The following is a 60,948-nucleotide window of genomic DNA, read 5'->3' as shown; positions in this document are numbered from 1 at the left end:
AATGGTTGGACAGTGTTCTCGAAGCTACCAGCATGAGTTTGACCAAACTGTGGGAGGCAGTGGAAGACAGGAGTGCCTGGCGTGCTCTGGTCCATGGGGTCGCAAAGAGTCGGACACGACTAAACAACAACAACTCTCACTATAACTTATTTTCTTATTAAATTATTTTTTTCCCTATGGTTATGTTTTGTTTTTTACATAAAACTAATAAATGACAAAAGAATCAATGGCTAATTGCCTGAGATGGAAAGTGGGCATTAGAGACCTGTTATGAATAACATAATTTTTAGACAGTACTTTGCAGCAGTCTCCAAGTGCATTATCCAATAGATGGGCTTTCCCACCAATAAGTGTGGGTGGGCAGGAAATAAAGGCAGTCTTACTGTCTTAAATTCTAAAATTACTTCCTCCCTTCATCCTCCAGGCAAGAGATTCTACGCATTTAACCAGTGCAGGGTGTTCTGTCACAACATGTGTTTCCTTGATTGAAAGCATCCCAAACAGCAGATCCACTGCCCTTATTTGCATTTTATAATCAATAACTAGATTTCTATTCATGACAACAGTGTTTCCGAAGCCTCTGAGCAACGAGGCTTATTTCTTACAGAGGTGCACTGCAGTGGACATGCAGAACAGGATCTCATGCGATTTCAGGGTTCCACCATGTCAAAATGAAATAAAGCAATCCTTGTTGTTTTGATTTATTGCACACTTTTCACCTTAAGGTCTCTGGGCAGGTCACAATCTTTTTTTTAAAAAAAAAATTAGAAATGGGCAGGGGGAGAATTACAACCACAGGATTGGGGTAGGTTCTAAATATCATTACAGTATAATCATCATCGTTATTATTCCCTGACTTTTTCCCTGATGAGACTCAAGGTGGCTCATAGATAAAACAGAAACAGCTAAAAACATGTGTGGGTGAACAACAACCCTAAAAAGCAATTAAACATTGCAAATAAAAGATCTGTTAAAACATACCGATAATTACCATTAAAACATCACAGCACCAGCCCTTTCCTTAAAAACAGTTCCCAAAAGCCTGTTGGGACAATAAAGCCCCAACTTTGAAGGGGAACAAGCTCATTTATATAAATAAATAAGGCCCTGACTATGCACAACAAAGCCTTTGCCCCTTGAGAAATCCACTCCCTCCTTTTTTTTCCTTCGCTTCCCGTCTGAAGGGTTAAAACGAGCGGCGCCCCCTGCGCCTAGACAAACCCGGAAGTGCGAGGTCGGGCGAGTTTCCTCTTCCTGTGCTTTCCTCTTGGCTGGGTGGGAGGAAGCAGCAGCAGCAGCAGCAGCATCAGCCTCTCGGGCTGCATCTAAAACTCGGGCGCCTGGGGGGCTGCGGGAGGATCCGGAGTCTGCAGCCGGCGAGAGGTGGGTCGAGATGATCTGCGGGGCGGGGTGGGGGAGGGTGGAAAGAGGGAGGAGATGAGCAAGGGAGGGGGGGAGGAGGGGGAGAGCGAGGGATGGAGGAGACAGGAGGAGGGGCAAGCATGTAGCCCCCCCCCAAGAGACAGCTCCCCCCCCACCCAGATCAAGTGGGGCAGGAGGGGCTCTGTGCTGCTTCTCCACCCAATTCAAGAGCAGAGCCGGGAGGGGATGGATGTGGGGGGAGTGAAGACTCTGCAAGGACGGGAGGGGGGAAAACAGAGAGAGAATGACATAATCCTGGGAACAAAGGAAGGGCACCGCCGCTTCCCAATTTTTAAACTGGGTTTTTGCTTGCGTTTTCTTTGCCCTCCTCGTCCCTCTTTCCTTTCTTCGCATCGCCTGTCAGTTGCATAGAAAGCGTTAGAGATGCCACATAAACAACTAATTTATGAAATTATGTGCAGAGGATGGGGGCTAAGAGCTGTGCAGCTGCGGCTCTAAGGGAGCTGTCCAGCACTCCTGTCAAACCGCCGCAGCCCCCTACCCCAACCCCTGCTTGCAAGTATCAAAATATTGAAAGGAGGTTGGGGCCCTCAGCTAGAGAATAAGCGGGAAGATTCACCGACACCTTGCAGCTCTTTGCTAGGTTTTTTGCAGAAAGTTGGTCTGCAGATTTCGCTCCCTCCCACCTCAGACTTCTGTCTCTCCGCTCACACCCCTTGACACTTCCTTCAGTCCCCATATGTTATCCAAGGAGCACAGCTGAGTGGTGGGACATCTGCTCTGCCTCCAGAAGGCCCCGGGTTCAGTCCCTGGGATCTAAGAATATACAAACATAAGGAGGGCTCTGCTGGATCAGGCCACTGGCCCATCTAGTCTCACCATGGCTGGCCTCCCTTCATCCTCCAGGCATCCCCCCCCCACACACCTGGTATTCAGATGCATTATTGCCTCTGACTGGAGCAAAACCATCTCTGGGGGGGAGGGGAGGACCCCTGCCTGAAACCCTGGAGACCTGCTTCTGTGTAAGACAACTTCCTGCGTTCCCGCATAATCCAGCGTGTTGGCCCTTGCCCTCCATGCATGCCACCTGCTTCCTGCCACAGTCCTCTTGTGTTCATTCACACAATCTTTGAGCACACCTTTTTCCTGTCGCCTCTCGTTCCACTTCTTTGCGGACGGCCTCTGTGTCTGTCCTGATTTATGACTCCCAGCTGTGCAGAAAGTGTTTCATGGGCTGTGAACGTGAAGACAGTTCTCCCCCCCCCCTCACGTGACCTCAGTTAAAAATGTGGAACACTTCTCTGGGCGCTGAGCTGGGCGCTGGCAGCTTGAATCCTTGGGCGGTTTGCAGGGCCCATGCTGCCTGGTCTAATTACAGAGTTACTCAGTTACTCCCTACGTAGCGGGATGGCATCATCTGTGAGTCTGCCTGCTATGTTTCTGGTCGAGTCACTGCTCTGGGCTTGCAGTCAGGCCTTCTGTGAGGATTCATACTGGAGAAAGCGGCCTTCCTACAGTAAGAGCTGTTTAGTCGTTTAGTCGTGTCCGACTCTTTGTGACCCCATGGACCAGAACACACCAGGCACTCCTGTCTTCCACTGCCTCCCACAGTTTGGTCAAACTCATGCTGGTAGCTTCGATAACACTGTCCAACCATTTTGTCCTCTGCCAACATCAGGGTCTTTTCCAGGGAGTCTTCTCTTCTCATGAGGTGGCCAAAGTATTGGCGCCTCAGCTTCAGGATCTGTCCTTCCAGTGAGCACTCAGGGCTGATTTCCTTCAGGATGGAGAGGTTTGATCTTCTTGCAGTCCATGGGACTCTCAAGAGTCTTCTCCAGCACCATAATTCAAAAGTATCTTTATTCCCCTTCCTCCTGCAGGTGCAGAGCACAAGAAGGCATTTCCAACTTCTGTATCTTGCCCTGAAGACCCTGCTTGGATTGGGCCATTCGCCTTGCGACACTAACAGAACAGCATCCTCCTCCTGCCAGATGATTTCCCCATCTCTGTTGCGGACTTAAGCTTCCATTTGGCGGCTAGTTTTACCAGAGAACTTGCTCCGAGGAATTGGGGGAGAGCAGGCACCCCCCCACCCCTAACCGGAGCCTGCTGACAAGCCCCCTTCTCCCTGCAACTCTGTCCGCTCCCTTCTTTACCTCTGCTTTTTGCCTTTGGGGAGAGGCAAGAGGGTATCCCTCGGGTGGCCAGATTTGGCCCACGGGCCTCGCCTTGCCGACCTCGGACTTGAGACAGGAGTTTCCCCTGCTGATTGACACAATATGGCTATGGGGAGAGGGGAAACGGCTGCCCTCCACCTGCAGTTCCAGGGTGCCCCAGAACCAGGAATGCAGCCAGCGATGAAAATGGAGGCGCAAGACCCATCTGGCCACGAACTAGGGGGAGGGGCAGCTTCCCGCTTCCTTCCGGTTGGCTCCATGCGGGAGTTTTTGGCCGGCGAAGCTCCTCAGCAGGTGAAGCAGGAGCCAGATGAGGGTCTGCAGCAGCACTGGGAGGCCCAGAGGCAGGAGTTCCCCAAGGCAGTGCCCTATCCCCAGCCAGGGTGGCGGAACCCACCACTGCACAAGCCCTTGCAGTGGGACACCAATTCATTCCAGACCTCCTACGAGGCAGCTGCCAACCCGAGCCAGTGGCCCCCCGGAGGGTGGGTAGCCCAGAGCCTGCCGGGCCTCAGCCGGGAAGTCCAGCCAGTCTACGGCGGCTCAGGGCACCGAGAGCGAAGGGGTTACGGGAGCGTGAAGGAGGAGACGCCTGGTGATGACACGGTCAGCGTGGAGATGCGGCGCCAGCGCTTCCGACGCCATCGCTACCAGGAGGCCGAGGGGCCCCGGGAAGTCTGCCGGCAGCTGCAGGAGCTCTGCCACCAGTGGCTGAGGCCCGAGAGGCACAGCAAGGAGCAGATCCTGGAGGCTGTGGTCGTGGAGCAGTTTCTGACAGTCCTGCCCCAGGAAATCCAGAACTGGGTCCGGGAGCACAGCCCAGAAACCTGCGCCCAAGCAGTCGCCTTGTCGGAAGACTTCCTGATGAGGCAGCGAGAAGCCCAGAGAAAAGAACAGCAGGTAATTTTTTTTTAAGTGTCTCTAATAAAATGGGGGCAGGGAAAGAAGAGACAACTTATTTCCCACACCCCATCCTGTGAAAACAAAATGCTAGACCAGAAGGAAATCCTGGAGGAATGCACAGACTGTACACTCACTGAAAGATTACGCAGGAATAGTGTATGTTCAATTTCTGTACACTGGTTGTACACTCACTGAACGCAATGTGTGAATAGCCCATTGATATTTTAAGGTTGTTTAAATGAATATTCTAACATATAAAACAGAAATATTTAATAAAAATTATATACAGTCGTACCTTGGTTCTCGAACGCCTTGGTACTCGTACGTTTTGACTCCTGAACACTGCAAACCCGGAAGTAAGTGTTCCGGTTTGCGAACATTTTTTGGAAGCTGAATGTCCAACGTGGATTCCACTTGACTGCAGGAAGCTTCTGCAGCCAATTGGAAGCCACACCTTGGTTTTCGAATGGTTTCAGGAGTCGTACAGACTCCCGGAACGGATTAAGTTCGAGAACCAAGGTACTACTGTATATAAAAAAACAGCAACCCATCACTAAAATACAATTTAACACTGGTAGAATTAGAACTATAAACATGTATGTAATGTTGGTCTGGTCTGGTTTGAATGGAGAGCCGTTTTGCGGCACAGATTTTTTTCCAAGCAGTATCGCCAGTCCCTCCCTGGCCTGATCTTTCCTCTTTGCTCTTTCCAGGCTCTATGGACGTTTGATGAGGTGGTGGTGAACACCCCCATGCCGCAGCAATACCCCTCCATGGCGCAACAGGTACACTACCCCACAGTGGCGCTGCCAATGCAGTACCCACCCCTGGCCCAGCCGGTGACTTTTCCTGCCATCGGATCGCAGGCTCCGAATCCTATTGTGCCGGAGAGAGCACCGCCCAATGCCGGGAGAACGCTGATCTGCCGGGAACCTGTGCCTGAGGGAGGCAGGAGTCTCAGGCCGTATGGTAAGGATTCTCCAGAGTTAATTTTGAACACTTTGTGGGAGCCCAGTCTAAGGCGTCTCTGGTCCTTCAAGGTCTGTGGCATGAATCAGACCTCTGTCTCTGGAGAAGGGGGGAGTCTACAGGTTGTTGGATCTGTTTTGAGCATAAGAAGATCTCTGCTGGATCAAGTCCAGCCTCCTCTTCTCACAGTGGCCAACCAGATGCCTGCAGGAAATATTCCAGGTGGGACCTGAACACAACAGCACTCTGTTTCCTGGGGTTTCCAGCATTCAGAAGCATGCTGCTTCCGATTGTGAAGGCTAGTAGCCTTGCCCTCCTTGATTGGGTATTGTGGTGTTCACACAGGGTCCCCGGACGTTTAACGGTCTATTGATCCCTGTGCCGCCACCGTGCTCGCTTCCCCGCTGCCACCAACCCGTTACTCTCGGGTAAAACACTGAGTCCAGACAGTTGTTAAAATCGAAACAAATAAACAAGTTCAGTTTATGGTTTCTCAGATAAAATTCCTGTCAGTATCTTAACTTTAGTTTCTTTACCGGCCTATACCTTCTGACTGATTATCTCAACTGTTTGACTGACTCCTCTTAACAAATTCTCTCACTCTTTCACATCAGACTAGCCCAGCCCACAGACTTATCCTCTCTTCTAACTCCAGACTGTCTTCTCAACCACCCTAACTCTTAACTCCAACTCCTCCCCTTGGGTTCCCATTGGTTAGTCATTTTACAATTAGTTAACCCTTTCTTTATGAACCCAGTATGATGTCACACACCTAGGAGGTATTCAAATAGATGGATATTCATGTTATGAGAGAGGGAGAAAAGCTTTTCTCTCATTGACTTTTTCAATAGACTTGTGTCCTGTCACCTCTTGTCTTTTCTCTAAACTAAAAGTTCCCAGATGCTGCAAACTTTGGTCATGGGCAGCATAAACCTGGAGCTCCTCTCTCACTTGGCATAACTATACAACTGTCTATATCGGGCATAGGCAACCTTCGGCCCTCCATATGTTTTGGCCTACAACTCCCATGATCCCTAGCTATCAGGACCAGTGGTCAGGGATGATGGGAATTGTAGTCCAAAACATCTGGAGGGCCAAAGGTTGCCTATGCCTGGTCTATATGTTATTTGCTGTAATTCCAATTCAAGCTTTTGAAGCTTGATATGTCTGTTTTTAGGACCCACCTTATTTCTTTCAGTTGTTTTAAACTGTTTTGATATTGTGTCTTGTTTGCCCTGGGACCTTAGAGTGAAGGGACTAAAACAACAACAGTGATAATAATGTGTGGCTTCGAGTTTTGGGGCTGGGAGGGGGACTGGTGGAATCCCGCTTTTGTGTCAGTTCAGGTGGGCAAAACAAAAATTCCATGTTGCTCAAGTTAACAGCCGCAGTCGGTATCCAGAGAAGTGTGTCCCACACTACAAGGGAAAAGGGTACCAAAGGAGGACAGGAGGTGAAGCCAAGAGAAGCAGGCTCTGGCTGAGGAACTCCTCCTGAATTTGCCGTCAAAATCTCTGAATGGATGAGGACCTGGGATACAGAGAGCTTTTATATTGCAGCTCCCAGTTAGAAGGCCAGATTAGGAACCAATCCAGAGATTCCTGCAGAGAAAGGCAGGTATGGCACTTCTGAGGCCTACACTTCTTTGTCTCAACTGTTTGGGCCTATTTTGCATTGTTGTTAAGAGAACGGTGCCTTCATGGGGCGGGGAGCCAGAGGCATAGTGGCTTAAGTGTTGTACACCTGAAGGAGCATCTCCACCCTCATTGCTCAGCCCGGACACTGAGGTCCAGCTCCAAGGGCCTTCTGCCGGTTCCCTCGCTGCGAGAAGGGAAGCTACACAGGGGTGTCCAAACTTTTTTCAAAGAGGGCCAGATTTGATGAAGTGAACATGTGTGAGGGCCAACCAAAGTTGTTGACAAATTGTTGAGCTTTTTAAAGGATTTTACTCCTCCAGGAAATAAACTGCCACAGGGCCAGATTAGGCCCCCCTAAACAGACTTTGGACATGCCTTCTCAGTAGTGGAATGCCCTCCCATCAGATGTCAAGGAAATAAACAACTACAGTGGTACCTTGGGTTACATACGCTTCAGGTTACAGACTCCGCTAACCCAGAAATAGTACCTCGGGTTAAGAACTTTACTTCAGGATGAGAACAGAAATTGTGCTCTGGCAGTACAGTGGCAGCAGGAGACCCCATTAGCTAAAGTGGTGCTTCAGGTTAAGAACAGTTTCAGGTTAAGAACAGACGTCCAGAACGAATTAAGTACTTAACCCGAGGTACCACTGTATCTGACTTTTAGAAGACATTTGAAGGCAGCCCTGTTTAGGGAACTTTTTAATGTTTGATCTTTTATTGTGTTTTTAATGTTTATTATTATTATTATTATTATTATTATTATTATTATTATTATTAAACACTTGTCCCAAACAGGAAATCTACTTTGTGTTTTTGTGTGTGTCCCCCAACCTATGCAGGCCCCATTCAAGAGTTCCGGAGGCCCCTCACGAACGCGGAGCGGATGCGGAACCGGCGGATGCGGAACCGGAAGCAGCGCCTTGAGACCAGCATGCAGCTGGTGGAGTCGGCTTCGAGGGCCCCTTCCATGCTTTTGGACGCCATGCGCGGCTTGCACCGCCAGGACCTGAAGGCCTTTGACAGGGCCAGGCAAGAGGAGAGGCAGCACAGGAAGCAGGAGAGGCGCCAGGACAGAGCCACGGCCCAGCTGATGGTCAACGCCATTGAGCGCTCCCACAATGACCTGGGCGAGTTCCTGGGGAGGCAAACGGCCACCATGGCAGCCATTGCGGCAGTGTTCGCCGGCCAGAGGTCACCGTCGCAAGGAGCGTCCCTTGGCTACAGCTCGTACCAGGGGAACAGTAACCCACCTTGGGGCCCGCCGGAAGCTGGGACCCCCCTACCGCCCGGTCACGTGCCCGGCATGCCTTCAGAGCCCGTGGCAGGCCCAGCCGTTCCGTGCCCGGTGCCTCCTCTGGCCACCCCAAGCGGCATTTGCAACCCCATTCCAGAACCTCCTCCTACGGACGGACCCCGAGAGGATGCCGCTCCAGACTCGCCCACGCCATCCACTTCTGACACCGCGTCGTGTACGCTAGACACACGGCCGAGCAGAGGGACGAAAAGGAAGATGTGGGAATGACAAAACTACCCTCTTGTAGTTTTCATTTGGATTTTGATGGGGTTTTCTCAATGGGCAGGGCTGCCAGAACCCTGCTCTTTTCCCCTCCACCTCCCACTTACCCTGGTTTTAACAGGACAGCCCATCTATCTATGCAAAAAAAAAAAAAAAAAGCAAAAAGCTGCATGGTCAGGTTGCATACTGGTAGCCAGTGAGAGCTGTAGGGTTCAGAGCCTGTGCTGTTCCAACAGATAAAAGAGGTGAGTTTTGATCCAGGAGACCTGGGTGAGTGGACCAGTGGACCCATTGAGGCAAGTCGAATCTGCCTTTCTGTAAAATGGGAATAACTAGCCTACCTCGCAAAAGTGGTTGCGGAGGGGTGCTTTGCAAATGCAAGAGCCCCATAAACACATGCAACGTTGACTTGGTTGTACTTAGCAAGTCAATCTCTATTGTTTAGAGATTTAAAAAAAAAAAAATTTAAGAGGTGGAGAAATGTTATTAAATATTAAAATAATAATTTAAAGGAGGGCCAAGGGCAAGAACTGTTCCAGTGAAGCAGTGTCTTGTGCCAAAGCCTTCAAAGTGGCCCAGTCGATACGGCAATTTCTTAACAGTGCTTTATTTATTATATGATATTTATTATAAAATGTTTTTAATGCCCCTATACTAGCTGTCCGTAGTGGCTAATCAAGCCACAAAGTTACAACAGTATTTATTATGAAATGATGTACCCGTAATTCAAAAAGAGAGTATTTTAAACCAGAAGCCAACAAAAGATTTTAAAAAGAGAGCAGTGCAGCAGAGAAGAACATTGTACAAACTCTACTGGGCTTGCCATCGGTGCTATCCCATGAGGAAAGTCAGCATTATACCCATTTTACAGATGGGAAAAACTGAGGCTCAGCATCAGTAGTGAGGTATTTTTTGTTTGTTCCAAGCTCTAATACTTTAATTGTCGTCGTAAAAAGCGACACACTGGGTGGAGCCGCTACACCAGCTTCCCTGCAAGGTGGGTTGCTGCTGCTTATTGGGAGAAGGTGTAGAGAAAGAAGGCAAAGAAGTTGATGTGCTGCAAATGTACCAGTGGAGCCCATTGGGTGTTTCTGCTGGTGCTTTTGCACCACACTGACCTCTCCACCTCACTTTTAACTGACCCTCCTGCTTGAGCTGCAGCCATTAGCTCAGGGCTGGGGGAACCTTTGGACCCCCCCCCCCCCCGATGTTACTAGACTAGGGCTCCTCCATTGTCTTCCGAGACAGACAGATGCCAATCAACAACAGCTCCCAGCCCCCAGGCCAGTTTCCCCTCCTTTTTTTTTGCAATTCTAGATTCAAGCAGCTCGGTTTTTCCCAGGCCAGGCTGGCTTCCTCACCGAAATGTACAGAAGATGTCAAAACCAGCCTTTCCTTCACCAGAAGCAGCAACAGCTTTTTTGAGACAATCTGCCTTTTAAGAACCTGGGAGGTGCCCCCCCCCCCAAGACTGACACTTGAGACTTGGTATTTTGGAGCCTTCCTGGACCACGCCGTTCAGTTTTGATGGATTTTTTAAAATAAGTACTGTTTTTAAATGAACTCTGTTAACCTGTCCAGCTTGCAAAACGTGTATTTATTTGTAAATGTATTCTGAGCTTTTTAAGTGGGAAGGAATAAAGGAATGGTGCGGCGGAGAGTCAGGGCAAACTTTGAGGGTGGGATTGCCGGGGTTGGGTTTGGCAAAAGATTAAGAGCAGGAGTAGGAAACCTGAAGGCCTCTGGATGTTGCTGGACTCCAGCTCCCATCATCTTTGAGCATAGGTTGTGCTGCCTGGGGCTGATGGGAACTGGAGTCCAGCAACACCTGGAGGGCAGTGGAATCCCCATCTCCAAAGCTGTTTTCCATTTGCGCTAAAAGCCACAAATCTTTTCAACTTCAAAATGCAGAGAGGGGGAAATCAGACAGTGAAAACAGTCCACAGGCATGAGTTCTCTCCATGTCAGAACACCCACGTGCTGTTGGGTGAAAACAAGGTCTGGACCTCCTGATAATGTTGGACTCCAACTCCCATCATCCCTGAGCAATCGGCACGCTGTCTGGGGCTGATGGGAATTGGAGTCCAGAAGCACCTGGACTCCAGCCCTGTTACACATCCTAATGACACTCTATGTTTACCTTTGAAGCTTAGCAGGAAGTAATGCCAGACAAGGTTGGATGAGAGACCAGTTATCAGCCAGATCATTCCCAGCCATGCTGAACCCAGGAGTTGTCTATCATTTGGTGCAGAGGGGTTGCAGCTGGTCTTTGCTCCCCTTAAAGACTTCCAGAGCTGTGCCACTTCAGACTGCTTGTGTAACAATATGCTCCTCCATGCACACGCACGCACGCACACACGCACACACGCACACACACACAAAATGTCCCTGCACGTAGAAAAGTAGCTGGTGAGAAGAAAAGGCCTCCAGTTTAAATCTGTGCTCCCCCCCCCCCAAAGATGCTAGTTTTTCATGTTTGCCATCCTCCTTCAACCTGATGCCCTCCCGATGAAGCCCAGATCTCCAGGCTAGGGAAGATTTATTTATAACAATATTTGTATACTGTAGTTCCGTAAAAAACCTACAAAAATTATCTATATGCAATAAACACGCCCCCCCCCCACAGAAATTTTAAAAAGTATCGATTGCTGGCTATTACTGAAAATGTATGGTGGAGATAGAGGAAATTGTGGCCTGAAGTTGCCATGGGCCCAATTCCCACCGATGGGTTGGGGCTGGCTGGGGCTGATGTCATCTGGAGAAGGTCCACAGGTTCCCTGATCCTGCTGAAGATGCGTAGCCCAGACACAGGCTTTCTCTCCTCAGCAAGAACCCAGCCTTTCCCCTCAAAAAGAGCAGTTGGTGAGGCCCACCAGGATAGGCCATAACTTGCTGTGTGCAAATCTGCCAATTGCTAATGCCCAGAGCATTTCCCATAATCCCCTCCAGTGGTTCCCTATCAGGCACTCAGAGTCTCCTTAGCTGTCTTCTCAGTGACGGGCAATTTGTTTTGCTCGTTCAGAGCAGGGGTGGGGAATCTCTGGCCCTCTTCCTGTTCCCCGGCTCCAGTTCCCATAAGCCCCAGCCAGCATGGCCAATGGGCAGAGATCATAGTCCAATAAGGTCTGGAGCGCCACAGGTCCCCCATCCCCGATTCAGGAGGAAGCAACTTCCAAAGGGCCTCTGTATCTATATTAGGATTTATCCAAAGCAACAGAGTTATTTCTGGGCTATTTGACTTCTCCCCCCTCCAATCCCCTCCCCTCTTTGAAAAACAAAAACACCATTAACGCAGCACTGTCAGCCTCCAAAGATGCCCAGGGTCATTTTAGCAGGCTTTCCAATTGGGGTTTCTCAGATGAAGTCCACCTCCCCTCCACGTCACAAGTTTTGAAACTATTCAATAAAGTTTGTAATTTTTCTGTGTGGTCTTGCTTTATCTTGTTCAGCCCCTCTTCTCTCCCCACCCAAAAAATCCCTTGATGGTGGCACTTTCAAAATCGCATCGATTCAAAACAGAACTTCATCCCCAGGAACTCCCTTGCTAGTCAATTAATTGGGTCAGAGATAGGAAAGCTTTCTCTGGGTGTGAGGGATGCATTTTTCCATGGGTGATCAGCTGGAGCATGCAAGCTAATGCTGGGTGCTGCCAGACCAGAAGGCCACCCCCCTCTCTGCCAGCCCTCTCTGGCCTTCCCCTGCTTTCTCTCTCTCTCTCTCTCTCTCTCTCTCTCTCTCTCTCTCTCTCTCACACACACACACACACACACACAAAAACACATCCCCGTCTCATAATTGCCTTTCAATGTGTAAAAAGGACCTGCTTAATTTCTGCCTAGGAAATAAAAAGGGAAAATGCATTGAACGGTGTGTGTGTATGAAATCAGGATTCATTGAGGACCCCCAGGGATTCCTGCCACCTGCTGTCTAAACTCAATCATCACTGGCTAAAAACACTTGACAGGCGGGAGCGTTTTCACAGGAATTGCTTGCAAGGGTACCTGCATACCGGGCTCAAAGCAGTATGGCCCATTCTTCCACCTCATACTCCTCATACTTAAGAAAGGAGAAGTCAACGATACCGTTCTCAGTTTTTATGCATGTTATTCCTTAAAAGTAAGTAACGGGGGAAAGGGAAGTGGAAACATTTTTATTATTAAAGCAGAAGTAAAACGGAGTTATGCAAAGAAAAAGAAAATCTGATTATCACATTGTCAAATGAATGCAGCTCCTGTCAGCTTGAAAACACAGGTGAGTGCTGTGGTTAAACACACTTTGAAAACTATGGGCCATACTTCTGAGTAGATGTGTATAGTTAACTTCTACTGAAATCAACGGGGCTGAAGTTATTCATATCTAACTTGAAGTCAACGTGATCTCAATGGGATTAAAGCGAGACGATGCCTGTATGAACTGAGCCCAGTGTTCCTAGGCTGCGTGCCTTATTGCTACATTTTGCAGGCCAGCTGTGTTTTTCAAACACTGAGTTGCTCCGGTATGGTTTTTCCCATACATGCCAACCCCTTTCCCAATTTTTAAAATAAAATCCTCGTAATGTAATGAGGAATCTTTTTAAGCTTGAAAAGTGAAAAGCAGCAGCTTTGTGTATACGATCCAGAGAAGAAGAAGAAAGATTAGTGCATTTAGGTCCCCACTGGAAACAAAACGGATTCACACATGTGCATCAAGCCTGCACATGACTGCTAGTACCCTCAATGGTAGAGAGCTTCCTTTGCATGCAGAAGGTCCCAGTTTCACTCCCTGGTATGTCGAAAAGTTAAAAATAGTATTAGAATGCAATTCTGAAGAACATCCCCCCCAGTTAGAAACATTGGAGAGCTGTAGCCAATCAGAATAGACAATACTGAGCTAACCAGACCAATGACATCTCTTGTGCTTTTATATTCTGTTGGAAGCTGCACAGAGTGGCCAAGGCAACCCAGTCACATGGGTGGGGTATAAATAATAATAAAAATTATTACTACTACTACGGCCTGCTTCTGAACTCAAACAAGGAGGGTATTGAGTCCCATGGCTGGTGGTCTGCATGGCTGCCAATTAAATAATGCCCCATTTATAAATTTAAGACAGCACCACACCACTTTAAGCAGTCGTGGTTTCCACCCCACAAAGAATACCGGGAATTTGTAGTTTGTTAAGGGTGCTGAGAGTTGTTAAGGAGACTCCTCACACAGACACAGTTTCCTGGGAAGAGAGATGAATTGCTATGGAGCAGCTCCCTGAGAATCAAAGAGGTATCTCTCAAGCTGCTTCTAACACCATGCCTCTCATCATTCTATCCTGCATTTTACCCTTCTATTCTATTACTGTTTTTTAAATTTAGAAAAATGTACCACTCTGTATGGAAAATTGCCCTACAGTTTAAAATTAAAATTAAGCAACTGGTCACCTCCCTGTGCTGTTTTGAACACCAAAAACTGTCAGAACTGGGCAGGTGGAGGAAGTCAGTCTTCCAAAACGAAGAGGGCCTCGTTAAGAAGGAATTAACAGCAACAATAATAAAAGAATATACGTAACTCTTTACAGTGCAAAGGCTGGGATCCAGAACTGCAGAACTGTACCAACTGACAATCCTGCTGCAAAAAGTCTGTCATCAATTCCAAGTTAATGCAGGATCCAGACCACAGACTCTGAAAAGGCAGCATTTTTTGTGGGCCAGCTTAGAAATGCAGGAAGCCACACATTAAGGGTGGCCCCAATGCTAATCTGAGTAGGATCCACTGAAGCCAACAGACATGACTAACTTAGATGAATTAATTTCAGTGGGTCTTCTCCGGGCAGGACTTAGTTGAATACAGTCCTGACTTATTTATAAACCAGGTCTAAAGCACACACACAGCTAACAATAAAAACACAAAAATAAATAAAATGTTAGCCCCTCATAACTGTCGCTGAGTTATATTATTCAGTGTTAGGGTTTCCCCCCCAATTAAAAATAATAATAATTACACTTCGTCTGCTGCTGCAAAGTACCCTAGGCCCGATACTCACACCTGCTCATTCACTTTTGAGAGGGTAAATTCACCACAAAGTGATCAATTCTAGTTGGCAAACATTTCTTCTAGAATGTGTCGTGAGGTGGCATCAGAGAATGTCCACTCTGCAGAGAAATTAGTGAAAAGCAATGGTCCTCCAGCGAGTAGGGATTCTCAGTTCCGGCCACATGGGGGAGCACATCCACACAAAAGAAATGTTGACAATTCCACACTCAAAAAGAGAAAAGTCACATGACACATGAGTTTACCGTGAAACGTGACTGTGAGCCGGTGAGAATCAGGGTTTTGTCTGCAAAAAAGGAGGGGGAAAGGATGATGTGACAAATGTGTCACAGACTTGGAACAAGACTTTATGACCTTGACTGGCTTCCCATAGTCAGGATGTATATTTTTTGCCCTTAATTAAATCAATGTTCTGCAGCAAAAGTAGCTAAATTCTTTGACCTGGACATGGCATGCAAATGAAAAGTCATTTGCATATTTATATATACATATTTGCCTCTTTTGCATAATTGTTTCTGCTTACACCGTTAGTTTCACAGGACACCGAAACCCTGCCTCCTAACCGCTCGCAACTCTATTCAGTGCTCTAGATTTTCAGATTCAAAAACTCCATCCTTACAGGCTTAAGGGCTAGAAACCTGAAAAGCCCCCGTTTCTCAGGAATGCCGGAACGCAGTGTCCTGGCACCAGCTTGTGTCCTTGTGCAAGTGCAATTTTGAAATGCATATAATCTCAGCCTTAAAAATGTTTACACTTGTGAAATCTAAATCACTGACCTCATAATGATGACCTTCCCCAGATCGCAGATCATAACATTAGCGTATTCCTGGGTGACAACACAAAACATGCGCATGAATTAACCCATACAAAATAAAATAAAATAAAAGACAAATGTTAATATTTCAGTTAAAGAACCCCACCCTTCCCCACAATCCGTACATGTTAGCTATGCAAGTGTCTGGTTAACACTGGAGGAGGGGAGCGGGGGGGAGTTAAGAATGCTTCTGTGTCTTCAAGTCTTTCCAAAAGAAATTGTTTGCAAGACGCACTAAACTCTGGGTGTCTCTTTCTGCTGCTGGGCAGAACAGTTTACTTGGAGATCCCACCAGTAGACAAACGCAGGCTCTTTCTGCATTCCAACAGTTTCATCATTCAAGGATGAGGCCGGGGGTTGGAAGGATTTTATTTTAAACTATCTGTGGAGAAAACAAAGAAAGAAAGAAAACAGAACTATGACGGGATAAGAAAGGGCAGGTTATCTTTCCCTGGACTTATACTATCTTTCAGTGCTGCCTCAATGGGAGTTCTGTGGAATCTGGAAACCTGCAATCTCCTTTTGGACTGTCGATCTAGAGAAGGGATAAGAGGAGCCACCTGTGCCGGCTAGAATGTGGTAGTTCAATCTCCAGCATCTTCAGACAGGGTTGGAAGATATTCCTGCTTAGAATCAAAGAATCATTTAGCTGGAAGGGATCCCAAGGATCATCTAGTCCAGCCCCCTAAAGGATCCTTGATAACATGGCCATTCTTCCTAATGTTTAGTCGCAATCTTCTTTCTTGTAATTTTAATCCATTGGTTTAGGTTCCACCAGTCTAGAGTAGCAGAAGGGGAAAGCTTGTTCTATCTCCAGTGTGACAGCCGCTTCATACATCTGAAGATGGCGATCACCTCACCTCTTGGTCTTCTCTTCTCGAGGCCAAACATACCCCAAATCCCTCCCCAGCCAGCGCGCCCAAAGCAGCTACAACACGGTGGACCTACAAAGCTCTCTCTCTTTTTTGTAAGCTTAAGGGCTAGAAACTTGACAAGGCCAAATTGCTCAGGAGGCCTTTTCCATACTGACCAGATTCATCCCACTCTGCTGTTAGCTGTTCCAAAGACCCATGGCCACTACTATCAGAGACGGCTCGAGACTTCAGGGAAACGTTTCCTTCGGATCTGTTTGGCGACACATCGTTGACTTCTAGCTCAAGGCCTCTTTGCTGGGTCTCCTCCTCTGGGTGTTCAGTTGTCATGCTATCACCTTGCAAAAATAATGACAGTTATTAATATTACAGTAGTATCTCAGGTTAATAACTTAATTTGTTCTGGATGTCTGTTCTTAACCTGAAACTGTTCTTAACCTGAAGCACCACTTTAGCTAATGGGGCCTCCCGCTGCCACCGCGCCACTGCTGCACGATTTCTGTTCTCATCCTGAAGCAAAGTTCTTAACCCAAGATACTATTTCTGGGTTAGCGGATTCTGTAACCTGAAGTGTCTGTAACCTGAGGTACCACTGTATTAGTAACAGTAGCATTCAGCAGAGAAGTCTCGAACAGACCAGTCCTCACAGACAAGAGGTACAGTGGTCAGAGTGCAGGAACAGGACCTGGGTCCCCATTCAGCCACGAAATTCATTGCGCGACCTTTGGAAAGATACAACCACTTAGGCCAACCTACCTTGCAGGGTTGTTGTGAGGAGCAGGGAAGCTGACTAGGGTTGCCTGCAACCCTCCCCCCCCCCTTTCTGCCAAGCCACATCTTTACATGCCAGGTATAGGGCAGGTTGGGTGTGGCTTGGCCAAAGCGGCCTGGTGGGTCAAATGGAAAGTCCCGAGGGCAGGGCTTCTTTTCAGCCGGAATTTGCCGGAACTTGCCCATTCTGAGAGAAGGGGGGCGAGTTATCGGCTTTCCACTCCCCACTAGAAAAATAGCACTGCCTGTAGGGCCGAATTAGTTCCTCACTCCTGCTGTAATTTTATAGCAGGGGAAGGGGGGACCTCAGGGGTGGGGCCAACTCTGGCCCACTAAACCTCACTATGTGGCCCTTGCCACACCCCTCTCTCCAGGCTACACCCCTCACTCACACCCCCTACACACCCAGAGTATTTTTTGCCTGGCTGGATTGTATCCCTGAACCCTCATAATGCCTATTTGCTTGCCTGAGGGGTGTGCAAAGGTAAAATTGTACTGCGCTAGCCTGATGTACAGAGGCAAAATCTACATTTGTTGCTCCACCCATTTTTGCCTCTGGCCCGACCTACTATTAGCATGCGGCCCCCAGGAGGCTGCACAGAAGGGAATGCGGCCCTCGGGATGGATTAGGTGTCCCACCCTTGTTTTATTAGAGGGCAGCTGGGTGCAGCTATTCTACCTGAGGTATCATGTGAGGGAGCTCTCACTCATGTTAAACCCCAGGCTCCAGTCTGAGGTGACTTTCACACCACACCGTTGAAGCGCCATGAGACCACGTTAAACCGTCATGGCTTCCCCCAAAGAATTATGGGAGGTGTAGCTTGCTAAAGGTGCTGAGAGTTGTTAGGAGACACACCCACCCCACCATTCACCCCTCACCGGGCTGCAATTCCCAGAGGGGTTTAACAACCCATCTCTCTTAGACCAGTGTTTCCCAACCTTAGGCCTCCAGCTGTTTTTGAACTACACCTGGCTTGAGAGCAGTACATGTGAAAAGGATCTAGGAGTCTTGGTTGACCACAAACTTGACATGAGCCAACAGTGTGACGCGGCAGCTAAAAAAGCCAATGCAATTCTGGGCTGCATCAATAGGAGTATAGCATCTAGATCAAGGGAAGTAATAGTGCCACTGTATTCTGCTCTGGTCAGACCTCACCTGGAGTACTGTGTCCAGTTCTGGGCGCCACAGTTCAAGAAGGACACTGACAAACTGGAACGTGTCCAGAGGAGGGCAACCAAAATGGTCAAAGGCCTGGAAACGATGCCTTATGAGGAACGGCTAAGGGAGCTGGGCATGTTTAGCCTGGAGAAGAGGAGGTTAAGGGGTGATATGATAGCCATGTTCAAATATATAAAAGGATGTCGCATAGAGGAGGGAGAAAGGTTGTTTTCTGCTGCTCCTGAGAAGCGGACACAGAGCAATGGTTCCAAACTACAAGAAAGAAGATTCCACCTAAACATTAGGAAGAACCTCCTGACAGTAAGAGCTGTTCGACAGTGGAATTTGCTGCCAAGGAGTGTGGTGGAGTCTCCTTCTTTGGAGGTCTTTAAGCAAAGGCTTGACAACCATATGTCAGGAGTGCTCTGATGGTGTTTCCTGCTTGGCAGGGGGTTGGACTCGATGGCCCTTGTGGTCTCTTCCAACTCTATGATTCTATGATTCTACAATTCCCATCATCCCTGACCACTGGTCTTGCTAGCTAGGGATGATGGGAGTTGTAGTCCAAAAACAGCTGGAGGCCCAAGGTTGGGAAACACTGTCTTAGACCACTGTAAGCAGATGAAAACTTTAGCAGGATTCTAATAACACTTGTAATGTAACAAACACTATGGATAATAGGGACAGATAAAATATATAGATTATATGCAGTTGAAAATGTTGATTATAGGACCCAGGGAGGGGGTGGGTGGGAAGTCTTGCGATTCAGATAAATCTCTTTATATGGATATGCATTTGGTATTGTTATAAATTTACACTTGTAAAATCAAATAAAAACGATCTCAAAAAAAACCCCAATAATCCACCTCTCTTCACAGGGAAATCAGGGAACTGTCGGGCCCAGTATCCATAACAAACTACAGCTCCCAGAATTCTCTGAGGGAAGTCATGACTGTTTAAAGTGGTATCGTGGCACTTCAAATGTAGGGTGTGAATGTGGCCTAAAGTAGTAGTAGTAGTAGTCAGTGGCGTAGCGTGGGGGGTGCAGGGGGGGCCGGCCGCACCGGGCGCAACATCTGAGGGTTAGGGTTAGGGGGCGCAAATCCACGGGTTAGGGGGCGCAAATCCATGGGTTAGGGGGCGCAAATTACTTGCCTTGCCCCGGGTGCTGACAACCCACGCTACGCCACTGGTAGTAGTTGTTACTTTAGGCCACATTCACACCCTACATTTGAAGTGCCGCAATTAATAATAATAATAATAATAATTCATTTATTCATTCATTCAATTTGTACACTGCCCTTCATCCGTAGATCTCAGGGCAGCTCACAACATAAAATACAATGTAACACCCCCCCCCCCACAAAATACATAATAAAAATAAGAACAAAACAAACTAATACAGTCATACCTCGGGTTGAAGTTGCTTCAGGCTGAGCATTTTTGGGTTGCGCTCTGCGGCGACCCGGAAGTAACGGAACGCGTTACTTCTGGGTTTCGCCGCTCACACATGCGCATGCGCTCAAAATGACGTCGCGTGCATGCGCGGAAGCGGCAAGTCGTGACCCGCAAAAGTGCAGATGCGGGTTGTGTTCGCTTCAGGGTGTGAACGGGGCTCCAGAACGGATCCCGTTCGCATCCAGAGGTACCACTGTAATCCCCCCCTAAAACAAAACACACTTAAAAGGGTATCGGAAAAGACAGTAGGCAAAGTGAACTAGGCAAATCTGAGGGAGCAGAGAGCAAACCTACACGAGTCGCTGGCTCCTGCCCTGTCGTGAGGGGCAGCAAGGCTCCTCGGAGAGTCCACGCCTTCGCCCTCCCCCTCGGACTGCCCTCGCAATGGCTCCGCTGCCCCTTCGCCTTCGGAGCCACTTCTGTGAATCTGCCTCCCCTCAGAGCGCTGGGGGCCTTGCGCCCACTGCTCTCCCCGAGGTGCCATGCGGGAGTCGGGCGCAGAAACCAAATATTCTAGTTGGGAGGAGAAGAAATGAGAGAACAGTTAGATGAGAATAGGAAGGAGTTAGGTTGCTGAAGCTTCAGTTGTAGCTCAGTTGGAATGAGACTGGAAACAGGGAATGAGGAACCCTCTGGAAGCACACACAGAGAGAAGTGTTTGATTTGGGAAAGACAAACTAAAGTACTTCTTCCACACAGCAGCGCGTAGTTAAATCTCAGTCAGATGGGTGGCATATTATGATGATGATGATGATGATGATGATGATGATGATGATGATGAATTCGCTCCCACAAGAGATAGTGACAGCTACCAGCTTTAAAAGAGGACTGGGCAAATTCATGGAGAAGGAGGCTATCTACATGGACGTTCTATACCCCATGTTGAAGGCAGTTCCTAGGAATCGCTCTCAGGCTTCCCATAAGTATCCAATTCACCACTGTGAGAACAGGATGATGAACCAGGAAGGGCTGCTGGTTTGAGCCAGCATTTTTCACTACAAATATAGACAGCTGAAACCACGTGGGCTTCCCCTAGACACCAGAAGTTTATATTTTATATATATATGTCAGAGCTGCCTCCAGGTCCCAGCTCACAGAGGACCAACACTAGGCTGTAGTTATGTACAAAAGTCTTTATTGAGATTCAGTCTCCATTTTAAAGCCGCAGCGTGCAGCTCTACGTCCCGACCTTAGACCGGCGAAGTCCCGTCTGAGTCTCCTCCCCCTCCACACCAGTTTAAGACTCTCGCTTTGCTCCACCTCTTCCTAAGTTCCTTTCTCCTCTGGGCCCTCCTGCCCGCTAGGGTCTCATCCTTCCTGGACTCCTCTGACGCTGACCCTGACGATTCTTGCCCCTCCTTCCGGCGGGCTTTAGGACCTGGTTCCCTATCCGGGCTACCTTCTGTGCCGCTTGCCTGTACCTTTGAACTTGGCGTGCGCGCCCAGCCTGCAACTTTCCTCTTGACCGTTAACTCGCTCTCCGATGGAGGCGTGGTCAACCCTGACTCATCTTCTCTCGCTGGTGGTGCATATGTGGGCTCTGACACCTGGGACTCCTCCCCCCCACTACGCTCTGGTGGGGAAGCTGGTCCTGATTTCCAACTGCTGCTCTGGGAGTCCCCGCTGGCCCCTTGCTTCTGGGGTGTCCCCCTTGGGTCACCCCTTGCCCTGCCCATCGGCACCCCCTTCTGTGAATCTTCCGATTCGCTGGAGAGGCTCATGGAATCTATCGGGCTGCTGTCATATTCTCCTACGCTGCCCTCGGATTGCTCCCCCTCGCTTTCCATCTCCTCTCCTCCCTGCGCTCCCGCTGAGTCCCTGACAATATATATATTTAAAGATAGGCTTTACTTAGTTTTGACTAAAGTTTTTCTTCTGTCAGTTAATAAATACGTAAATAAATATTGACAATTTCCCTTTTTTACCCAAAAGTTGAGCATAGAATCACAGAATCATAGAGCCGGAAAGGACCACGAGGCTCACCTAGGTCAGTGTTTCTCAACCTTTTTCCGAACATGGCCTCCCTCTTATCTTGGTTCCTTCCTGTGGTCCCCCCTTGGGCATAGCCGGCGTGGGGAGGGGGCAGCTGTCCCCCCCCCCATAAGTAGAAATCAATACAAATATGAGGTTCTACCTCCCCCTAACATAAATCCTGGCTATGTACTTGGCCCCTCTCCTACTAGTAAAAAGGTAGCTATTTAAATGGTTTGTAAATATAACATGTTTAATTATAAATTTTTTAATTTATACAAAATAAAGGTAAAGGTAAAGGTACCCCTGCCCGTACGGGCCAGTCTTGACAGACTCTGGGGTTGTGCGCCCATCTCACTTAAGAGGCCAGGGGCCAGCGCTGTCCGGAGACACTTCCGGGTCACGTGGCCAGCGTGACATCGCTGCTCTGGCGAGCCAGAGCCGCACACGGAAACGCCGTTTACCTTCCCGCTGGTAAGCGGTCCCTATTTATCTACTTGCACCCGGAGGTGCTTTCGAACTGCTAGGTTGGCAGGCGCTGGGACCGAGCAGCGGGAGCGCACCCCGCCGCAGGGATTCGAACCGCCGACCTTTCGATCGGCAAGCCCTAGGCGCTGAGGCTTTAACCCACAGCGCCACCTGCGTACAAAATACAATTACATAAAATGATGGGAACTTAATGAAATATTGTTGAAGCAGAAAAACATATAATCATAGAGCTGGAAGAGACGCCAAGAGTTATCTTTCTACTGCAACTCCCTGCAATGTAGGAATCTCAGCTTAAGCATCCATGACAGATGGCCATCCAACCTCTGCTTAAAAACCTCTGAGGAATGAGAGTCCACCACCTCCTGAGGGAGATCCATCTTCCACGTACTGTATTATAAAAAGTAAACACCACTTATTTGGCCCTAGTTATTTGGCACAGAGGGGGAACTTACAAAAGGCGCACAGGGAGTTCTGTATACATGGGAGAATTTTAAAAAGCAAGTGGTCCTAACTGACCTTGTGCAAAAAGCTTGTTTTCCTCTGGAGGAACCCTGGCTGTCTAGGTAAAACACCATAGCTCCCCCACACCCTTACCTAGTAGTAAGGCCCTCTGAATGCAGTGCGGCTTTCTTCTGAGTAGACAGTTATTTACTAGATGCAAGTCAGCAGCACCAGACGACTCCACTTGGCTGCACTTTGTAGAGACAGGCCGACGCTGCTGACAGGGCCTGTGCCCCTTGGCAACACCCAAAGGCCCTGATCCACTAGGCCAGTGGTTTTCAACTTGTGGGTCCCCAGAGGTTGTTGGACTACAACTCCCATCATCCCTGAGCTCTGGCCTTGCTAGCTAGGGGTGATGGGAGTTGTAGTTCAGCAACATCTGGGGACCCACAGGTTGAGAAAGGCTAGAATACACCCTGCAGCGTCAGGCCCAGGCTGCCACCAGGCGGCAACAACAAGCAGTTCCAGTTGGCCCAGCCCTACCCATTGCCACCCCACCACTGCACTTACCTGACCAGGGGTTCTGGATCACGGGCTCCACTGGCCAAACTGGGAGCCTCAGCGATCGCCCTCTCCCGCCGGAAAAAAACCCCAGGACTACTCCAAGAAAACACACATGGCAAAAAGGAGCACCAGGCCCTGGTGGGCACCCCCTTACCTGCTTGGGATTGGCCAGTGGATAGCCAGCCAATCAGGATATTTTATATATATATATATATATATATATATATATATATATATTACTATAAATACAATGGTACCTCGGGTTAAGAACTTAATTCATTCTGTAGCTCCGTTCTTAACCCGAAACTGTTCTTAACCTGAAGTACCACTTTAGCTAATGGGGCCTCCCGCTGCTGCTGCACTGCCGCCGCACGATTTCTGTTCTCATCCTGAAGCAAAGGATGAGAGGTACTATTTCTGGGTTAGCGGAGTCTGTAACCTTAAGCGTATGTAACCTGAAACGTGTGTAACCCGAGTTACCACTGTATATATATATATACACCCCCTTCACTTCTCACTTCCCTCTGTGGCCCCCTAGCCTCTTGCTGTGCACCCCCCATTTATGCATTTTTCACCTGTGGCCCCCTAGGAATATTCTGGGGGCCCCCAGGGGGACATATGGCCCCTAGTTGGGAAACACGGATCTAGTCCACATCCCTGCAATACAGGAACCTTTTGTCCAATGTGGGGCTTGAACCCACGACCCTGAGATTAAGAGTCTCATGCTCTACCAACTGAGCTATCAATCTTCTGGTTGACATTATTACAGTGGTACCTCGGGTTAAGTACTTAATTCATTCCGGAGGTCCGTTCTTAACCTGAAACTGTTCTTAACCTGAAGCACCACTTTAGCTAATGGGGCCTCCTGCTGCCGCCGCGCTGCCGGAGCACGATTTCTGTTCTCATCCTGAAGCAAAGTTCTTAACCCGAGGTACTATTTCTGGGTTAGCGGAGTCTGTAACCTGAAGCGTATGTAACCCGAGGTACCACTGTATTGCCATATAACGTTGCCTGCTGCTGTGTTACACATCTGATGAAGAGGCACACTCCCGAACATTTAAATAAAAGAAGATGAACTCGATTGGCGAGGAGAGAGCACAGAGCCAGAACGGGACTTTGGCCTCTCCTCTTCACGGCACCGGCTTCCGCACCTGGGTGGATCTCCTCCTGGTGCTCGGAGAAGGCCGAGCTGTCGTAGAGGCTCTCCCCGCCCTCAAAATACTTGTAGGCGTTGTCCCCCGAGTGGACCCTCTGGTGCTTGGTGAGGTACGGCCTCCATCGGAAGCTCTCTCCGCACTGCAGGCACTTGTAAGGCTTCTCCCCGGTGTGGATGCGCAGGTGCTCAGTGAGGGTGGAGCGGCGGTTAAAGCTGCGTCCGCACTTGGGGCACTCGTAGGGCTTCTCCCCCGTGTGGATGCGCAGGTGGGCGTTGAGGTGGGTGCTCTGGAAGAACCTCTTGCCGCACGCCAGGCATTCAAAGGGCTTCTCCCCTGTGTGCGTCCGGTGGTGCTTCACCAGCTCAAACTTGTACTGGAAGGCCTTGCCGCACTCGTGGCAAACATGCTTCTTCTCCACCTGAACGATCTTGATCTGGCTGACGTCCGTGACGTCGTTCCCTTCCACTTCAGTCTTTATAGGCCTCTCGGGCGGCTGGCCTTCCGTTTCCAGGTTAAGGCCGGCCCCGCCATGCTGTTCTGCCCCCTCCTCAGAGGCAGCGTGCTGGGGAAAGGCCTCCACGTTCGCACTCCCCACGGCGTTATCTTCTGGAGGGCAGAGGAAAAGGCAAGTCAGAGAAATAGAATCCCACGTATGTTTCCATATTTTCAAAATGTTTGTGTTGACCTTTAAAGCCTTAAACGGCCTCAGACCTGTATACTTAAAGGTAAAGGTAAAGGGACCCCTGACCATTAGGTCCAGTCACGGATGACACTGGGATTGCGGTGCTCATCTCGCTTTATTAGCCGAGAGAGCCGGTGTACAGCTTCCGGGTCATGTGGCCAGCATGACTAAGCCACTTCTGGCGAACCAGAGCAGTGCACGGAAACGCCGTTTACCTTCCTGCTGGAGTGGTACCTATTTATCTACTTGCACTTTGATGTGCTTTCAAACTGCTAGGTTGGCAGGAGCAGGGACTGAGCAACGGGAGCTCATCCCGTCACGGGGATTCGAACCGCCGAGCTTCTGATCGGCAAGTCCTAGGATCTTTGGTTTAACCCACAGCGCCACCTGTGTCCCCCCCGTATACTTAAAGGAGCATATTGGTTCACCCCCATCGTTCAGCCTGGACACTGAGGTCCAGCTCCGAGGGTCTTCTGCTGCTTCCCTCACTGCGAGAAGTGAGGTTACAGGGAACCAGGCAGAGGGCCTTCTCGGTAGTGGCGCCCGCCCTGTGGAACACCCTCCCATTAGATGTGTCAAGGAAATAAACAACTCTGACTTTCAGAGTCATCGGTAGGCAGCCCTGTATAGGGAAGTCCTTGATGTTTGATGTTTTATTGTGCTTTTATATTTTGCTGGAAGCTGCCCATTGTGTCTGGGGCAACCCAGGCAGATAGGTGGCATATAAATAAAATAAAATAGTCGTAGTGGTAGTAATAGTACTACTACTACTACTAATAATAATAATAATAAAGTCCTGAAAAGACTCTCCCCACCCCTAAATTGTCCTAGGACTAAGCTACATTAGTAAAGAAAAAGCTATTTGAATGTGTTATAAATATGCAACACCAGATGGCACTAAAATGCAAAAGAAATTTCTTCGTGATTTTCCATAGCATTTTTTGTTCTTTTGTTCTAACAATTTAATTTCTGATTTATTTATAGTAGGGCCCTCCCCCACTATGTAGACCTACCCCTAGCCTGCCTATTTATAGTCTTAAAAAGCATGGATGCAGGCAGGTTAGAAGAATCAATTTCTGCAAACCTTACATATTGGTCTATCTAGAGCAGAGGTGGAGAACCTCCAGCCTGCGGGTCATCTTATCGTGTTCTTACGCTGTTTGGGTTACAAAGTGAATAGCACCCACAACCAGGACATTGGAATGACGCCCTATTGTTATGAACTGATTCTCAGAATGTAATCTGTCTGAAAGTCCTTTGGGGAGAAGAGCAAGTTTATAAATATTCTAAGCAATAAAACGTTCGGAGTCTACACCATCTTTCTCTATTGTTCCTTTCTTAACACGGCAGGGTTCAGCAATCTGGATGGGCAGCACAATCTCAGTGAATGAACTCAGGACCGTTTCTGCTTATTCCAAAGAGAGCTCGAGTCCAAGACGAATCTAATCCAGCACATTTATCAGAACCCATCAATGCATGACATTTGCACAAATGTTTTAATTTGCATACATCAATTCTGCTCAAGAGTGGGCAGGGAGCACGCAGAAGTGGTCACTGGGACTGCCTATTTTTTCAGGAATTACATTCCCGGCACAATGCTGGAAAGAGCAAACAAAACCAAAACCAAAAACCAACCTTCCAGCATGCTGAACAACAGGGCATTTGACTGCAACTCTTACCTTTGAATTGTACTACCGGTGCCCTCCCAGACATGCAAAGTCAGAGGTTTACCTAGGCAAGCACACACACACTCCTCCTTCCAGGAAAGGAAGTATGTATTTCAGGTCGATCCTCTTTTTCTCATTGCAATTTCAATCAATGCATATACTATCATAGCCGCTCTGTAGCCAATCAGTTACAACCTTCCACTACCCATTTCCGTTCTGCACAAAACACACACACACCCTCCCATTTTTTTAAGATCCCAAACTAGCAAATGCCACAACACATTGCTGGGTGCACTCTGCTGCTGCTGGCCGTTTAATCGCTCGCACTCACAGAGTCACAGAACCGTAGTGTCGGAAGTGGCCCCAAGGATCACCTAGCCCGGGGTCAGCAAACTTTTTCAGCAGGGGGCCGGTCCACTGTCCCTCAGAATTTGTGGGGGGCCAGACTATACTTTATTGGGGGAAATGAACGAATTCCTATGCTCCACAAATAACCCAGAGATGTATTTTAAATAAAAGGACACATTCTAATCATGTGGGATGCAGGTGGCACTGTGGTCTAAACCACAGAGCCTAGGGCTTGCCAATCGGAAGGTTGGCAGTTCGAATCTCCGCAACGGGGTGAGCTCCTGTTGTTCAGTCCCAGCTCCTGCCCACCTAGCAGTTCAAAAGCATGTCAAAGTGCAAGTAGATAAACAGGTACCGCTCCGGCGGGAAGGTAAACGGCGTTTCCGGGTGCTGCTCTGCTTTCGCCAGAAGCGGCTTAGTCATGCTGGCCACATGACCCAGAAAAACTGTCTGCGGACAAACGCCAGCTCCCTTGGCCAGTAAAACGAGATGAGCACCACAACCCCAGAGTTTGACTACCCATGATCTAGCCCAAACCCCCTGCAACATAGGAATCTCAGCTGTAGAATCCGGACTTTACCAGCAAAACGAAGGAAAACAAATCTGCTGCGGCAGTCTAATTTGCAATATTTGCGTGACGAAGACGGCACTCACCTAGGTGGCCTCCCTGCTGCTCCTCAGGGGGCGGGCTCTCAAACATGGCTTCCCCGTCGCTCAGGCCTTTGTAGACGGCGCCGCCCACGTGAACCCTCTGGTGCTTGGTGAGGTACGGCCTCCATCGGAAGCTCTCTCCGCACTGGAGGCACTTGTAAGGCTTCTCTCCGGTGTGGATGCGCAAGTGCTCGGTGAGGGTGGAGCGGCGGTTAAAGCTGCGCCCGCACTTGGGGCACTCATAGGGCTTCTCCCCCGTGTGGATGCGCCGGTGGGCGCTGAGGTGGGAGCTCTGGATAAAGCGCTTGCCACACGCCAGGCATTCGTAGGGCTTCTCGCCCGTGTGGGTCCTCCAGTGCAGCAGGAACTCGGACTTGCAGTGGAACCACCGGTCGCACTCAGGGCACATCAGCTTCTTGCGCCCCACGTGGAACATGCTGCGTTTCGAACTCGCCGCCCGCAGATGCCGCGACGGCTCCCGCCACACTGTCCCCGGAGGCATCTCCCACGGCCTCTGCAGCCCGCAGCGGCTCTCCGAGTTCAGGGGGTCGAGCCCCGGAGGAGAGCCCAACAAAGTCCACTGGGGCTCCGTTCGGTCCAAGATTTCTCGTTCGGGAACCTCTTCTTTGATCTCCCGCACGATCACCTCGCTCGCCGGGATGGCGGGAGAATTCAAATAAACGTCGTTCCCTGAGAGGGAGGGAGAAAGTGGTCTGAAGGGAGAATGCAAGGCAAAGGCTGGAAAAGTGAGTCTCTGCCTGACTTACAGAATCATAGAAGGGACCACAATAATAATCTCATCCCAGCCCCTGCAATGCAGGAATCTTTCGCCGAATGTATCTGAAGGGGCGTCTCCACCCCCATCATTCTGCCCGGACACTGAGGTCCAGCACCGAGGGCCTTCTGGCAGTTCCCTAACTGCGAGAAGCCAAGTTACAGGGAACTAGGCAGAGGGCCTTCTCGGTAGTGGCATCTGCTCTGTGGAACACCCTCCCACAAGATATCAAAGAGAAAAACAACTACCAGACTTTTAAAAGACATCTGAAGGCAGCCTTGTTTAAGGAAGCTTTTAATGTTTAACAGACCACTGTATTTTAATACTTTGTTGGAAGCCGCCCAGGGTGGCTGGGGAGACCCAGCCAGATGGGCGGGGTATAAATAATAAATTATTATTATTATTATTATTATTATTATTATTATTATTAATGTGGGGCTCGAACCCACAACCCTGAGATTAAGTGTCTCATGCTCCACCGACTGAGCTATCCCTCTCTGGACTTGCCCACTTCCTAACTACCCTCAGTACCATGAGCAGTTCTGCTATATTCATGCATCAGACATTTCAAGCACTCCTGATATACAAAAACAGCACAATTACCCGCTCTCAAAGGGTTCACCTGTTGCTTCTCTAAATGAGTCCTTTCTCGGCACTTGCTTCCTTTTTAATTGGCCTCTTTAAGCGTGCAACTTGATTTCTCAGCATCAGGGATGAAGAGAGCATTTTGCTGTGCCAATGCAGAGACACAGCATCTTAAAAGGAGGTTGGCTGTTGCATCTCTGAATGAGCAATAATTTCTGGAAGGGTCTCCTAATTAGTGTAAATGGAATTCTTTTGCATCTCTACATTCAGGATGCACATGGCGAAAGAACGTGTGTGTCACTCCCAGCACAGAGGAAGGTGTTGTATCTCTGAATGAATCCTTGCTCTGATGTTTTTTATTTTAAGCTGTAGAAATACCACTTTTTCAGTTGCAGGAATGAAACGTGCCTCCAGTTGTGTGTGTGTGTGTGTGTGTGAGAGAGAGAGAAATGTCCCATTGCTAGCAGAAATCTGAGAAATCCTGCTCTATCCCCTACACCACACTGCCTCTCTATGCATTAATATATGTATGCAAAATTCTAAATCTCAGGCAATGCATAAAACCTACCCTCAGTCCTTCTTAAGGAAACATGAAGGAATTGTGCCTGGCATGCAAATCAATGCAACTCCACCTCTTCCCGATTTACATAATCCCCAACTGAGGAGTCTGCTGGGGCAGCTCATGCATTTCAATGGGGTCTGCTTTTCACCTACTGCCCTATTGTCATTTGCATGAAAATTGATGCCAGAACCGCTTTTCCAATTGCATCCATTATAAATCACGCTTGTATTCAGAGAGAAGCCTTTTGTATAGTTTTCCCCAAGTTGCTCTGGGCACCCTGAAATAACCATTCTAGGCACGCTTTGGGTGGCATCAACTGGAAGCCTCAAAGGCCCAGTTGTGTTTTTCCACCCCCTTTTTGTGAAGGTGGCTTTTTCCCCCCTTAGGAAACTGTAAGGAGAAACTACCAACAAGCCTGCTGTTTTGGGAAGTGGGGCCATAAAAAAACAACAACCCAAGGCATGCACATACACTTCTATTCCCCAAACTCCCAGAACCGGCCCAACCATTAGGGAGAGTGAGGCAGTCACCCCAGGCAGCTGATTTTGGGTGTCCTGACAAAGTTAATATTGTAAAGCAGAAGGAGGGGCACTTGGGGGGTTTTCTGCTTTAGCTGCCAATATATGGCTTGACCAGCCACACACCTTGTCCAAGGGTAGCTGGGGAGAAAATTGCTATTTTTGCCTCAGGCAGCAAAATGTGTTTGGCTGGCCCTGTAGGGACCCCTTTTTTGAAGGTTGTAACCAACCCCAGGCAGGGACCTGTTTTATCCTCCTACAAGTACTAGCTTAGTACTACTACTGCTACTACTGGAATTAGTACTTCCAGCATAAAGAGGCCATAACTATACATTTTACACTACTACTGGCAATATATTACTATTGTCATTACTAATACTACTAATATTTGTAGTAACGGTGGTTCCAACATAATGAAAGCAAAACTACGGTACTCAAGGGAGGAGCCTACATTTTATACTACTATTGTTACTACTACTAATACACATAGTAGAAGTTCCAGCACAATGAAAGCAGAACTACTCTTTTAGGGTAGGAGCCTACTTTTTATATTACTACTACTACTACTACTACTAATAATAATAATAATAATAATAATGCTAAAGTGGAAACTTGGTTTTCGAGCATCTTGGAAGCAGAATGTTTCGGCTTTCGAACACCGAAAACTCGGAAGTAATTGCTTCTGTTTTCGAACGTGCCTCAGAAGTCGAACAGCTTCTGAGGCGCGTTTCTCCATTTTCTCAATGGATTCGGCAGACTGTCCATTGAGCCTCGGTTGTCAAACGTTTCAGAAGTCGAATGGTCTTCCAGAACGGATTACGTTTGAAAACCAAGGTACCACTGTAATATTAGTAGTGGTAGTTCCAGCATGAGGTCAGTACTCTTCAAGGCAGGTGCCTAAATTTTATACTACTGGTAGCAGTAATATGCTACTATTGCTACTGTTACTACTCATAGCAGTAGTAGTTCCAGCACAATGAGGGCAGAACTACATGCTCCCACGTGCTTCCAACAATCTATTCCCTCTGGTGTGGGATTTGGCAGGGTGGAACTTGATGGGAAGGACATAAGCCTTTTACCTGATTCTTCATCCACTCATGCCCTATCCCTAAGCAGTTTCTTTACCTTGACATACTTATTCCCGATATCACTGCCTACCTGAATCCAAAACCCCACCATTTTGGTAACAATATCAGGACTGAGACAGGCAGAGAGGTGTTATGCTCCCGGTATTCCATGACAAATTCCTATTTGTCACCCGCATTGTCATATTTTAGCAGGAAGCACCCAAAGACAAGGCCCTCCTCATCGAAAGGGAACCCATTTGCAATGCTGCTGGGAACCTCCCATCTCACCTTGGCATGAGCCGATGGAAACCTTCTTGTCCTCCGCAGCCTGGGGGTTGGAGATCCATGGCTCTTGCCCTCGTTCCAGCCGGGAGATCAACTCGGGTTTAGGAATCGGAATGGCTCCATTGTCCCAAAAAAAGAGGGGGAATCAAAAGCTCCCATTAAATGGATATCAGGTTGCAACCACTAGGAACATTGGCACATTTCAGAACATTTCATTCGATGAGTTTTGCTCAGTTTTTACTGCAGGACACTGGGTGTTCATCAGTATGCAGATGATACCCAGCTCTACCTCTCTTTTAAATCAGAACCAGTGAAGGCGGTGAAGGTCCTGTGTGAGTGCCTGGAGGCGGTTGGAGGATGGATGGCGGCTAACAGATTGAGGTTGAATCCTGACAAGACAGAAGTACTGTTTTTGGGGGACAGGAGGTGGGCAGGTGTGGAGGATTCCCTGGTCCTGAATGGGGTAACTGTGCCCCTGAAGGACCAGGTGCGCAGCCTGGGAGTCATTTTGGACTCACAGCTGTCCATGGAGGCACAGGTCAAATCTGTATCCAGGGCAGCTGTTTACCAGCTCCATCTGGTACGTAGGCTGAGACCCTATCTGCCTGCAGACTGTCTCGCCAGAGTGGTACATGCTCTGGTTATCTCCCGCTTGGACTACTGCAATGCACTCTACGTGGGGCTACCTTTGAAGGTGACCCGGAAACTACAACTAATCCAGAATGCGGCAGCTAGACTGGTGACTGGGAGCGGCCGCCGAGACCATATAACACCGGTCTTGAAAGACCTACATTGGCTCCCAGTACGTTTCCGAGCACAATTCAAAGTGTTGGTGCTGACCTTTAAAGCCCTAAATGGCCTCGGTCCAGTATATCTGAAGGAGCGTCTCCTCCCCCATCGGTCTGCCCGGACACTGAGGTCCAGCTCCGAGGGCCTTCTGGCGGTTCCCTCACTGCGAGAGGCCAAGTTGCAGGGAACCAGGCAGAGGGCCTTCTCGGTGGTGGCGCCCGCCCTGTGGAATGCCCTCCCATCGGATGTCAAGGCGATGGACAACTACCTGACATTCAGAAAACATCTGAAGGCAGCCCTGTTCAGGGAAGTTTTTAATATGTGATATTTTAGTGTATTTTTCATCTCTGTTGGAAGCCGCCCAGAGTGGCTGGGGAAACCCAGCCAGATGGGCGGGGTACAAATAATAAATTATTATTATTATTATTATTATAAGAACATGAAGCAGAAAAGTAGGGCTGGATACCGGGCAAAAGGTCTCAGCTGGTTGCAATGCCAACTCTGGCTAGCTGTGCCAAGGCACTCTTTTTTACAAACAAACAAAGTTCCCAAATGCCTGATGGAAACGTGGTTTGGCTGCACCAGACCAGCAACAAAAATACTGGGGAGAATCAGAGACTCAGACCCTTCTCTTTAATGTACTAGTTATTTGTTTTTAACCGCATGGAGGAGCATTTAATCAAGGTCAAGCCTCCCCACTCCTCTGCTAGCTGCAGCCTAACACAGGATTACAGACCCAACACATCTGGCATGTTGCAAAAACTGGAAGCGCCTTTCCAAAAGCACACAACTTCTGGCATTTACGAAAATTATTTCGAAACGTTCGTATTTTGAAAAAGCAAGATTGCAAACCGTAATCAGCATTGCACGGGGAGTTGGGGGGGGGTGGGAAGAGAACCTTTCCGATGAACCAAGGCTGTGAGCATTGAAGATTTAGGATTGAATTAGATGTAACCCATGTTCTTGCCAAGGGTGTGACATTGCAAGGTCTCAAGATGGAGGTGTCCTTGACACAAGCAGAAATAAAGCGGGAACCTTCCATGTGCAAAGTGTATGCTGAGCTAATGGGACACTCGGCTAAGAACAGAGGAAGAGCTCTCTTACACTATGCTGGAGCAATGTAAGATTAGAACATAGCTGTCAACTTTTCCCTTTTCTTACGAGGAATCCTATTCGGAATAAGGGAATTTCCCTTAAAAAAAGGGAAACGTTGACAGCTATGGATTAGAACCAAAATGGGGCTATGAAGAATTAAGAGGGGGGAGGGGTGATTACACACTCGGGGGAAACCCAAGGTCTGCTGAAGTACAATAAAAAACTAAGGGAGAAGCCTTCCTGCAAAAAAATAGCCCAATAAGGACCACTTCCTGGTACAACTGGGACCCCCTCCCCTGCAGTTCCTTACCCAAAGACGCCACATTCTCATAATTCTCTTGCATGACATCCCAGTAAAGGTCCCTTTGCTCTGCGTCCAGGAGAGCCCATTCCTCTTCTGTGAAATACACGGCCACTTCTTCGAAGGAGAATGGCAGTGCCTGTAAGAAACAGAAAATAAAAGGTGTGCTGGATCTTTCTTTTTTATATTTTTAAACTACAAAAGTGCTATTGTGTCCCGCCACACACACACACCCCAATTCCATTCTCTACCTGTACTGGCTCCGTGGCAACCATCTCTCTTCCCCCAGGAGGAGGAAATGTTCCAAAGACAAACACACACATCATTTTGCCAAAACCTGTCAGGGAGAAAAGGGGGGTGTCAGAAGGGGTGGCTTGGCTCCGACAGCCACCCGCCAGGGATTCCTTTAGTTGTGATTCATGCCTTGCAGCAGATTGGACAAGAAGACCCTTGCAACGCTATAATCCCCCCCCCCCCGCCTTTACTACTGCAACCATTTTTTGTTTTAAAAAAGGAACACCAACGGGGTTTTGCTTTCAGCCCCATCCCGCATACTCAGCCCTCTCCAAATATTCTAAACTCAGCATCTTTTACATTTCCTTTCCCCACCCACCTTATTTCACTGCATCAAACTTATCATTTTCTGGAAGGCCACAAGGGGGAAAGAACCCTTCACATGATTTTAGAAAGGAATTGCACCCGTGTTTCCCTACATGACAGGCGCGCAAACTTTTCCTCCGGCCGCCTGCTCTCTCTCCCCCCCCCCCCATCCTCCAAATCCGTTTCTCCAGCCCCACATACCCGGGACGGTCGCCTTTTGCAGGCTGGCTCTCTCTCCTGCTGCAGACGCATTAAACGAGGCTTGGGGCCAGTACCTGCGGGGCTCCGTCGCCTTTTGCAAGGAGGGGAGAGGAAGGGAAAAGGGAAGGGAGGAACTGCCGTGGGAGAATCCCGCCCGCGCTGCCGGCTCCCCCTTTGCGCAAGCGGCCTCTCCGGAGCGCGCTCCTCCCGGGGACTCGGCCGGCCTCCCTCCGCCTAGGCGGGCTGCAGCCCCGGCGCCCGGGAGCCCCAGCTCTCCATCTCCATAGACGCCGCTGACCGGATCTCGCCGCGGCTGCTCCAGGAAGCTCTGCCCACCGCCGCCGAGGCGCCCGGCGGAGACGCGAAGAGCGGAGCCTCGGCGAGGCGCCGGAGCAGAGCCGCCTGGCGGTGGGACGCGCGCACGGGAAGGCGCCGGAGAAACCTCGCATCGCAGCGCTGCCTGCGCCTGGGAGAGCAAGCGGGAGATCGGCAGCAGCGGAGCGGCAGCAAAGTGTTGCAGTGCCGGGAGGGTGCCGCTGCCCAGGATTGCAGCCAGCCATACCCTTTTCTCAAGATACTCCATTGCATACCCCATTCTCCCCTGTTTCCTGTTTCCGTCCCACTCCGCACAGCCAATCTGCTTTCTGAATATCCTCCTGTTATTATGGGCACCTGCGACAAAATGTTGCAGCGTGAAACGATCCCCGTTCACCAGGCCACTGCATTTCATTCCCGCCCCACCTGGTTTCTGGCCTCCCTCCACAATCGTCACCATTCTGTGACTACTTGCCCTCCCTGCCCCAAACCTTTTTTTAAAAAGCCCCGTGTTTCAATTACTCAGTTTGTGGGGAGCTGCAAAATGCGAGGTTTTCACTGTAAAACTTTGGCACAGATTTGGGTGGGGCCCCAAATTTAGTTAACTTTCTGAGCATGCTCCTGTTATACGTGCCAGCCAGCTATACCCTTTCCCAAGATACCCCAGCCAGTCATACCCTTTCCCAAGATACCCAGCCAGCCATACCCTTTTCTCAAGATACTCCATTGCACACCCCCTTCTCCCCAGTTTTCTGTTTCCTGCACACCTTGCGCAGTCAATCTGCTTTGTTAATGCTCCTGCTATTACGGGCACCTGCAACAAAATGTTGCAGCGTGAATAATCTCCATTCACTAGGCCACTGCATTTCATTCCTGCCCCACTGGGTTTCTGTACTCCCCCCACATTCCACAATAGTCACCATTCTGTGACTACTTGCCCTCCCCAACCCACACCTTTTTTTAAAAAAAGGAATATATATTGTTACTCGTCAGTTTGTGAGTGATGCAAAACACTGGATTTTCGTTGCAAAACTAGTCATTGCTGCTTTGAAGTGACCTGGACACTGTTGGATTTTGGGGTGTTAACTACGAACCCCGTGTTTCAATTACTGGGAGTGGCCTCTGAGACCATATACTGTATTTTTCGCTGTATAAGACGCACCAGACCATAAGACGCACCTAGTTTTTGGAGGAGGAAAACAAGAAAAAAATTATTCTGAATCCCAGAAGCCAGAACAGCAAGAGGGATAGCTGCGTAGTGAAAGCAGCGATCCCTCTTGCTGTTCTGGCTTCTGGGATAGCTGTGCAGCCTACATTCGCTCCATAAGATGCACACACATTTCCCCTTACTTTTTAGGAGGGAAAAAGTGAGTCTTATAGAGCAAAAAAATACGGTACTTCTTTGGCAATCACTCATAGCTGAGTAAGATTGTCTTCCATAAACACAGTTTTAACAATGAGTCCGTAAGTGACAGTGGAGGCCAATTCTGAATCCACACGTCCTTCGACAGTGGGGACGTTGGTTTTCAGGCGGGAGTTGATCACTGTGTGGATTTGCCAAGCGTGCCTTCCTCTGACCACATTTCTCCTGTGCGTCCTGACTTTGAGTGTCTTCTTTTGTGCTATGTTTATAGGCATAGGTCTGAGCACTTTCTTTTTTTCTTTTTGCCCAGGCGCTTTCCCTGCAAAAACTCACTTTTCACCGCTGAATTGGAGCAAATGGCAATCTACCCAAATTGCCATTTGTTCTGACTCATCCTTAAAGAGCAGGTTTTCCTGGGGAAAGTGGTGGTGGATTAGTGTTTAGATCCACAGCTTTAAAGAGCCCTCTCTGACTCTCGGCTGATTCGGACTCTCTTCACTTCCTCATCTTCTCCCCAACAGCAAACGCCACTCTGGATCCAGACACAGCCCATCCCATTCTCATCTTGTCCGAGGATCTTCAAAGTGTGAGATATGGAGCCAAACTGCAAGACTTGCCCAGCAATCCTGAGAGATTCAGCCAACGTCCTTCTGTGATGGGACGTGAGGGATTCACAGCAGGCAGGCATTTCTGGGAGGTTGTTGGGGCAAGTGAGGAAGGATGGGCTGTGGGGGTTGCTAGGAAGTCTGTGAGGAGGAAGAACTACTTTCCCTTAAGTCCTGAGGGAGGGATCTGGGCTGTGGGGAGATGGGAAGGAGAGTACAGGGCCTGCAACCCCCCTGACTACTCTCTTCTGCCCCTGAGTGGGGAGCCCAGGAAGATCCGAGTGGCTCTGAACTATGAAAGGAGGGAGGTGCAGTGCTGCCTCGCAAGACAAAATTAATCCGTTCCGTGAGGCTCTTCGTCTAGCGGTTTTTTCGTCTTGCGAAGCAAGCCCATTGACGGCTTAGCGGATTAGCGCTATTAGTGGCTTAGCAGCTTTTAGCGGCTTAGCGGATCAGCTGATAAGCGGCTTAGCGGCTTAGAAAAAGTGGGGGGAAAGGAAAAAAAACCCGCAGGAACTCGCAAGACATTTTCGTCTTGCGAAGCAAACCCATAGGGAAATTTGTTTTGCGAAGCGCCTCCAAAACAGAAAACCCTTTCGTCTAGCAGGTTTTCCATCTTGCGAGGCGTTCGTCTTGCGGGGCACCACTGTATCTTTTTTCGAGGCTGACACAGGAGCCTATCTCTACACATTCTCAGGAGCCTCCTTCTCTGGACAGACACTCTTCCCTTTCTTTTTTCTTCAGAGAAATGAAACCCACCTTAGGATCTCCTGAGAAAAACAAATCTGCCTCACAGGCCTGGTTGGGAGTTGGAGCCGAGAAATATCAGTATATAACCAACATATTTATTCATCACCAGCCACCAAGAATCATAAAATACAAAAAAAAAGTATATAAAAAGTGGACTACTGTTGTCTTGTGGAATAATCTTATGAAACATAGAGGTTCCTTGTTGAAAAGGGAGGTGCCCTCTGTACATGCTCAGGCCTTTTATTTCTGAGGCTCAAAGTTCCTAAGTAAAATTTTCCTTGTCACATTCTTTCCCACCCCTCAGCCTTTTTCAACCCACTTTTAACACCTAGGTCTTTATTTATTCCCTGCACAGTCCTGTCAACCCAGACAGGGTGGTGGGTGGGGTTGTGAATATTGACCGCTTTAGGTGCTCCCATAAAAACATGTTTACAAAGAGCCGAAGCAAATAAACCCCCCCCCCAAAGCTTTTCTCTTGGGAATTATAGGGACAGAACTACCTAAAACTTGTCATGTATGTGACTACAGTGGCAAAAATGTTACATGTCCAAAAATTAAAAGAAGTTCCAGCAAAGGAAGAATGGATACAAAAACTTACGGAATATGCTGAAATGGTGAAACTTACCCGAAGAATAAGAAATCAAGATAACAATCTTTTTACAAAAGAATGGAAATGGTTTATTGAATATTTACAGATAAAAACATTGGCAGGATTATTGTAATAACCTGCAGCTTCATAAGAGTATACATTTAAAGAAGATGAATAAGTGAACAAATTGAATTTGGATATGCAGAAGATATTAAAAATACATTTAAGGAGCCGCAGAAAGTGGGGGAAGGAAGTCAAGTTTTGAAATTTCAAAATGATTGTAAAATCAGTTAAATGTATATATCTGAAGTGTGTGTGTGTGTGTCTGAAAAGTAATAATAATAATAATAATAATAATAATAATAAATTATAATAGAGCTGGAGCAGGGACGGGGGGACTCTTTGCTGACCGAGGGCAGCGTTCTGTTCTGGTCAGGGCCAGAGGAAAAAGTGGACAGAGCAACAGATGTGAATTTTACCTTTGTACAGCTGGGCAGTTGCTACACACAAAAGGCAGTGATGGGTACCAACCAGGATGGCTTTAACATTTAACGTCTCACATCAAATATAACTGATCTGTAGAAAGGACTTTATGATCTGAACGCAGAGAGCCAGTGTGGTGTAGTGGTTAAGAGCGGTACTCTCGTAATCTGGTGAACCGGGTTCGCGTCTCCGCTCCTCCACCTGCAGCTGCTGGGTGACCTTGGGCTAGTCACACTTCTCTGAAGTCTCTCAGCCCCACTCACCTCACAGAGTGTTTGTTGTGGGGGAGGAAGGGAAAGGAGAATGTGAGCCGCTTTCAGACTCCTTCGGGTAGTGATAAAGCGGGATATCAAATCCAAACACCACTTCTTCTCTTCTTCAGAGGCGATGTATGTACTTATGTAACCCAAAAATATTTAATAAAAACAATTCGTTTAAAGAAGAATAGGCAATTCCATTAGCACCCTATTCATGGCTATTAGCAACAACTGAAGTATTTTGGAGGCAGTATGCTGCTGTATACGCAATTACTGGGAATCACAAGTGGGGAGACCCGGGAGCTTGAGGGCTCCCAGCCCCCCACCGCCTAAAAGGAACGCTTTCCCTAAGTTTGGCCCCTGTGAGAACAGGGACGTCTTTGGCCCAATCTAGCAGGGTTTCCCCCCATCTCATTAAAGCACCCCCCCTTCCTGACCTGGGGAGTTGTAGTCCCAAAAAATATCCGTAGGGCAGCAGGTTTGGGGAGGTTGCTCTAAGGAGCTTAGGGCAGCACACAGTTTTCAGCCACTGCCCATTTGAGCCTCACACCAACCCTACGAGGTAGGCCAGGCAGAGTGTCACCCCAGTCCCAGCCTGACACTCCAGTCATGGATGTCCAGTCAAATCCCCCATTATGAACATGTCTATGACCTGGTGTGCATGAATATATTACGTTTTTTGAAGTCCAGCATTAGAAGGGAAGCCTTCCCCAAAGTCAGCGCACTCGAAGGACTTCTCCCGCACATGGGTCCCGTTGTGGGTGATGAGAGAGTCCTTCCGGCAGAAGCTTTTCCCGCAGACGGCGCATCTGTAGGGCTTCTCTCCCGAGTGGATCCTCTCGTGCCTCACGAGCTGCTGCCTCCGGCTGAAGCTTTTCCCGCAGTCCCGGCACTCGTGGGGCTTCTCCCCCATGTGGATTCTCTTGTGTGTGGTAAGGTTTCCTTTCTGGGTGAAGCTTTTCCCGCACTCGGAGCATTTATGCGGCTTCTCGCCTGTGTGGATTCTCTCGTGAATCACCAGGTGAGCGCTGTTGTTGCAGATTTTGCCGCAGAAGGCGCATTCATACATCTTCTGGGCTTTCTTGGGAAGGTCCGCTCTCGGAGGGCAGCTTTTCTCGCTCCTGCTGCCTGTTTTCTCTCCCACAACTTTCAAAAGGCCCTTTTGGGAGGGACACCAATTGAAACCTTTGTTATACGGGAAAGCTCGGCCTTCTGTCTCCTCCGGCTGTTCTGAGGGGCACATCTGTCTCCCTGGTGCCTCTTCTAGCTCCTCCAGACCCCCTTGGGCTCCTGTCAATGGCATCCCATCAACTTTCTTGGGTCTTTTCAAGCCAACGTCTATCCAAATGTGCCCATCAGCTTCTGGAAACAGAGAATTAAGGACACGAGTCATATACCCTCTACAGTTCTATAATTCTAAATAATCAATGATGTGTTTTTGCCCATATGTATTGTGTTTCCTTTGCACTGAAACGAACAGGGTGGAATAACATTAATGGCAACCTAATTTATGTAATATATGTAATTTCAGCACAAAGGGAAGTGAGACAAATAATGTAGTTTTTGGCAGGAGGCAAACTGTAGCAGAACAGAAAGGGCACCGCATACGACAAATACAGCGGAAATAGAAAAAAAAAATGTTTCCTCATTCTTAATTGCTACCTAACTGCAGTCATTCCATTAGGAATCCTGAACTGTTTTTATCCAACCTGGTAGCTATAAGAAACATAGCTGTAAGAACAAAAACCTAGCCTTGTGCTTCTGCCCCTTTTCCCTTTCATCTCAAGTATTTTTGTTATGTTAAATTGTTTTGACTGATTTATTATACTTTTACTGTATCTTACTTGTGTATTAATGTAACATTCAAGACTCGGGAGTCTTTGGCCCCCAAATCAGTGTATGAATAATTGTCTGGTTTTATAATTTTATGATGCTTTAACATTTATATTACACTGAAGCAAGTGAACGTGAGCAGGTACTCACTGGGTGCAAAATTAGGATCAGGCAGACTCAGCAAATGGAGAAAATGAAGGTGAAGTTTATTGCCAGGCAATAAGGACCCAGTTTGGAATCTCTTCCAAAAGGAACTGGGACCCCGATTGACAGAAATCCAGAGGTCTTTATACCTGAGTAGATCACAGCAATCATAGATCATGAGACAACCATGAGACAGTCACGATATTGTCAGCAAAGAATAGCCAATTAGCAAGCTTCTTGCCATGCGTCCAGCACCTGGTCAAGCACTGGTCAAGCACGGAGTTCTAGTTCTGCTTTCCGATGCTTGCAGTGACGTTCTGTCTAACCTCTCCCCTAGTTATGACAGGACAGGGAGTTTGAAGATTTTGTGGTTTTGCTCTTCCTGTTCTGTGGACTAATTTAGCCTGTATCTGAGGGGATTTTGTACCAGAATCTCTGATTCACGTCTTCCCCATGTCCAGGGTACACAGATGTGGTAGGGGAAAGGTCGGCTCTAAATCTTGCTGTTTCAAGCAATATGCAGTTAGCTAAGGCACAGCTTCCCTTTGATTCAAAAAGGATTATAAAATACTGTAAGCCTTGATTATGTGTGAGCATATATGAATATATTGATTTCCGATAACTGATTATATGAATAGCTTAGGGGTAGCCCTTCTTCCTTGCCTCAACACGTCATCATAGTGGTAGTCATTTTTTTTTTTTTTTGGTTGGTGGTTTAGAAATATTCCTACAAATATATAAATAAAACATAACATAGCATGTTTTTTAGACTATGAGTCTATGAGGGCAGTGACGATTTGTAAGCTGTTCTGGAAACCATTCCCAGTGCACCCCAAGGTACAAATGCTTGAAATAATTACATTCATAATTACCGTATTGGCCTGAATATAAGCCTCACCTTTCCCCCCAAATTCTGACCGTGAAAAGTTAATGTGCGGCTTAAATTCGCGATCTTACAAACATGGGCTTTTATGATATTGCTGCTGAAACAGACATACTGTAAAACGGAATGGGTGTGAATGCCTGCAGAATTTTAAGGGAGCGGCTTATATTCGGGTGTTGTCTTTTTTCCTCTCCCTCCCTTGAATTTTAAAGGTGCAGCTTATATTCGGGTGCAAGCTGGCCTCACCATCCTCCTCCTCCGGCTTGACCTCCATAGGCAAAGGCGACTCCATGGCATTGGGCTCCACAGCATTTGACGGATCCCATTCTGCCTTGGGGGAATTAGCAGCCGCCTCGTCCAAAGGCCTCTGTACCTGGAACAAGAAATGAATGGTTTTGCGATGCCACTACTCGGAAACCTGCGGAGCCATTTCCTTTGAGGGCAAGCTCCTCTCCCCCTTTTGCTTAAGGGGAGAGACGACGGAGCTTGAATTGAAGGGGGAAAGGTGTGGCGGGGGCACCAGCTTCCCTGGCTACCAGTGAAGGCCAACAACCTGGGGACAGCTCCAGTCTGTCTCTCCTTTTTGGCGTTACCTCTCTAGAAGACCAAGATATAAAGGGGGCTATTGAGATGGAGGAACAGAACTCCTGGCAATTTACCCTCACCTTTCGTCCTGGCACCTTGACCTCACGCAGCCTCAGCAAGAAGTCCTCTGCCAGAGCCACTGCTCGGGCGCAGGTCTCGGGGCCCCGTTCTCTCACCCAGCTCTGCATTTCCGGAGGCAGGATGGCCAGGAACTGCTCCAAGATCACCAGATCCAGAATCTGCTCTTTGGTGTGTGCATCCGGTGCCAGCCACCGGTGGCAAAGTTCACGGAGTCGGCTCAAGCCCTTTCGGGGCCCCTCAGCCTCCTTGTAGCCAAACCGCCGGAAGCGCCGGCAACGCAACTCCAAGCTGGTGGTGTCTTCCTCATCCGGAACCTCTTCCTTCACTTTCACAGAAGGATCCAGCCTTTGACTGGCCTCATTGGACTCTCTGAGTAGGCCTGGAAAGGGTTGGGCCATGCGCTCTCCTGCAGGCCACCAGATGGTATCCACAATGGCCTTGACAGAGGCCTGGAAGTCCTCAGCATCGTCCTTTGACCAGAGCTGAGGTAGACGTGGGCTTTGCCGTCCCCATTCCGACTGAGGAGACTGCATCCTCCTCAGGAACTCCTGCCACTGGGTCTCCCAGTGCTGTTGAAACGCCTCATCTGGTTCCTTTTTAATTTGTGGCGGGGCTGGCCTGGTCAGAAGCTCCTGGACGGTCCCAACCTGCACAACACAAAGATCTTGTCCTCCTGCTTCCTCTTTGGCCTCAGGGCCCGCTAGGCCCCGTTCTTCCATTTTGTTTGGTTCTGAAAATTTCTTCTCAAGTTCTGAAAGCAAGCAAACAAAAAGGGAGTGTGTGAAGTAGTCCTTGCTTCTGACCTGTCCTGAATCTACTGCCCATCACTTTCGTTGAAGGAACCCAAATTATTATTGATTTATTTTATTTGAACTGATATCCCACCCTTCCTGTACAAGGAGCCAGGACAGCAAGCACATTCACAGGGATGCATTCTAAAAACAGTTACAGGTAAAAAAACATCTCCAGTTACATTCACACCACATCCCCTCCAAACGTCAGTCTTTTCAGCTGCGTTAACTACAAACACCAAAATCTGGGATCCCCTCAAAACTGGTGTCAAAGTCATTTTACAGTGAAAACCCCGCATTTTGCAGCACCCCATGGAGTACCTGATATTTCAAAATGGGGTTTGTCTTGGCAAATGTTTTGCAGCAACCCCCAGCATTTTGCAGCGCCCCACAAACAGAGCAATTGACACTCAAACCTGGGGGTCACAGGGTCACCAAAAACCCAACCTTGTCCGATTCACTCCAAACTGGCACCAAACTTTGGCAAAAGTTTTGCAGCGAAAACCCCGCAAAAAAACCCCCTGCAAGTGAGTACCCTTCACAGCTTTGCACTTTGCTACCTGCAAGACATTACTTGGAGGCAGATGACTAGGTTCAGGATCGCCGAATGTCATACTGGCATCTGAATATTGGTGACAAAGAGCAGTTGCTGACATATTTCCATTTGCCTTTTTTAAAAGCTCTCTCTCTCTTGCAACTTCAGATTCAGGTAGGTAGCCGTGTTGGTCTGATGCAGTCGAAATATATATAAAAATAAAAAAATTGTTCAGTAGCTCCTCAGAGACCAACTAAGTTTGTTCTGAGTATAAGTTTTCATGCGCATGCACACTTCTTCAGATATCAAAAAAGTGTGCATGCACACAAAAACTTATACCCAGAACAAACTTAGTTGGTCTCTAAGGTGCTACTGGACAATTTTATTTATTTATTTATATCTTGCAACTCAAGACAGTTTTCTTTTCAGGTTTGGTTGATGCTTATCATTGAAGCACCTCTTGTAAGAACATTGCATTACTACTGGGCCTTCTGCTGGTGGCATTGCTTTAATGCATCCAATAAACTGTGACTTGCATTCTCCTGTGACTTTCAAATACAGTGGTACTTCGGGTTAAGTACTTAATTCGTTCCGGAGGTCCGTTCTTAACCTGAAACTGTTCTTAACCTGAAGCACCACTTTAGCTAATGGGGCCTCCTGCTGCCGCTGCGCCGCTGGAGCACGATTTCTGTTCTCATCCTGAAGCAAAGTTCTTAACCCGAGGTACTATTTCTGGGTTGGCGGAGTCTGCAACCTGAAGCGTATGTAACCTGAAGCATATGTAACCTGAGGTACCACTGTATTTTTGTGCCCGGTCTGACACAGAGATCTTACCTCCCCTATATCTTACCTTACACGGCAATTCCAAATGAGACCACACATGAATATTTAGCTTGTGAGTCCATACCTATATTGTAGGTTCGAATGGAGTTCTCTCTCCTGCTCCTGTATGTCAAATCTTCTGGTGAATTCTCAGCCCATTCCTCTGTAGAAAATGTGACTGTGAATTTCTTTCTGTCCAGAGTTTCATCAATAATTTTTTGATTGCTCAAAAAGTACTCCTCCTCCTCGCTTTCCTCAGTGCTTCCATCCATGTTGTGGTCTCTGGACTCATCAGAGGATAAAGTTGATGAATGCTCATGATTTCCCTGGTCAGAAGCAACAGGTTCTGTACAAATTCCCAAGGTCTGGTATACCTCATAGCGACCCCCGAGGACAGCTAGGTACAGATTGTACGCAGAAATATTGATTTTCTTCTTTGCAAGTTTCTCACTAAGTCTTCTCCAAACCATGTGGTTTCTTCCAGAAATTTTTCCATTCTCCTGCACTATTGCTTCCCTTTCTTCAACAAGCAAAGGGGTCACCTCAGAAATAGGAAACGTGCGCTGTCTTGGCATTATTTAACGAACTATGGGAAATATATGAGAAACACATTTCATAAAATTTATACACCGCTTTATTCTTTTTTTAAAGAAAAAAAAACCCCTCAAAGCTAAAGTAAGCCTTTTCCCAATCTTTAACCTCCTGAGTTTTTTTTTATTCTAACCGTTTTTGGATTCCCTTTAGAGCCTCTTGACGACCACGGGAAACCTAAAGTAAACCTCATAACACACAAAATTCTTTCTGCGTTTTGATGGTCTAAATTCTCTGCAATAAGAGTTAAATGCAACAACCACCCTTTTATGTACAAGTGAATTGGTCAGTCTGGAGTTGCCCTATGACCTTCTGCATGCCAAGCAGATGCCCTTACCACCCAGCCACAGCTCTTCCCGGGGCTAGGCAGAGGGGCAGGCCTGGGGGCGGGGGAGGCAGCTGGACAGACAACCTTCGAGTTAGGGGCAGGCATGGGGAAAGCTGTGGATCTCTAGATGTTGTTGGGCTACAGCCCCCACCCTTCCTAGCTATGTTGCCTGTGCTGACTGGGGACTGATGGGAGCTGGGAGCCCAACATCTGAAGGGCCACAGATTTCACCCACCCAGCCACCCCACCACCCCCTAACCCAGAGCGCGTGTTTGGGGACGTCTGCCTTCTTTCTGCCCTGCAAAGCACCAGATCTTTGCTCTCCCCTCTGATCTCTCCCCTTTCTTTCATCCCCCTGCAACCACTCACCTCTTTCCAGCATCTGTCTCTGCTGCAGCTTCTCCCTTGCAGGAGATCCCAGAGATTCACCCAAGTTTAGACCATGCAAAAGGCTGCTTCTCCTTATTATTATTAATTATTATTATTATCCAGCCATAGAGAGGCAGCGGCAGGAAAAGGAAGGGAGCGCTGATAAATAAACCGGAGTCCCTCTAGGAATCTCAGCTCAGTCCATTTAACCGCTTTAACCCCACGCCTAACAAAGCGAGGAGCCACTAAGGGGCAAATGCTCTAATCCAAATGCTTTTCAACTTGTTTTATTTATCCTTGGAAAGCTCTGATTTTTAAAAATTGCATATTCTTGTTACTATTCTTGTTATTGTTAATATTATATAATATTATATTGTTGCAACCCTGGGATTGTAGCCTCAGTGCCTGCTTTTGTGCAGGAAGGATAAAGTTGCGCTGTGTTGTTTTGTTTTACTTGCAAACCTGGAAAAAGAAGTTGCTCTCCTTGGTTTTTCCTCATCCTTCTCCGTCTCTTGTCTCTCGGGCGAGGCGCTCCAAGGGTTAAACCTAGAGACGGCCCCATTGCCTAGAGAGGCCCAGGACTCTTGGAGAGTGTTTTTTGGGGGGATTTAAATACTGGACGCACCTTCCTGTTCTGTTCTAGCTACCCTGGGGAGAAAGAAAAAGAAAAAAATTGGCTTTGGGGATTTCCCAGGAGTAGTATTGTTGGGGGAGGTCTGTGCATTTGGAGGAAAGGTGAGTAAATAATTGCAAAGGGGGAGGGGTGGGTTTGTTGCTGCTTTTCAGAGAGCAGGAAAAAAAAACTGGACTTGGAGGGAGGATGCAATCTGAAATCTCATTTCTTTGCAACCATTAAGTTCAGCCTGGGAGCAAGTGGTTTGCAAAAGGGCTGATTTCCAGAGAAGAAAGAGACCAATAGGTCCAGAACTGTCAGATCTTCACATCGCCTTCCCTATAGGCGTTTGCCTTTAAGTGGCGGCGCTGAGCTGCAGGAATTAAGCCCGCAGGAGCTGCTGCTTAGCCGGCGTGGAGATCGGCGCGGATCACCTGCTGGTTTGCTGCGGATCGAAAGGGGTGCAGCAGGGCAAGGCCCGGCGCTGCTAAAGAAACAGGCCCTTTCTCTCTGTGTGTATACGTTGCTTGTTTGCTTTCCCCCTCCCTTTGTAGCCTACAGATCAGACAAGTGGGCATGCACACAAGCCCAGGTCCAAGGCACTTGCGTATTAACCTGCAAAGCTCGAAGCAGCACCGTGGGACCCAGATCGGAGAGGGTGAGCCTGATGTTGGACTCAGACTCCTGTCAGTATGGCCAGTGGCCAAGAATGATGGGATTTGTAGTCCACCGGCATCTGGGGTTGCCACAGGCCACCCATCCCCAAAAGTGCCTTCTCCCTGACTAACTTATCCGCTTGCTAAGAAATGCTGGGGATGCCACCCCCAATGCTAAAACTAAATATGTGGTGACACGGGAAATGGCATTCTCAGTGTAGAGATTTGAGCAGCGACAAATCTTTGTGGGTTTTTGGTGCCAGCTAAAAATGTCTATATTTACCCAGGCCATTTATTAACATACCCTGAGTTTGCTGCTACATGGCAGCAATTCGTTGTTGCTTCCCCTCTAATAATAATAATAATAATAATAATAATAATAATAATAATTTATTTATACCCTGCCCATCTGGCTGGGTTTCCCACTCTGGGGGGCTTCCAACAAAATATTAAAAATACATTAAAACATCAGTCATTAAAACTTCCGTAAACAGGGCTGCCATCAGATGCCTTCTAAAAGTCAGAAAGTTGTTTATTTCCTTGACATCTGAAGGGAGGGCGTTCCATAGGGCAGGCGCCACTACTGAGACGGCCCTCTGCCTGGTTCCCTGTAACTTCACTTTTGGCAGTGAGGGAACCGCCAGAAGGGCTGAATGATGGGGGTGGAGACGCTACTTCAACCCTGCATCCAAACTGTCATCACCCCAAAGCGCTGACTTCATTTACAATTTATTTTTATGATGTTAAGTTGTTGTTGTTTTAAAAACTGATAATGTGTTTTGATACCGTAACCTGCCACGAGACCTTAGGGTAAAGGGCAGGTAATAAATGAATGAATAAATAAATAACATTAACAAAATACATTTTAACCCAGCAGTAAAACAGCAACAGCCAGCATCAGTTTAGGTTACAATCGTGCGCCTGCTTACAGGGAGTAAATCCCATTGAATTCAATTTGGCCATTAATAGGTAGTAAGTTATGTTTCTCACAGTCTGTGCTTGTTTTTTTCTCCCTCAGAGAGAAGCTTCACTGCATAAGTATGTTGTGTGACGTACCGCTTGTTTAAAAACACAAAATCCCCACTTCTATGGAAAACGACCTCTTCTTTTGACCAAATCGCAGAGCAGGGCTGTGAGAGCAGCAAAGAGGAACCCGGAAGATTCCAACAAGTTCTCAGGGAGAGGGTGTCTATAAGTCCAGAGCTCCACTCTTTACTCTGATAGGAAATGGCAACCAAGAAAGGGTCTGCACCGGCTAGCAGATGCCAGGCCACACCAGCGCCTTCCAGTGTCAAAATGGAGGAACGTGACCCAGCAGGCCCCAAACCGGCCGAGGGAGCAGAAAAAGCGGGGAAATCTCCTCGTGTCCTTCAGGTTGGGACCATCAGAGAGTTCCTTGACTGGGCTGCCCCGCTGCAAGTGAAACAGGAGCCCGATGAGGGTTTGCCCGAATGCTGGGAAGCCCAGTGGCAAGAGTTCCTCCGAGCCATGCAGTCCTCTCACTTGGGGTGGGGCAACCCACCAGTGACAGAGGAGGCTGCGCCATGGGGGGACAACAAGGCCTTCTTCGCCTCCTTTGAGCGGCTAGCTGGGACCTGCCACTTGCCTCGACGGGAGTGGCTGGCCCGCCTGCTGCCTGTCCTGAGCCGGGAGGCCAAAGAGGCCTACAGCAACCTCAGCCTGCAGGACCGAGGGGAGTACGGCAAAGTCAAGGCGGCCATTTTGAAGGTGGACGCCATCCGCATGGAGACGCAGCGCCAGCGCTTCCGGCAGTTCCGCTACCACGAGGCCAAGGGTCCCCGGGAGGTGTGCGGCCAGCTCCGTGAGCTGTGCCGCAGTTGGCTGAAGCCGGAGAAGCACACCAAGGAGCAGATCTTGGACCTCCTGGTTCTCGAGCAGTTCCTCACCCTCCTGCCCCAGGAAATCCAGAGCTGGGTGAGGGAGCACGACCCGGAGACCTGCGCCCAAGCAGTGCCGCTGGCCGAGGCATTCCTGCTGAGGCGGCGAGAGGCCGAACGGAAGGAAAAACAGGTAACTTCCCTTAATCTTGTTCCAGGTAGCTTGCGTGGTTGCCTCGGAGCTCAATATTTCACAAAAGTGCTGCACAGAGATGGCTCTCAGAATAATAATAATAATAATAATAATAATAATAATAATAATTTATTTATATCCCGCCCATCTGGCTGGGCCTTCCCAGCCACTCTGGGCGGCTTCCATAAAAACCAAAAATACAGTAAAATCACACGTTAAAAACTTCCCTGAACAGGGCTGCCTTAAGATGTCTTCTGAATGTCAGGTAGTTGTTTATCGCTTTGACATCTGCTGGAAGGGCGTTCCACAGGGTGGGCGCCACTACCGAGAAGGCCCTCTGCCTGGTTCCCTGTAGCTTTGCTTCTCGCAATGAGGGAGCCGCCAGAAGGCCCTCGGCGCTGGACCTCAGTGTCCGGGCAGAATGATGGGGGTGGAGACGCTCCTTCAGGTATACTGGACCGAGGCCGTTTAGGGCTTTAAAGGTCAGCACCAACACTTTGAATTGTGCTCGGAAACATACTGGGAGCCAATGTAGGTCTTTCAAGACCGGTGTTATATGGTCTCGGCGGCCGCTCCCAGTCACCAGTCTAGCTGCCGCATTCTGGATTAGTTGTAGTTTCCGAGTCACCTTCAAAGGTAGCCCCACGTAGAGTGCATTGCAGTAGTCCAAGCGGGAGATAACCACAGCATGCACCACTCTGGCGAGACAGTCCGCAGGCAGATAGGGTCTCAGCCTACGTACCAGATGGAGCTGGTAAACAGCTGCCCTGGACACAGATTTGACCTGTGCCTCCATGGACAGCTGTGAGTCCAAAATGACTCCCAGGCTGCGCACCTGGTCCTTCAGGGGCACAGTTACCCCATTCAGGACCAGGGAATCCTCCATACCTGCCCGCCTCCTGTCCCCCAGAAACAGTACTTCTGTCTTGTCAGGATTCAACCTCAATCTGTTAGCCGCCATCCATCCTCCAACCGCCTCCAGACACTCACACAGGACCTTCACTGCCCTCACTGGTTCTGATTTAAAAGAGAGGTAGAGCTGGGTATCATCTGCATACTGATGAACACCCAGCCCAAACCTCCTGATGATCTCTCCCAGCGGCTGCATGTAGATGTTGAAAAGCATGGGGGAGAGGACAGAACTCTGAGGCACCCCACAAATGAGAGCCCAGGGGTCTGAACACTCATCCCCCACCACCACTTTCTGAACACGGCCCAGGAGGAAGGAGCGGAACCACTGTAGGACAGTGCCCCCAGCTCCCAGCCCCTCAAGACGGTCCAGAAGGATGTTATGGTCGATGGTATCAAACGCCGCTGAGAGATCCAGCAGAACTAGGAAACAGCTCTCACCTTTGTCCCTAGCCCGCCGGAGATCATCAACCAGTGCGACCAAGGCAGTTTCAGTCCCATGATGAGGCCTGAATCCCGACTGGAAGGGATCCAAATGGTCCACTTCTTCCAGGCGTGCCTGGAGTTGTTCGGCAACCGCTCGCTCTATCACCTTGCCCAAGAATGGAAGATTTGAGACTGGGTGATAGTTGGCCATTGTGGCCGCATCTAAAGATGGTTTTTTAAGAAGCGGTTTAATAACTGCCTCTTTCAGCGGGTCTGGGAAGGCTCCCTCCCGGAGGGAAGCATTCACCACCCCACGAAGCCCATCGCCCAGTCCTTCCCGGCTAGCTTTTATAAGCCAGGATGGGCAAGGATCCAGGAGACAGGTGGTTGGTTTCACTCGTCCAAGCAGCCTGTCCACATCCTCGGAGGTAACAGATTGGAATTACCAAATTACCAAAAACCAAATTCCTTGAGCTTTGTGTAATATGTGTGTGGTTTCCTACCGGCACCACTCATTTGCATGCAGACAAATGTAATTTAAAACCACGTGAGTATCTGCAAATATCAGGGATTTCATGTTTCTTGAATCGATTTTAGAATGAATTGATTTTAGAATGCATTTCAATTAACTGATTGTGATTTTATGTAAACTGTGTTACTTTTATTGTTGTTAGCCGCTCTGAGCCTGGCTTCGACTGCGGAGGGCGGGATATAAATAAAATTATTATTATTATTATTATTATTATTATTATTATTATTATTATTATCAGCACATAGTTGAAATATGGAATTTGCTCCCACCGGAAACAGTGATGACCAGCAACCTGGATGGCTTTAAAAGAGGATTAGGAACATTCATTGAGGGGAGGGCTATCATTGGCTACTTCGCCACGACGGCTGTGTTCTCCCTCCACTGCCAGGGGGCCTCTGAATGCCACCTGCTGGGGTTGCTAGTTAGGGAGAATGCTTTGGTTCTCTGGTCGTGCTTTTAGGCTTCCCATCACCTGTGGGAACAGGATGCTGGACCAAATGGGCCATTGGCTTGAATACCATGTTCTTACGATACCTGTGTTCTGGTTTGTGTATTAAGTTAGGAAGTGCAAATGATGTAGGTTTGCATTGAGAAGCGAGCCGAACTAATTTCTTCCCCCGTTTGTACGTTTAAATTAACTACTGTTGCAGGCACTGGAAGCCCCAGCTGTGAATCGTCCCGAGGCAAAGCCATCTCCCATGGGTCCTGGACTGAAGCGGCTGTGCAGAGAGGTGAAGCAAGAGGAAGCCAGAGCACAGGGTAAGGATTTGCTGCCTTTTTTGGCGTCAGAGTTTATTGCGTGTTTCTTAGGGCCTTGACTTGGCTACTTCTGTCTTGGGAGTGTGAGCGGTTTGCAGTAGCTCTGAGAGTGGTGATGACATGTGGATGCTCGTGCACCCAGGCCCTTTCTTTCCATGAAAGGACTGACAAGAAACAGCCGTGGATTTGGGCTGGGCCCAGGAAGACCAAGGCTCCATCCCATTGCTGAACTACAATTCCCATCATCCCTAGCAAGCATGGTCAACAGTCAGGATTATGGGAGCAATAGAACAACTGGAGGGCTCTAGGTTCCTCATCTCTGGTATATGAGACGAACCTTCCTTTGTAGTCCAAATGATACAGCTCAGGCAGAGGTCAACTTCTTTGAAAACTAGACTATAGTAAAGCAGTCTAGATGGGATTTAGGGTTGGAACATGATTGCTGGGCCTATTCATTCTGCCCTCTGAAAAACTATCGGCTCATGTGAAAAGGGTTTCTTTCTCTTCAGCATCTTGGGAGACACAAGTATAGATCATTTTTATTAAGTCTCGAACAATATTCCAAAGCATTTCTCATCATATACATTTTTTTTAAAAAAAAAACATACAAAGTTTCTTCTTTACTCCCCCCCCCCCCCCGTTTTCCTGGTGTTTGTTGTTTATTCCTTTTTATTAGCTGTTTTACAACACAGATATTTTTATTTTCTAAACCCTGCTGTTGTTAAAGCTTTTATATTTCAAACCCTGACCACGACTTCATATATTGGTGATATTTTGATAGGTTATCTATCAGTGGTCTCCAATCCTCCTTAAACACTTCGTCATTATTCCCTCTTCATCTGGCGGTTAATTTTGCCATTTCAGCATAGCCCATCAGTTTCATAAGCCTTTCCCCCTTAGTTGGTAATCCTTCCTCTTTCCACCTCTGTGCATACAAAGTTCTAGCTGATGTTGTCATGTACATAAACCAACTAGCCGGTTTTCTTGGGATCTCTGCCCCCATATTGGGAGACACAAGTCCATTAGGAAACATGAGGTCTCTTCTTTCCCCCCATTTCTTTTAGAGAAAGGTAGCTCCAGCAGTGACTACGTGGAGAGGAGAGGAAACCGGAGCACAGAAAACGGCCTGAAGACTCCTAGCAGAGCCCGGCCGGGGGAAAGGCACTTCCAGAGTCCTGAGGGCAGGAAAGGTTTCCACCAAAACCCATCCCTCATTAAACACCAGCGAGTCCACGCGGCAGAGAGTCCCCACCAGTGCCCGGATTGCGGGAAGCACTTCACCCAGCGCTCCAGCCTCACCATCCACCGGAGAATCCACACGGGCGAGAAGCCGTACCCTTGCCCCCAGTGCGGGAAATGCTTCCGCCAGAGCTCGAACCTTCTCAAACATCAGAGAATCCACTCGGGCGAGAAGCCGCACCAGTGCCCCGAGTGCGGGAAGTGCTTTGCTCAGCGCTCAAACCTTCTCATCCACCAGAGAACCCACACCGGTGAGATGCCGTACGTGTGCTCCGAGTGCGGGGCCTGTTTCAGCCAGCACCGAGGCCTGGTCACCCACCAGAGGATCCACATGGAAGAGATGCCCTATGGCTACGGCTGCCCGGACTGCGGGAAGTGCTTCCAGCAGAACTCGGACCTCACCAAACACCTGAGGGTCCACACAGGCGAGAAGCCCTACAGCTGCCCCGAGTGCGGGAAGAGCTTCAGCTACAGCTCGAACCTCAGCAAACACCAGAGGATCCACACGGGCGAGAAGCCCTACCTGTGCAACGTCTGTGGGAAAAGCTTCAGCCACTTGTCGACCCGGAACACCCACCAGAGAGTCCACACGGGGGAGAGGCCGTACGGATGCACCGAGTGCGGGAAAAGGTTCATTTCCAGCTCAAAGCTCACGAGACACATGAGAACGCACTCGATATACACCCCTTACATCTGCAACGAGTGTGGGAGGAGCTTCAGCACTCATTCCTCCCTTACCACACATCAGAGAATCCACTCTGCTGAGAGCTACAGCATGGGGAATTCTTGGGAGGCTGCTGAGCAGGGGCCCAGCAACCTCTCTGGCCGGGTATCACTTCTGTGACTGGTGCCTCTTGCCCTGTCCCTTTATGATTTAGCCTTTCCTGGTCACACAGGTCCATCTCAGCACTCGTAGAAAGGGTGCTAGTCCCTAAGGTGTTTGGAATCGGGAGGGCCTGCGCAGTGCAGGCAGGAAGCGAGGATAGAGGAGGGTCTAGGATTAGTCTGGTGGTTTTTTGGAAAATAGAAGTAGGCTGAATAGGATAGTAAGGGGGAACGGAAGCGAGATTTCAGGCTTATATCGGCGGTTAGTTTTAGAAGCGGTGTGATGGCTAGTGCAGAACAGAGGAGCAAAGAAGCTTGTCATAGGCTGCTTCCCCATGAACACAAATGGGCCTCCTTTTAGCGAAATGTACCCCTAGCTGCGGTTTAGCAATGCAATAGCTAGATAGAAACTCCAGTTGCAGGGGCAGTATATCTTCGAACCATCTGCCTGGCACAAGGCAACAGTTGTTTGATTCCAACCATGTTTGTTAGCTTAATGGTAAGTAGCTAGATCATTCCACGTCCCCTGCAGTTTGATGCTCTCCAGCTGCTTTGACAACTCCCATCCTCCCAGTGCTGGCAGGGGCTGATGGGAATTGTAGTCCAAAACAGCTGGAGAGCCCTAAGTTGGGAAAAGCTGATCTAGGTGGTCTTATTTGGGAAGTGGAATCCTGGATTAAGATGGGCAGCAAAATGGTTCAGATCTTTTGAGAGGAGGGTGTTGCTTAACCCACAAATCGTCTTTAAAATAAAAATGCAGCTACCCAACAACAAATTCTCTGGGTGGCTTACAAACAAGACAATATGTGAAGAAGTTAAAACAATAAGCAATAAAAGATGGGAGAAGGGGGGGGGGAATACCTCTTTCCTGGCAGCAAAAGAAGCATAAACAATCCACAGCCCAGATTAAACTACCCTAAGCTTCAGAGGGTTGTTTGTAAGGATTCTCGGAATGCAGGTCACTTTGAACATTCTAACGTGCTCCATCCTTCTGTGTCCTCCATCAAGGAAACCGGCGTTATAGTGGAGGTTGAGGACCATGAAAACACTCTAGGCAGCGGAGAGAAGCAGGGCCAGAAGGGTTGTGGCCTGGGAAGACGGGGTGCAATTTATAGAGAGTCCGAGGGTTCCCCATGGTTCCCCCTGCCTGACCAAGAAACAAAAAGCACTCATTTTTGTTATTAAGCGGCAGCCAGACAAGTTCACAAAGGGTAGGTCCATTAGTGGCAATTAGTCTTCATAGCTTTATGAAGCTTCTGGGTTCAGGCGTAGTGTAGGACCTGGTGGGTGGGAGGAGCCATCGGGGGGGGGGTGGCCTTTGCTTCACATCCCACCCGTGGGGGCCACCCAGAGGCAGCTGGTTGGCTTCATAGCGGAGAAAATTTCCGGGCTTGATGGGCTTTTGTTCTGATCCAACAGGGCTTCCTTAGGATGGGATTGAGAAAGTTAAGGTTGATTCTCCGTGGCTGGGGGCGCAGGGGGAACTGGACAGGTTCAGGCCACACTGTAGAACTGACCCCACCTTCCTCCTTTGTAAGTATCTCACTGCCATCTGTCCCTTGGGGACAAAATCCATCCCTTGAAAACATTGCCGTGCTTCGAGCTAAATTTGCCCTCCCTTCCACTGGCAGCAGGGAGCGGCCTGCAGGGGGCGCTGTGGTGTGTCCATTGACCCATTGCCCGTAACCTATTGTATGAATCAGAGCAGTTGCTCTGCTCACTTTCAGCTGTGGCCTCACCCGCCCCTGGCCCCTGGCAGGTGCCCCACAAGGCGATGTGGCCCTTGAGCTAAAAGAAGCTCCCTGCCCCTGCTCTATATTGATACCGCCCACAACATTCCAGAAATTGCACTCGTAAATAGCCAACCCTGGAGGTGTCTATGTGTGCGTACCTCAAACCTGAGAAGGAGGGGGAATGGTCAGAGGTGCTTGGGAACCTCCTACGTGGCATTGCGGAGGCCCACTCAACTTTCCACATGCTGCCACTGTAATGTTACTGCTGTTACGAGGGATATATGGCCTAAGCATTGCCACACATGTGGAAAGCGAGTGGAAATCCTGGTTCGAAGGGTAGGTCCACTCTGCACATTTTTGGCACGTTCAGTGCACATTCAAAGCACATGACTTCCCCCCAAAGCATCCTGGGAGCTTTAGTTGCCCATTCACGGCCGCCACACTCAGTCGAGGTGGCAGAGAGAGCCCTCTTGGCTCGTCAGAACCTTCATTTGCCTGCGTCTTGCCAGGCTGGCAAGATCATTCCAGCCGTGAGCTGCTTTTGCTTCCAAAGAACGATCTGAGGTGAGGCACTGGGTGTCACAGAATTGTGGAGTTGGAAGGGAACACTAGGATCATCTAGTTCAACCCCCGGCAATGCAGGAATATTTTGCCCAGCGTGGGGCTCGAACCCTTGACCCTGAGATTAAGAGTTTCGGGCTCTAACGACTGAGCTATCCCTGACCCTACTGCACAGACCTTTGTGACAAAGGACTTTACAGGCAGCACCTGAGTCCACTTTGCTGCTTGGCATCCCGATGGATTGTTGGAGAGGTGCAATAGCCTAGCTTGAGAAACATGCAGACCAGCTCATACTTGGGACCATGGACTCAGTGAGACACCATCAGAGGTGAAAATGCCACATGGTGCTTGTGGTGGGTTTCATTTCTCACAAGCTGCCAGAGGGTGGCCACAGCTGGAATGAGCTTGAAGAAGGCAGGAGGACTGAGTTGGCTGTTTCTCCTTCACGGAGCTGCAATTCCCAGGACCCCTAACAAACTACAGTTCCTGAGATTCTTTGGCAAGGAGGCATCATGTGCTTTTAATGTTCGTTGGGTGTGCTTTAAGCTCATGGTGCGGATTTGCTCTAAGACAGGGGTCAGTAAACTTTTTCAGCAGGGGGCTGGTCCACTGTCCCTCAGACCTTGGGGGGGGGGCGGACTATATTTTGAAGGGGAAAAAATGAACGAATTCCTATGCCCCACAAATAACCATTTTAAATAAAAGGACACATTCTACTCATGTAAAAACAAACTGATTTCCGGACCATCTGTGGGCCGGATTTAGAAGGCGATTGGGCCAGATCCAGCCCCCGGGCGTTAGTTTGCCTACCCATGCTCTAAGAAGTTGACCTTGAAAGATCGCTTCCCCCAAGGTGAGATGGGAAATTTGTATTCTCCCACAGCGCTGGACTCCGTAGAGAGCACCCCCGGCTGAAGGACGGGATTGTGTATACTTTTTGTGTGTGTTTTGAAAATGAAATAAAAATCGAGGCATCATGTACTTGAGCTGTTGTCATATCAACCTTTTGTTTTTTTCCAAATTCTGCAGGCCTTCGCACATTTGCTTGTTTTTTAAAGCACTGTTTCTGCCAAGTATTTGATATCTTTCTCAGTCCTCCTTCCACAACTATCCACCCCCCACCCAGCTCTGACTTACACAACTTTGGCTAGTGTAGCTGATGTGCTTTGAGCACATGAAGGTTAGAAACCAGCTTTGAAAAATATCAAAAGTCACGATTCCTATTTAAGTGAATTTCACACTTAACTGCACACTTTGGCAGTCACAAAACACGTGCAGAACACAGATTGAGAGTCTCCCTGAGATTTGCTCCTCCTCTGGAGGATGTCCCTTAAGCCATCAATGGCTACTAGCTTCATCATATCCATCATTTTGATTGCCCAAAGACTAGAATCAGTGTTACTACATATATATATAAATTATGCCAGCTGTTGGATTTCCTTTGTTCGTCATTGTGAGAACAGGATTCTCTTTTAGACAGTTCCTTGCCTGATCCAGCAGTGTTTTAAATTTGTTGTTAGCCGCCCTGAGCCCGGTTTCCTGAACCGGGAAGGGCAGGGTATAAATACAAATTTATTATTATTATTTTATTATGATGATCTTACGTTCAGTGAGGAGTCCTTACTGGGTGCAATACTGAGCTTGATCAGCAGATGGCAGCAGGAAGCTGCTTCCTAGCCTGATTTACCGACAGTGAGTGACAGTCTTGAATGAGTGGCGGTCTTGAATGAAACCCACTCAAAGGATATGATTCTGCTCTGATTCATATGAAATTGTAACTGGCGGAAATTCTTAGCCAGCTCCTGACCAGAGTTGAAGACGAAATCCCATGCGTGTTGAAGCTGTGACTGGCCTGGCACAGCCTTGCAGGCTAATGAAAACTTGGAAAAAAATGTCCCTTTTGATGGCTATATGTAGGGATGAGGGAGAAATTTATTTCATATCTTCCTATATGCATACAAAAGCAAGGCTGTTGTCATGCTGGTGTTTGCACGGCCACCAATAGGTGAACCTTGCTGTGAAGCTCCATTCTCTGTTAAATGCAACTGCAGTGAGGTTTAGTGGAGTTGGGAGGGAAGGCACTTCAGGGAATGATTTGCCTCCCCCTTCAAAAGGGGGCTGCAATTGAAGCGAGCTGCAATGGGAGGCTGTAAGACAAACTCTGAAGGGAGAGGGTGGGGAGGTTTGGGTGAGCTGTGAGGTTTGGGTGTGTGTGTGTCGGGAGCTCGTCCTACACTTGAGAAGGACCCTGGTAGAGACACATGCCCAACTGGCATGTTCTCTCCCTCCTGCTCGATCGTTCGGGAGCTTCAAAAGTTTTCAAAAGCCAGTGTGGTGTAGTGGTTAAGAGCGGTGGACTTGTAATCTGGTGAACCGGGTTTGTGCCCCTGCTCCTCCACATGCAGCTGCTGGGTGACCTTGGGCTAGTCACACTTCTCTGAATTCTCTCAGTCTCACTCACCTCACAGAGTGTTTGTTGTGGAGGAGGAAGGGAAAGGAGAATGTTAGCCACTTTGAGACTCCTTCGGGTAGTGATAAAGCGGGATATCAAATCCAAACTCTTCTTCTCTTCTTTCTTCTGCCCGAACATCATAGCGACCGATGCCAACAGACACTGGCACACTTGGGGATCCGCAGAGCGTTCACAGTTTGCATAACAGAACTCAGCAACTCAGCATTTTGGCTAATCTACTTTATTTACATATAAACACACACGGAGCACTGCAACATGGCTCCCTCTCTCTCTAGCATCAGACACCAAAAAGACAAAGGACAAAGGACAATAGTCCCACTTCACAGAACACAGTAACACAAACATCCCGTCTCTGTCACTTCCCACTCTGTGGAGTCAAAACATACACCGTCATGTGAAAGACAACAATCCTATGACTGCAATCATTGAGCAGGAATTCTAACAGGGTGAGGTGTAAACAGATTGGGGACCGCTCAGGACTTGGCCAAAGCGGGGTTGGCAATGGTGTTGGCAAGTAGGTGTGGTTAGCAAGCATGCCCCCTTAGTTTTGTTTTATTTAAATAATAATAATAATAATAATAATAATAATAATAATAATAATAATAATTTTTTATTTATACCCCGCCCTCCCCAGCCAAGGCCGGGCTCAGAGCCTTATATATATCACTTATATATCACTCAACTACAGTCGTCATCATAAAAGACCTAAGAACAGCCTTGCTGGGTCAGATCAAAGGCCTATCTGGTCCCAGCATCCTCTTCTCACCGTGGCCAACCAGAGGCCTATGGGAAGATTGCAAACCAGACCTGAGCACAACATCACTCCCCCTTCTGGCAGCTTCCAGCAACTGCTCTTCCGAAGCATCGCTGTGGAGGCTGCGCAGAGCCATTACGGTTGGTAGCCATCGATAGCCCCCTCCTCCATGAATCTGTCTAATCCTTTTAAAAAGCAGTCTAGTCTGGTGACCACCACTCCCTCTTGTGGGAACAAATTCAAAAGTTTGGTCAGGCACTGTGTAAAGAAGCACTTCCTTTGATCTGTTCTAAATCTCCCAGCATGCAGTTTTTCCGGACGTCCACAACTTCTGGCATTATGAGAGAAGGAGAAAAAAATCTTTATCTACTTTCTTCATGCCGTGCAGAATGCTGTATTGTTTTTAACACTCAATTGGGAGCCACCAAGAGTGGCTGGGGAAACTCAGCCAAATGGGCGGGGTATAAATAATAAATTATTATTATACAGTCATACCTCAGGTTAAATATGCTTCGGGTTGAGCATTTCCGGGTTGTGCTCTATGGCGACCAGGAAGTAACGGAACACATTACTTCCAGGTTTCACTGCTTGCACATGCGCAGACGCTCAAAATGACGTCGTGTGCATGCGCGGAAGTGATGGATTGCGACCTGCACACACGCAGATGTGGGTTGGGTTTGCTTCAGGATGTGAACGGGGCTCCAGAACATATGCCGTTCGCATCCAGAGGTACCTCTGTATTATTATTATTTATAAACTTCTACCTTTTTGCTTCCTGAGAAGAGAAGACTCCCTGGAAAAGACACTGATGTTGGGAAAGATGGAGGGCACAAGGAGAAGGGGACAACAGAGGACGAGATGGTTGGACAGTGTTCTCAAAGCTACCAGCATGAGTTTGACCAAACTGCGGGAGGCAGTGGAAGACAGGAGCGCCTGGCGTGCTCTGGTCCATGGGATCACGAAGAGTCGGACACAACTAAACAACAACACCTTTTTGCTTCTTACTTGCTTTCCCCCCCTAAGCCCCAAAGTCCCGAATGCTGCAAATTTTCCTCATAGGAGAGTCTTCTGTTCTTATCTGGTTTAGATATCTAATTTCCACAGCGGCTAGACAGATTTCTCTTGGAAGCCAGCACGAAGGACTTTAGTGCAACAGCATGCTCCCAGGGGCTGGGGGCTGGGAAACTCCATTATCAGAGCTGTGAAAGACCTTTCGGCCAGGGATCCCGGAAAACCTGCCAGTTTGTGTAGACAGAAATCCTGCACTTGAAGCATTTCCCCTCTGCACAGAACTGTAGTCATAAGGCAAAACTGACCTCCAGTCTGAATGGAGATATTTTACGTGTCCACTCATATGGACTAGAAACCCACTTTTAACATTATTATTATTATTATTATTATTATTATTATTATTAAGCACCACTCTTTTTCCAGCCCCAAACTCTCAGAGCTATAAAACTGCGATGGCACAGTCCATGCAAGAGTCTCGCTGCCCTTGAGGTCCTTGAAGAGGTAAAGCGCCGATTCGTTCCAGCTTCGTTTGCGTGCCTTCTTGGTTCCAGAATTCAATACGCCTTCCAAAAACAGTCAGGTCAGTTTGTATTCATTAGTGTCAGATTTTAGCTTGCGCAGCCCACATCAATTATGTGGAAAGGGAGATAACAAGCTTGTTTACGGAAAACA

General features: G+C 48.4%; 4 protein-coding genes and 1 long non-coding RNA gene across 5 annotated transcripts; 3 read left to right on the top strand and 2 right to left on the bottom strand.

The window, feature by feature from the left end:
- The first annotated feature begins 1,220 nt into the window (after nucleotides 1-1,220).
- On the top strand, nucleotides 1,221-9,126 carry LOC307208551 (uncharacterized protein). Its single transcript, XM_079963243.1, has 4 exons — nucleotides 1,221-1,383; nucleotides 3,264-4,460; nucleotides 5,177-5,432; nucleotides 7,912-9,126. The coding sequence occupies exons 2-4, from the start codon at nucleotides 3,663-3,665 to the stop codon at nucleotides 8,592-8,594; spliced, it is 1,737 nt and encodes a 578-aa protein (XP_079819369.1). The 5' UTR covers nucleotides 1,221-1,383; nucleotides 3,264-3,662; the 3' UTR covers nucleotides 8,595-9,126.
- A 3,546-nt stretch (nucleotides 9,127-12,672) lies between these two features.
- Nucleotides 12,673-35,013, bottom strand: LOC307209828 (uncharacterized protein; the record flags this gene model as incomplete). The annotated part of the gene is made up of 9 exons (XM_079965191.1): nucleotides 12,673-15,804; nucleotides 16,453-16,632; nucleotides 19,977-20,195; nucleotides 24,299-24,910; nucleotides 27,656-28,342; nucleotides 31,448-31,561; nucleotides 33,639-33,768; nucleotides 33,881-33,966; nucleotides 34,431-35,013. The coding sequence occupies 9 exons, from the start codon at nucleotides 35,011-35,013 to the stop codon at nucleotides 15,791-15,793; spliced, it is 2,625 nt and encodes an 874-aa protein (XP_079821317.1). The 3' UTR covers nucleotides 12,673-15,790.
- Nucleotides 35,014-36,579: 1,566 nt separating this feature from the next.
- On the top strand, nucleotides 36,580-38,027 carry LOC307209159. The gene is made up of 2 exons (XR_013835359.1): nucleotides 36,580-36,814; nucleotides 37,458-38,027. It is a non-coding gene; the product is annotated as an uncharacterized lncRNA (long non-coding RNA).
- Nucleotides 38,028-38,117: 90 nt separating this feature from the next.
- On the bottom strand, nucleotides 38,118-45,913 carry LOC307208177 (uncharacterized protein). The gene is made up of 5 exons (XM_079962637.1): nucleotides 45,755-45,913; nucleotides 44,552-45,052; nucleotides 42,318-43,069; nucleotides 41,899-42,025; nucleotides 38,118-40,151 (listed from the first exon to the last, which is right to left on the bottom strand). Exons 2-5 carry the CDS (start codon nucleotides 45,039-45,041, stop codon nucleotides 39,463-39,465), a joined length of 2,058 nt encoding a protein of 685 aa, XP_079818763.1. The 5' UTR covers nucleotides 45,042-45,052; nucleotides 45,755-45,913; the 3' UTR covers nucleotides 38,118-39,462.
- Nucleotides 45,914-46,246: 333 nt separating this feature from the next.
- LOC307208480 (uncharacterized protein) lies at nucleotides 46,247-57,019 on the top strand. Its single transcript, XM_079963088.1, has 4 exons — nucleotides 46,247-46,489; nucleotides 48,042-49,054; nucleotides 51,572-51,680; nucleotides 52,745-57,019. Exons 2-4 carry the CDS (start codon nucleotides 48,251-48,253, stop codon nucleotides 53,761-53,763), a joined length of 1,932 nt encoding a protein of 643 aa, XP_079819214.1. The 5' UTR covers nucleotides 46,247-46,489; nucleotides 48,042-48,250; the 3' UTR covers nucleotides 53,764-57,019.
- Nucleotides 57,020-60,948: the final 3,929 nt, after the last annotated feature.

The sequence above is a fragment of the Podarcis cretensis genome, assembly GCF_951804945.1.
Source record: "Podarcis cretensis genome assembly, chromosome: 2".
NCBI lineage: Eukaryota > Metazoa > Chordata > Lepidosauria > Squamata > Lacertidae > Podarcis > Podarcis cretensis.
Note: the sequence above shows the minus strand (reverse complement) of the source record. Positions and strands in the feature narration are given on the sequence as shown.

What these genes read in the sequence shown, in the direction of transcription:
- LOC307208551 (XM_079963243.1), top strand. Translation starts at nt 3,663, where the DNA reads ATGGCTATGGGGAGAGGGGAAACGGCTGCCCTCCACCTGCAGTTCCAG. An exon ending in CCCAGAGAAAAGAACAGCAG is followed by an intron (nt 4,461 to 5,176) that starts GTAATTTTTTTT and finishes TGCTCTTTCCAG; the next exon opens with GCTCTATGGACGTTTGATGA. An exon ending in CAGGAGTCTCAGGCCGTATG is followed by an intron (nt 5,433 to 7,911) that starts GTAAGGATTCTC and finishes CAACCTATGCAG; the next exon opens with GCCCCATTCAAGAGTTCCGG.
- LOC307208480 (XM_079963088.1), top strand. Translation starts at nt 48,251, where the DNA reads ATGGCAACCAAGAAAGGGTCTGCACCGGCTAGCAGATGCCAGGCCACA. An exon ending in CCGAACGGAAGGAAAAACAG is followed by an intron (nt 49,055 to 51,571) that starts GTAACTTCCCTT and finishes CTACTGTTGCAG; the next exon opens with GCACTGGAAGCCCCAGCTGT. An exon ending in AGAGGAAGCCAGAGCACAGG is followed by an intron (nt 51,681 to 52,744) that starts GTAAGGATTTGC and finishes CATTTCTTTTAG; the next exon opens with AGAAAGGTAGCTCCAGCAGT.
- LOC307208177 (XM_079962637.1), bottom strand. Translation starts at nt 45,041, where the DNA reads ATGCCAAGACAGCGCACGTTTCCTATTTCTGAGGTGACCCCTTTGCTT. An exon ending in TCAAGGTGCCAGGACGAAAG is followed by an intron (nt 42,026 to 42,317) that starts GTGAGGGTAAAT and finishes TTCTTGTTCCAG; the next exon opens with GTACAGAGGCCTTTGGACGA. An exon ending in CAAGCCGGAGGAGGAGGATG is followed by an intron (nt 40,152 to 41,898) that starts GTGAGGCCAGCT and finishes TGTTTCCAGAAG; the next exon opens with CTGATGGGCACATTTGGATA.